Raw genomic sequence first — 72,089 nt, forward strand, 5'->3', positions numbered from 1 at the left:
AAAACTGGACTGGAATTCAAGTGTCGAAGGCAAGGGTTAGTTTGTGGGGCAGAGATTTCCAAATTTCTGATCAGGGGTCTCTGGGTGAGGCCCTGGGCTGAGTGAGCCCCTCTGCTCTTGTCTGTTCCTGCCTGTGGCCAATGCCAGAGCAACTTTCTGAGGGTCCTGAGAGGCGTGGTCCTCCTTCAGGTGTCACACTGGTGAGATGCCATCTGGGTTTTTATTGAGCCTGATCAGATGCCATAAATCAGCCGTGAAGCAGATGCTGGGCCTCATCCCAGAAGTGTCCACTACATGCGAGAGCCTCCTGGGTGGCCAGGCAGTGCCCTGTCTGGAGCACACTGGGGCTTGGCTGGCCAAGGCCAGCAGGCTCCCAGGCTCCCTGGAGACTCTAGGGAGGAGGATGGCTGTGCTAGGAAGAAGGGCCACTTTTTCACTTTGCTTCATTACCAGTGATGAGAGGCTGCAACTGGCTTGCACAATATGGTGCAACCCACTCCCCGGGGGCTCGTAAGTCAACAGAGGCCTAAGTGTCTTGCCTGCCCTTGGCTGTGGCTTTCCTGGAGGCAGAAGGCTGGCTGTGACACGCTAGGAGGCCCCTTCTGATTTTACATTTCTTCTCTGGGGCCCAATAGGGCCTCCTTTCTCTGAGCTGCTGGAGCAGAGTGTCTAGGAAACACACGTTTTCAACTCCTGCACAGAGTCCCTGGCTTTGGCCTGGGCTAAGTTTGCCACTCTCCCTATTCCCTTCCACTTTTTGCCCTGATCAGAGAATCAACCCAACCTGCCACCTTGTTGGGCTCCGTGGGACTGAAGAGGGAGAGGCAGGGCAGGCCCCACTTGCTTGCGTGGAACCGGAAACCCAGGACACCCTCAGGTGGGAGAAGCAGCACAGGCTTAGCAGAACATGGCCCACAGGGAGAAGTGGGACTCAGCAATCCAGATCATGGGCTTGAAAGGAGGCAGGGCCTGGGTTCAAATTCAGATGCAGACTTCCCAGCTGCACTACTGGCCCCCTGCGTCTCCCGGGGCTATATATGAGCACCCTGCAGAGCAGTTACAGGTAAGCCCTTTAGTGCAATATCTGAGCCCTATATGTAAGGGGCTGGGGAAGTCATGGGAGTTATTACTGGTGCCATGCCACACAGTGTATGTGGCTCATCTCAGCCCCTTGATGGTGTGGGAGGTAATATTATACCCATTTTACAGGTGGGGAAAGCTAAGGTAGAGAAGACGATAGACCATTTTGATTTGCCCCAAATCTCACTGGAATCCTGATGTTTTAAGCCCCAAAGGCTGGACTGCTATTTACTAACTTTCACATTATCTCCTGGGGTTGAGGTTTGATGCTCCCAGTACCCTGGATGCTGGTAGAACTGGGTTTCTCCAGTGCAGGACTTAGAACAACAAGCTTGTTTTGGCACAAGCAACACCCACCATAATTGAGCATTTCAGAGATGAGAAAGTATGGCTTTCTTCTACTCCCCACCATCTTCTAACAAAGACATGTCCATTATGATGCCACAAAAATAACAAACCTGACCAAGGAAAACAGAAAGTAAAAGTGGAGAAGCAAGGCTAGGTAAATAAGACACATATCCATCCACTGCAAAGACCAACATAGATGCTATAATTGAGCCCCGGAGTTCACCCCGAACTTCTGGCAGCAAAAGAGAGCCTCAATAGGTTATAACATTCTCACAGACACAAAGAAGCCCCACTGGTTGTAGTTGTTCAGGGACACTCAAGATTTCCATGGCAGGGCTTGGCATGTGTGGCGGGGCTTCCAGACCTTCTCAACTGCAAATGGTAATGGCCCTCCCTCAGCTGCCCCTGAGGCATTTCCTCCATGGAAGCCGAGATCTCAACTCCTTAGGTTTCTGCATTTCTGGAAAGGGACAGGCTTACTCTCCTTTCATGGAACACAGGTGGTTAACTCCACCAAAATCAGTCGCTCAATGGGGGAATTTATCTAATGGGGAGATGCCTGTCAGAACAGCCACTGGACTTCTAGACAATGACTGTGTACTTCCCAAAGGTTCCCATTTTCCAAAGACATTCTGGCTTCATGGACACCCGGGGCTGTGGCCACACAGAGGGTGGGTGTGGGTTCTGGTGCCGCACTTGGCTGCAAGTGGCAGAAAGGTGGGCTTGGGGCATGTGGGGCCAGCGGCTGAGATGGCGATGCAGTTAATTAGAGTCCCACGCCCATGATCCCTCATTGCTCCCTGGCACCTTCCAAAGGAACCCAGACATTTTCTCAGAGACACAGCTAGTGCCAGAAGCTGATTCCTTTTGACCGATCCTGGGGCGATGCCATGGGAAGTTTCCTCTGAAATGCAAGTCTGTCTATTCCAGGCTCCAGAGGGACCTCTAAATCCAAAAGCCCTGCTCTCTTCCCCTCCCCAGGGTAAGTGAAGGGCTGTCTCAGCTTCTTGCTTGAAGAATACTCCAACTTTCACTCTCAGAAGAGAAGTGTGAGTCAAGAGGGAGGGAAATAATTCCTGAGCACCTACCTTGTACCTGGTGCCTCCAGTGGGAGAGTCAGCTTCTCAGTTTGTCCACAATGGAGGAGTTTTCTGGGACACTCAAACTGGAATAGCTGGTCACCCAGCTTCATTAACCCCACGGCATTCTCATGAGGTGGGAGCTGTCACTGCTCATTACAGATGTAAAAGCTGGGGCTTTAGGAAGCCATTTGCTCCATTTGGGGTCCCCAGGGTCATGGTCCTTCCACTCCCGCATCTTGTCACTCCTGAGGGTATGAGAAGACATTGAAAACCTAGCAAGCTGAGTTCCCTGAAACCTTCTGGCTTTCCTTGGCTTGTTCTTTGCTTGCTGGTGGGGAGGCCCTCCTTCCCCCGACTCCATGTCTCTATGGAAAAGGAATCCCCCCATTAACCTCCGAAGTCTCTGTGTGCCCCAGATCTCACTGGAATACTGTGGCTGAGGAATCCTGAGCCCCATGTGGCTCAGAGCCAAATTACAGGCTGTGCTCAGATTTCTGTCCCATGTCGGGATCACTTGCCCTGCAGAGAACACTCTTGGCCATGTGGGGTTGGAGGAGGAGATCTGTCTACCTGGCAGGTCTGTATAGCTGCACATCTAATGCTGCATTCTTCAATCAGCTTTGCCAGAATGAAGGTGACATCTTGCCACCCATAAGTAGGGCTACTGCTTGTCCCTCCTAATGGATGCCTAAAAGGAATGTTATGTTTTGAAACCCCAAAAGCCCCAATATGTAAGTTTTCCTATGTGTCAGAGACTTCTAGCAAGACCTTTTACCCCAGGAAAAGCCGTAAAGTGCTTTGCTAGAAATAAAGCACTTTGTGGCTTTTCCTGGGGGACCCATGGACCACCACAATTTTGTTTCTCAGAAGAAAGGAGCCTTGTGTGCAGAGGCTAGTTAGAATCTTGTGAGAAGTCAGGCTCTGAGCTTTCCCAGCTGAGGGCCCAGCATTAAGGCCAAACCTTTCTGTGGCTCCCAGAAATGGGAGACTCGAGGACTTATGGGACAATGCAGGGGCTTCCAAAACATTCTCCTGAGAAATGTTATGCAGGGGCTGCAGGAGACCTCTGTTTCTTTATTTTTTTTTTGTTATTATTATACTTTAAGTTTTAGGGTACATGTGCACAATGTGCAGGTTAGTTGCATATGTATACATGTGCCATACTGGTGTGCTGCACGCATTAACTCGTCATTTAGCATTCGGTATGTCTCCTAATGCTATCCCTCCCCCCTCCCCCCACCCCACAACAGTCCCCAGAGTGTGATGTTCCCCTTCCTGTGTCCATGTGTTCTCATTGTTCAATTCCCACCTATGAGTGAGAATAAATCCTGCCTCTCTGGTCTCTGGCTGGAGCCAGAAAGAATTCTACCCTCCTTCCCCTTCCCTCCTCCTTGCCCTAGAGGATCCTGAATCAAAAGGGACCTCACACCTGGCTGGTTCTTATCTTGATTGGTGCCCTAAGCTTTCCCCCTTGGTATTTTCAGAGTGAGGGCTTAGGTTAATCTGAAAGTCCTGCTGGAGACCACCCACCTCCCTTAAGCAAGCAGCTTACCTTTCAGCCTAGCGCCTCCTGTGCCTGGGATGTTTGACAGGCATGCTCACACTGAAAGTGGCTGATAAGCCCTGGGACCTGTGGCTCTTTCACAGATGTTGGAGCCAGAAAGCTCACTGGCAGAGTCCTTCCTCTGAATGGCATCATTTTGTCCATTGGCCTGGGACAGGGCAGTGAAGGTCAAAGGTGAGACAATGTGGCAGAGGGGACAAGCACTATGGTCCCCTGGCTGGAAGATGGACATGGGAGGCTAGAAAGCTCCCGAGCTCCGGACAAAGCTTCACAGGATCTCACCCACATTGCCCAAATATATGGCTCTGGGGTAAGGATTTAGGGGGTGAAGATCAGAAAGAGCTCAGAGTTTGGTTTGCAAATCTTCAGGCGCTTCTCCTGGTGTCCTCTAAAGAGGAAGTCACCATCTCAGGCTAAGAATGGCATGTGCAGGGCCCCACCTGAAGTCACTTTCCTGTGTTTGTCACTCTGTTGTCTCATCTTTGTCCCTGTAGGGAACCTGTAGGAAAAGCCTTAAATTGAGAGTGACCCTGGGCTTATTAACAGCAGAAAGTAGGGAATGATGATACCAAGGGACAGGATGAGAGAGAAGGCCACACTAGGAAGAAGATGAAGCTGTTCAAAGTGTAGGGTCTCAGGCAGGAGAACCAGGGGGTTCAGGTGCCTGCAGGTCTGTGGAGAGCTGTTTCAGTTAAACATTCCACTCCAAAACTTAGTGGCTTGAAGAAACAACTTATGATTATTTCTCCTGGTTATGTTTTGGATTGACTGGGCTCAGCTGGGTGGTTTGTGTTAAGAGTCCTCATGCAGTTGCAGTCATAGGGTGCCTGGGCTACAGTATGTGAGGGCTCTGCTAGGCAAGACACAGCTGGCTGCTGATGCTGGCCTTTGGCTGGATACTCAACTGGCATGTCAACACCTATCTGTGGTCTCTCAGTGTGGCTTGGGCTTCCCACAACATGGAAGCAAGAGGCCCAGAGAACATCCCAAGGGTGAGCTGGCAAGAGGCCCAGGTGGAAGCTATAAGGCTTCTTTCAACTCAGCCTCAGATGTCCTAGAATGTTACTTCCATCGCACTGTATTAGCCAGGAAGTTAATGAGGTCAGCCCATTTTTAAGGGGGCGAGGATTAGATGCCACCTCTTGACGTGAGGAGTTAGTTGTGCATGCACAGGAGAGGCAAGGACAAGAGGGCAGCACCTGGCATCTGTCTCTTGCTGGACTTGCCAGGTAGAGTGTGGAAGGCAGGGATGAGGGTTTTCTTCAGGCTCTATCTGGTATTGCTGTTGGCAGCAGTGATAATGGTGAGGCTATTTCCCAAATGCACTTCACAAAACATTTTTCATGTCTACATGATTTGCCAGCGAGTAAGCAAGAGGTTAGTGAGAAACAGAATATTCTTTACCTACCTGTGTTAAAGGTGAAGAGACAGGCTTGAAGCAGTCAAGTGACTTTGCTCACACGACACGAGTTTTCTGCCATTTGCCCCAGCTCAAGCCCACCCATCCTCACAGGTGACACCCTCCATGTATTAATGTGCTCCTGTCCCAGGCTTTGCCAGCATCCCCAAGCCCTCTTCATGCCTCTGGGCAACAGATCTCCTCCTGGGTTCTGACCTGGCTCTCTTGCTGTTTGCTGAATGCCCAGTTAAATGGCTTCACTTCCATGTGACTCCGTTTTTCCATCCTTAGTGTGGAATTGGAGCCAGGACTGGGGAGCAAGGAAAGGAGTTGGAGAAAGCAAAACCTTTCTGGGTGGTGCAGAGTGGGCTCTGGGAATGGCCTGGGGGCAGACAAGAAGGCCAATTCCAGCTGGCCCCATGGCCTCCTTGCTGGCTGTCTCTGGGCAGCTCCTTTTCAGGCCACTGGTCCAAGGGGAGCACAGGTCAAGGGTGAGCTGCTGGTCAGATCCCTAGCCCAGGGCAAGCCCGGAGGCTGCAGTTATGTGTGGAACCACAACTGCCCCAATCTTCAGCTGTTGAAACATGAAAAGTAATCCTGTTTTGACTAAATGTACTCAAATCATTCAGAAGTGTGTGTGTGTGTGGGGGGGTGGTGGATATTTAATGAGTGAGTGGATATTTTAAAACAGGTTTCATTAATAAACTGTACTTACCATTTCCTGCCCAAGCCCCTACCCTACCTCCTCCAACTCTGAAACATCTGGGGGTGGTCTTGGCTAGTATTAAACTCAACACAGGTGAGGACCATCGGTAACACTGGCTGGAGTTCCCTGAATGTGCCAGCCAGTCTGGAAACTGTGGGCCCAAACACCAGCAATGTCCGTGGCTGACCCCTGTCTCACTGTCACATCCTGGTACTGTTATGGAACCCTGGCCCTCAAACTCAGGGAGCACACTGGTCACTTCCGTGAAAAGCCACACGGTGCCCCTGATGGGGTTAAAGCGCTTCATCCACGGAGTGAGCTTGTGTGTCTTACAAAAGGGCTGGGCATGGGGGTAAGAATGGAATTTCACCCCAAGGATCAAGCTCTGTTTCGACCCTGATATAAGAGGAGGAGGAGGAGGAGAAAACTGACACCATACAGAAGAAGTAAACCCCTGACACATGATTTCCCTCCCCTGGATGGCAGCCCAGGAAGTGCTGCCCCCTGTTGCCAGCATAGACACTATTCGCAGCTTCTGCCCTGGGCCACCAGTCATAAAATATAAAGTACACAGAGCCCTAAGTCAACACCAGGGAGAGCCACTGCACATAGTGGGCTCCAGTATGGCCTGGGGGTTCGCTGGCATGGATTCCTTGAGCCCCTGCCCTTTCTAGATCTTTCCCAGGTTCCCTCGGGGAAGCCTCACCATGCCTGGGATGGGCAGCAGCAGGACATTTCAGAGGTCCGGGGTGGAGAAAGGGAGACTCAGCCAGGAAACAAATGGCAGGGCCCTGGTCATTGCCCATATCACTGGGTACTGCCAGGGAAACTAGCAGTCAGCAGCAGGCAACCCCAGGAGGCTCCAGGGCTCCGTGCCTGGAAGAGCTGTTTGGAACCTCTCTGACTTCCGTGGGCAAGAGTAAAGTGGGGAGAGGCTGGTATCCTTGGTATCCTCATCTGGCAGAACTACTAAAGCCAGTGGGGGCCGGGGGCAGGGGTGACACTCTCCTCTTGCTCCAATCCAGGGAAGTGGTCCCGGTGTCTGCAGAGAGGGTGGCCTCATATGGCTTCTTGAGTTAATGTTTCATGTATTTTTGTGTGATAAACTACCCCAAAACTTAGACACTCAAAATAATTGATCATGCTCTTTCACAGTCCTGAGGGTTTACGGGGCTCAGCAATCAGATGGTCACCTAGGACTAGAGTCATTTGAAATCTTGCCTAGGCTGGACACTCAAGACAGCATTTTCTCTCTCATGCCAAGTGCCCAGACTGAGATGGCTGGCCAACTTGGCTGGCTGGGAATCTTTCTCTACAGATGACCTCTTTGTGTGGGTAGCTTGGGCTTCCTCACATCATGGTGGCTTCAGAAGAGTTGTACTTCTTACCTGATGTCATGCTTATTGTGGATTAAATGAGGATGTGAATATTGGGAAACATGGTTCATTAGGGAGCCATCTTTAGAGACCAGCTTCCACAGGTGGAAAGAGAGGGGCTAATATTGGGGTGATTTGGAGACCTTTACCTCTCCTTGTTAAACTCACTGTGGAGCCAAAATGGCCAATGGGGCTCATCTGGCTCACTACTTCAGACTGTTAAGCATGGCCTCCCAGTGCCCTGAGGGTTCTGGGGTCATGTCCAGGCAGACCCCCTGGTCCCTGCAGCAGTTTTCTTGCCATCAATATATCCTGAAATGCTCCTCAGACAACTTGGTCCCTTGTTTCCATGTGTCCTGCTATCCTATTGTCAAAGCAACTACCCAATCCTGGGAAGTCTTAGTATTATTTGTCTTTTTTTATTATAGCCATCCTAGTTCTTGGTTCTTTATTTCCTGTATCCATTTCTTTTCTATTGTTTTCACTGTCTCTAGCCTCTCTTTGCTCCAACCCCTGGGGCACATGATTGCCAAGGTAATTATCATCAGATGTAGATCTTAGCCTAATATTCTCCTATAGAGGAACTTGGAGTAGACATGAAAATTCTCTGATGAGAAGTTCAGGGAAAAGAAAATACATCAGGTCCATATGAAGTCAAAGTCATTTCTCTTTGTTTGATCCTTAAGTGCATAGATTGCTTCTTTGAGATTTTTGGTGTCATATATATACAATTCACACATTCACGAAATTCATTCTTTTAGTGTGCAATTCAGTGGTTCTTAGTATGTTTACAATGTTCTACAAGTATCATTCCTATATAATTCCAGAATATTTTTATCACCTCAGAATGAAACCCCATACCCATTAGCATTCACTCTCCATTGCCCCCTCCCCACTCCACTGACAATCTAATCTATTTTTGTCTCTATGGAATTGCTTATTCTGGACATTTTCTATAAGTGGAATTCTGCAATATGAGGCCTTTTGTGCCTGGATGTCTTCACTTGGTGTACTATTTTCAAGGTTCATCCATGTTGTAATATGTATCAGTACCTCATTATTTTTATAGCTGAATATTTTATTGTATGGATATACCACATTTTTAATCCATTCATCTATTGATGCATACTTGGTTTGTTTCCACTTTTTGGCTATTCTGAATAATGCTATTACGTCTATCCATATTCAAATTTTTGTGTGGACATATGTTGTCATTTCTCTTGACTGTATACCTAGGAATAGCATTGCTGAGTCATGGGGTAACTCTATGTTTAATATTTTGAGGGACTGCTGGACTGTTTTCCAAAAAGCCTGCACCATTTCATATTCCCACAACAGTGTATGAGGGTTCCATTTTCTCATGTGCTCACCAACACTTTCTATTATCTGTCTTTTTAATTATAGCCCTCTTGGTGGATGTGAGCAGTATCATATTATGGGCTTTATTGCATAAAAAATGCTAATGAAAAGATACAAGTATCAGGTGGTCCAAGTGTAAACAGCCTTGAGATTATGAAGGCAGAGTTGCGATCTAAATGCCTAAAGGGAAGAGTTCCCGACCCTTCTGCATCATAAAGTCCAAAGAGTCTTGATGGGACAGAACCCTCTGTGAGGGCTCAGAATCAGGCCTAGCAGACTCCTTTCTAATTCTTATAACATGGGCTTCCTTCAAGAAAGCTGGAGTCCCATCCCTTTTAGTAGAGCCGACTGACCGCTGCTGTCATCACCATGAACAGGACCTGGTCCACCAAGAACTTGACATGATGCAGATGTGGGACCTCACTCACACACATGAACCCAGCAGGCCAAGGCAGGACATTGTGTGAATAGGACCAGCAGCATGAGAGCATTGACCTTAAGGAAAGTGCTCAGGCCCCTCTCAGGCTCAGCTGACCCATTTCAAAGGCGAACAGGTGGGATTGCTATTCTACTCTACTGCTTTTGAAAGAAGAAAATCAACAGCCCCTGCCTCTATTGGTTGCCTAGGGCAAACATAACAAAGTACCACAGACTGACGGCTAAGCGACAGAAATTGATGCTCTCACAGTTCAGGAAGACAGAAGTCCAAAATCAAGGCATCAGCAGGGCCATGCTTTCTCTCCTCATTTCTTGTGGTTCCCAGCGATCCTTGGCCTTCCTTGGTGTGCAGCTGTGTAACTCCAGTCTCTGTCTCCATCACCACAAGGCTGTCTTCCCTCTGTGTGTCTGTGTCTTCACGTGGCTTTCTCCTCTGTGTGTGGGTCTGTGTATGCTTCTCCTCTTATAAGAACATTCAACATATTGGATTGGGGGCCCACTTGACTTCAGCATGACCTCATTTTAATTTATAACTTAACTATATATGCAAAGGCCTTATTTCCAAAAAGGTCACATTCACAGGTACCAGGGGTCAAGACCTCAACATATCTTTCAGGGGGACACAATTCAATCCACAGAACTGCCCATGGCTCGATCTTTTTTGCCATATACTCTACACTGCTTCTCGGTCCATCAGGAATGTCTTTCTTCTTTTCTATTCCCCCACCCTCCACCACACTTCCCCTTAGGCCTCTACCATTCCTTCCAGCTTCTACTATCCTAGTGCCTCTCTCTATGCCCTGATGACAAAAGCTGTAGAGTTAGCCACTGCATTGTACCTGGCAGTAAGTTGTACCTTTCTCCACCTGAAGTTAAGAAACTTGGATAGTCTCTCCTACTAACTTTAGCTTCAGAAAGCATGAAGCCCTTCCCTGTGCTTGCCCTGGATTCTTCCGCAGATGGAGGGATGCAGAGTTGCCTGCAGAAAGGTGTGTGCCTGGTTCTGTAGTCTGTATAAAGCAGCATGCTGTGCAAATCAGCAGCACTTAGAAAGCTCTCAGCATCTCCTGAGAACTTGTCAATAACACAGATTTTCAGCCCCTAGATCAGACCTACTGAATCAGAAACTCTAGGTGGACCCTGGCATTCTATGTTCTGACAAGTCCTCCAAGTGATTCTGATTCATGCTGAAGACTGAGAGCCACTGGCGTAGACAAGTGCTTTAGATCTCTTGGAGAGGCTGATAAGTCAGAAGGCAGTAAATAAATTGCCAAATATGCCAAATATTTAGCCTGCAAGTGATGAAGTGAGACCAAAATGTGTGTCTGGCTGACCTGACAAAAGCTGTCCATGGGGCTGCTAGCTCCTGGGCAAGGGACAAAGCAAGTCTTTAACAACTGGGGGGAATTGGTGGCCTGGCTCCATCATGCTGCCCCAGTGAAACGCTGCAGAGTGAAAAAATAAAAGAAAAGGAGTAGAAAGGTAAAAATCACATATGAGGAAACTAGAAAACAGGTACAGTTGAGCCACAATTGGTGAGGAAGCATGCATGGCCTTCCAAAGGCAAGCTGCACAAACTGAGGGGTCTAAGGCCAGACTCCCCCTTTAGAATGACACTGGGGGACACGGGAGGGTTCTTTATGCAGCACAGCATGTAGAGGGTAGGGAAGCAGGGCAAAATGATAGAACATGGGGAAGCATGTGGACATGCATCTTTGCAAAAATGTGGATACCAGGATGGGGGCCAAAACAGGGAAGGCAAACCAGCAGACTTACCATTCTGATTGTGGTAACTAGAAGGAAAGAAAACATGAACTCCTAAAGATGTACATAGAGATATAGAAATAAATCAATTTTCTGCATACATCCATGTATTAGGGGCTTCACTCTAAGCTTGGAAGGTCTCATGACTTGGCAACATCAGATTTTCAGGGAAGAATGTAGATGGAAATACATTCACAGACAACAGGGCAGAACCAAGCTGCCTACTTATCTGCTATTCTTTAACACTTAGCAAGGGTTAAAGACTCCCTTCCAAGATAAGTAGTGATCAACAAGAAGCCAGCATGATATCTATGGAAGGTATTGAGGAACATGAAAAGGAAAAGAGTAAAGACAAAGGGCAGACGAGAAACATACCTGGAGCATGATGACATCCAACACATGAAATTAGACCCCAAAGCCAAGAAATCAATAAAATTAGACGAAATGTCATCACTCTGAAATGAGAGCTCAAAGAAGAGGTATGAGAACTTGAAGAAGAGATGATAAGATAACTAAGAAGATTTAAAAAATGAATCTGTAGCAATAACATTAAAAACCGTATAGAAAGAACAGCTACATGACAGTAATCAAAAAAGAGACCAGATACTGTTGAGTAAATAGGCAGTGAGAAAAAGGACAGAATTGAGAAAATGAAGCACAATGAAGTGGAAAAAAATAAAGAGCTAATATAGATAGAAGAAAGTGTATACATATGTAACAAATCTGCACGTTGTGCACATGTACCCTAAAACTTAAAGTATAATAATAATAAAATAAAATAAATAAATAAAAAAGAAGAAAGTGAGATTTGAAAGACAGACAAATGCTGTCTCAAGTACAAATAGTTGATTTTTCTGAAGACAATAGCAGAAAACACAGAATTGAAAAATAAAGATATAGTAGAAGAAACTATCCTCGTGTAAAGAAAGATATAAATTTACCCGAAATTTCATGACCCAGAAAAATGGTCATAGCACAACAAAATATGAGTGATATTCTGATGGAGATACTTTAATTAAAATGTAAAAAAGTCCCAACTCATTGGCCATCTAGGTTTAAAAACAATCAACTGAATTGCAAAAGAAGAAAGTTTCTGATAGTGGCTTGCAGTTTTCACAACAGAATCATTCAAAGTTAGAAGACAATGTGGTAATCTTAATCTTCAGAGAAGAAAACATTATTTAAGTTTAAGCAAGTAAAGCTGTCATTTTAAGAGTAAATGGTAGGCTGGGTATGGTGGCTCATGCCTGTAATCCCAGCACTTTGGGAGGCCAAGGCAGGTGGATCATTTGAGCTTAGGAGTTCAAGACCAGCCTGGGCAAACCCCAGTCCTTGTGGTAAAACCCCATCTCTACCCAAAATACAAAAACTTAGCAAGGCGTGGTGTCATGCATCTGTGGTCCCAGATACTTGGGAGGCTGAGGAGGGAGAATTGCTTGAACCCAGGGGCGAAGGTTGCAGTGAGCTGAGATCTCACTACTGCACTCCAGGCTGCGCAAGAGTGAGACTCCATTCCAAAATAAAAAAAAAAGATTAAATAATAATAATGGTAATAATCAATTTTACTGAATGCCAGACCCTTTTTAAGTGCCTGGCATGTGCAAGCGTGTGCCAGAGAGAAAGGGGATGAAATACTGTTTTCTGCTGTCATCCTACCACCTCAATCAGAGTGACTCTACAACATTCCACAGGCATGTTCTCCTGATAGGAGGCATGTGTGCTTGTGTGTGTAGGGGTGGTGGCTGGGGCCGGTTGTTAAAAATCACTTGACCAGCTGCGACAAAAATAAGGACCACAGTAATGAGTCATGGCTCCCATTTAGCAACTAAAACAGAATTAACCTTTTCTTTAAACAAAACAAAGTCTTTTTATTATAAAATAATACTCATATAGACAATTTAGAAAATATAGAAAATAAAGAGGAAAATAATAGTTGCTAGTAGTATAAGTTTAACAAAGAATAATTTCTTTCTTTTTTTTTCAGTGCAGCCTCTTTTATTTTTACATAGTTGTTCCCAAATAAATATAGTTTTTATGTTGCATGTCACATTTAATATTTTTGTATCATTGGAATTTTTTATGTCTTCATACATTTTATATTCATAGCCTAATAATATCCCTTATGTGGAATACATGTATACCTAGCTGGGGGCATAAAGGTTATTTCTATGTGCTGGCAGGAGAAGGGTTTGGCTTCTGCTGACAACTCTTATAAATAGCAGTGCAGGGCATAAAGCCTTTGGAAGGTGGATTGCTTCTTGGAATAAATTCTCATGAGTGAAAATAATTAGTTGCAAGATACATCTGGGCCTGACACAGAATGCCAAATTATTTTTTGGAAGGTTCATGATGGTTCACACTTTCACCCTCAAGGCAGGGAGGACCGCTTCATTACACCCCGCTCATCCCTTGAGTATTCTTCCAGAGGAGAAAAATGACTCTGCAAGAGGTTTTAATTTTTTGTTTCACTGATGGCTAGTGAGGCTAAACCTTCATTGCGTGTTCTGCAACTGAGTAAATGATCTGCTTCTACTGTGGCCTGTGCATACACTGCCCGGCTCTGAGCCCTGTTTTACTTCCTCCCAGTCTTCAGCTCTCCAGCCAGATGCCACCCATCCCAGCCCCAGTCTGGGTCAGTGCTTTGAGCACACCCATCCCCACCCAGCTGGGAGACTCCTGCATTGAGATCTGTCCTCCACTACAGCACGACCTCCTGAGAGCAGGGAGACACACGGGGTAGACACATCGTCTGTGCTCAGTGCTGAACCAATCTGTGTCTTCCTCCCAGTGCTATCTGATGAGACTGCCTTTGAACTGTTATTTCCATCTTGAGGTCTTGACTTCTAGGCTCTGATCCTAGAACTGTGGCTGCCACCAGCTACAGAAGTCACCCCAAATATCTTCCATTTCTTAATAAAGTCATCTTTCTGGGCCTCAGGAATCTCAAATCCCTTCTGTAGAGCCTCCAACACAGGGCTGCTAAGAGTTAATTAATCCACTTGGGAAGCCAGTCTGCCCTGGCAGGGTTCAGTCCATGGAGACGATCACATTTATCGGTTAGTTAAAGGCTTCATTTAGCCCCTGCCCTGAGGTGCACACAGAGACGTTTTCTTGGGCAAACTTAATTATTGCATCAGAAGAAAAAACATGTTCTCATGTTAGTTTTGGGGAGGGAGCAAGCGCCAGCAAGGCTTCCTGTAATTTTCATTACCAGTAATGACATTTTCCACAATCCTGAATTCATTGGGTTATTTTAATTCTTTTTATATTCTTTGTCTAAATGGTGAAGGAATCTATCAAGGGGAGGCATGATATCACTTTTCATAAACTCAAGAAGTTGTAGGGTATTTTGAAAATCACCTAATCCATGCCTCCACCTTCAGACAGCAGAACCATAGCTAAATCCTCTGACAGCTAGAAACCTCCTGAATCAGTCAAGATTTCTAGAGAAATGACTTCCACAGTCTCCCTGAACAAGCTGTTCTGTGGTTTGGAAACTCAGAATCAGGAAGGTCTCCCCAGGTCTGATAATCGTCCTTTGCAATAGCAGTGACAGTGTAAGGCTCCCTTTTATGGGCTGCAGCATTCTCAACCTGGGTGCATGTGGAAATCACTGGGAAAATTTGAAGGTCCTGATGCCCAGGTCACACCCAGACCAATTAGATCACCTGCCTTGGGGAGGGAGCAGAAACCTGTCTTTTCAATGTCCCTACCCTGGGGGATGCTGATGTGGAGCCAGAGTGGAGACCCTGGCTCCATTTCTGCTTATTTGTCAAATGTCTCACCTGCAAGGGACATTAATGTCCACGTGGTTCATGGTTTCCAGCCCTGCCTGAACAGCAGAATCACCTGGGAAGGTTAAACAACCTATTGGCGCAGGGACCCCACCCCCACTGGTCCTGACTGAATTGATCTAGGGCCTGGCTACTTTTTGAGAGCTCCCCAGGGCTCTCTGTCCAAGTGAGGAAGGTGGCCAGGTCTGCTACCTTGTGTGAGAGGAGCTAAGGCGGACTCCAAGAGACCTTCCCATATGCAAATGCATTCATTTTGCAAGGGCATTAAGAGTCCCTGAGTTCTGCTGTCAGGCCAACGGCGCCTCTAGAACCCAGCGGCCACTCCATGTGGGTTACTCAGAAAGATGATTTCTTATCATTTGGTGCCTGAGAAGGTCCTAACCCCTGCAACCTGTGAATATGAATTTCTAGGCAAAAACAATGTATTCCAGATGTGATTAGGTTAAGGAATTTGATAAGGGGGATTATCCTGTAGTAACCAGGTATGCCCTAAATGCATCACAAATGTCTTTATAAGAGAGGCAGAGGGAGGCTGAAAACAGACAGAAAAGAAGTGATGTGACCATGGAGATGGAGAATGGAGTGATGCAGCCACAAGCCGAGGAATGCTGGCAGCCACCAGAAGCTCAACCAGGCAAGGACCAGAGTCTCCCCCTTGGGACCCTGGAAGGAGCATTCCCCAGCTTGTTAACTGTAGAGGGTCTCGACTGCAAGTTGTCCAGGTTCTTGGTGTTTTGAACAAAGAATTGAAAAAAACACACAGCAAAGCAAGGAAAGACTGAAGCAGCAAAAGTAGAAATTTATTGAAAATGAAAGTACATGCCACAGGGTGGGAGTGGGCCAGAGCAGCAGCTCAAGGGCCTCGGTTACAGTATCTTCCGGGGTCCAAATATCCCCTGGAGGTTTCCCATTGGCCACTTGGTGTTCACCCCATGTAAATGAAGTGGTGGCCGGCAATCAGTCTAATTGTTTTGGAAAGCAACCAGAGGCTGAAGTTACAAAGTTACTCTATGCAAACATCTGATTGTCTGCTGCAACCAATCAGAGGTACTTTCAATTATCTATCTGCCTCAAATAATGACAGCTTTGATTATTGCTTTCCAATCTCTCTTTTATTTCTTTTTTCTTCTTATTGCACTGCCTAAGCCCTTTAATGCATTTCAGCGTTGAAAAGATAAAAGAAGACTTTCTTGCCACTTTTCTGATATTAAAGGGAATATCTTAAACACTTTTACATGTGATTTGCCATAGGTTTTGTTTCTTTATTAAGTCATGAGTGGATGTTGAATTTTATCAAACAGATCTTTGCATCTATAAACCTGAGCATGGACTTTCTCCCTTCGATCTGTTGATATGACACGTTACATTAATTGATTTTCAAAATTAAACATCTCACTGACATTCTGGTGGCTTCCTGACCTTGCTGGCTTTTATGGCTCTTTGGGCTTCTACCCTTTTTTTCTGTTCCCATGGGAGTATCTTTGGAAGAGAGTGGCCCTGCTCACCCCAGAACTAGACATTACATTTTTCATGACTCCAACAGTGCACTTGCAATCGGGCTTATGTGGATGGACAGGGCTAGATTCCTTCCATCATGCTGCCTCGCTCGACTGTCCGATCTTGGGACATTTGACAGCAAGCCTCTCGGGTGACCCTCAAATCATCTTTCTCCCAGACTTTCTGACAGTTCACCTTATTGTCTTCGGCCTTGAGACCTCTCTCTTCATCATTCTCCTGCATCCCTGATTCTCTAGGACCTCAGTCCTGGGGACCAGGCCTTCGCCTGGCCAAGGAGCACATCCTCTCCTCTGCTCCCCTCCCCGCTGTGCTGGCCCTTCTGGCTGTGCTGTGAGACTGGCCACAATGTCTAATGGGATCCCCCATTTCTGGGCCTCATGTTGCTCAGCTTGGTCTTTCAGAGAGCACCCCTCAAAACCCAGAGGACCAGATGGCAGCCACCCCCAAGTCTCCACGTCACCTATGAGAAGCGTTCAGGCCCAGCACACGGCCTGGCTCCGGAGTGGTGCTTAAGAAATGTTTGTTGGTTCTTGCTCTTTCTTATAGCTGAGCCTGGGTCTAGTGATGCCCACCCTGTCCAGGCATGGCTAAGAGGTGGGGTGAGGGGCTTCATGGGTTCGCCTGTGTCCTCCCCTGCAGCACCCCTCACTGCAGGCTCAAGTTTACCAGGACCCCCACTACTAACTAAACACACATGTTGGATCCTACTATTAAAAGCAGTGAGAATTTAATCCTTCAGAGTTCTGCTCAAACATCCTTTTCTCAGAAGACTCCCTAACCTCCTAGACTAGGTCACTGGGTCGGTCAGAGTCCCTGCGGGAAACAGATGGTATATTTAAATTGGGTAATTTGATCAGAGTTCAATGAGGGGATTGTCTACAAAGTGTGACTGGTTTAGGTGAAGCCCCTGGGGTGGGGTGGTCCTCTAAGCCAGTGGAGCTACCTTAAGTGGGACCTGATGGAGTGGGGGCAGGAGTGATTCTCAGAACCTTGTGCAGCATGGGGGCTGGGCGGGAACTGGGCCTGCTGCAGAGAATGCAGCGGGCAGGGAGTCAGAAAACCAGTGCCCACATTCCTCCCTGGCTGCCTCCAGCCTCTGGTCTCCAGCTGGCCCTCCTATCAGGTGAACGCAGCTGGAAGGCACTGGCCAGCCTGTAGGGAGGCTCTGCACACTGCACATGTGTACGATTGTGTGATTGTGTGTCTGCCCCATGAGAGTGTGAGCTCCACGAGGAAGGAAATGTGCACATCTCACTCACAGCACAGCATCTGGCACATTACCAGGGCTCACTAAAAGTCCGCTGACTGGTGCAGAGGTGTAATCAATGGACTGTCCTGGAAGACATTACTGAGGAACCCAAGAGGGACTCATCACCCTCATTCCCTTGAATACAGTGCCCTTACTGTTTTCTCTTGTCTCTTCATGGAACTTGGGAGGTCCTAGATGAAAGGTCTCAAGGGCAACTCCCACCTCGTCTTCAACTCCATGGCTAGAGCATGCTCTCCCCAGCATGGCTAGGGGCCTTCAGCGTGGCTTGACATCCTCCGAACACGTGACTGCTCTCCTGAGATGTGTGGGTGTCTCCTCTGCTCTCATGCCCCAACTTCCCCATGTGCCTTGCTATGGACTGAATGTCTGTGTTCCCCCAAATCCGTATGTTGAAGCCCCAAGCCCCAGGGTGATATTATGGGAGATGGTGCCTTTAGAAGGTAATTATGGTTAGATGGGGTCATGAAGGTGGTGCCTCCATGATGGGATTAGTCCTTACGAGGGGATGAAGAGACCAGAGCTTTCTTTCCCACATGTGAGGACACAGTGAGAAGTCGGCTATCTGTGAGCCAGGAAGAGAGTCCTCACCAGGGACCCACCATGCCGGCTGGCACCTTAATCCCCAACACCCAACCTCCAGAACTGTGAGAAATACATGTCTTGTTTTAGCCTGTAGCCCCTTGGTGTATGGTATTTTGCAGTGAAGACATCTCCTGGAAGCTTCTTTCAGACCCCCCAGCTTCCCTGTCTCTGGCCCTTGACACCACTCTTGAACTTCCCTCCTGTCCTACATGTGGTATCTAAGGAGGAGTCAGTGTCCCTTCCGAATGCTGAAAGGTCCTGAATGGTCGGGAGTGGCTCTGGCTTCCAAAAAGTGAAAGTTAGTCCTAGAATGACAGGTGTGGGCTAGAGGGAACAGCCCCTCCACCTTCAGGACAAGTGGGGGTGCTGGCCTTCCAAAGATTCTCTTCAGGTGCAGAGGAGGACAGGCTCATGTGAAGCAGCTGCTGGCTCTTTCCCTTGGTCTGCATGAGGTGCATCCTGCCCTGGGCTGGCCTGAAACTGAGCGCTGGGGATGTGGAGGGAACAGCCTTGAGGGGTTCATGTCTGGTCACCAAAGAGACAGACAAAGAACAAGCTGACAGGATAGGATGGGGGTGTGCAGATGGCCAGGCCTCAGGGAGGAAGGAGTCATGAGGAGGTCTGCAGCATGGGTGGGTACCGGGACTCAGAGGGAACCTGAGCAAAGGGGAGGACTTGAGCTGAGTCTAGGGGGACCCCAGGCCATTTTCCACATGCAGGGAAGATGTCGGCAGAAGCCCTGAAGAGAAGCTGTGCCTGCTGAGAACCATCAGACACAAGGTAGACCCATACAGGGCTTACTCAAGGGCATGGTGACCTTGAGGCCCCAGCTTCAGGTAGGTAAGTTGCCTGAATTCTTCTGTCATCCCCGACTTCTCTCATTTGACTAGGTGTGAATGATAGCATCAGTGTCTCCAAACTCAGGAGATATCACCTGGCCACACATCAAAGTCATGTAGGGAGCTCTGTGAAAAGACACTGGTTTTGGGGCTCCTCCTCCTGAGATAAATATTGACTGGGCTGGGCAGGGGCTGGGAGATTTGACAGTTTTTAAACCTCCTGCAGCTATTTGAGTGTGTAGCTGGGATTTAGAACCACTCGTCCAAGGAATGTCTGCAGAGGCAGGCAAGCTCTTTCTCTGCGTGTCCCAGCCTATTAGCTGCCAAAGATGATTCCAAAGTCCATTCTTTCCACTTTAAAATACAAGATGCTCTTTGATAGATCTCATTTTATGTTTTTCAAAGCAATGGTTTTTTTTTTTTTTTTTTTTTTTCAGAATTGAATGACTGTGGTGTTTGGGGAGAAATAAAGGCTGAGTGCCAGCTTTTCTTCCTCCTCTTGGAACTGGCACATCAGCTTGTGGAAGCATGTGGAGCTTCTGTGGGGTCCTGGGGCATGGACAAGTGGGAATCAGTCAGCTGATAGTTCAGTAGGGCGTAGAGAGTGAAGCTTTGACTGCACCCAGGAGAGCTGTAGAAAAAAGTCACCATGAGATATTAAATGTCATCACTTTCAGATTATTCATTATATATATATAGGAATAATTTTAAAAGCCACTTGAGAGATCAACTGAAGAGGTGTGGACAGAGTTTTATGCACAGAGATACACATATTGAAAACCACCAACTTTTTCAGCAAAAAGAGAAAGCTGCTGTGCCAGATGACAGAATCCAGTGGAGAAAAAAATTTAGTGACAGGGAGATCATGGTATAATGCTAAACCAAAGAAATATATAAGCCTACACATAAAGTAGCATCTCAATCATGTAAAATTCGAGAATTAGGCCACAATTTTTAAGTATTTTCAAATACTGCAGCCTTTCAATTATCAGTTAATGGTATTACATATGAGTTATTATTTCTTTCTTATTAGTATTTTTAAAGATTTTCTGTAATAAGTGCATTATTTTCATAATCAGAAAAAAATTATAACAAAAATGTCATAACAAGTCAGTTAAGTGGCAAGTGGCCAACTGGAGGAAGGGTTTCCACATTTAGCAAATAAAAAGATAGAATGTTCATTGCATTTGAATTTTGGATAAATGACAAATAAATGTTTAGTATAAGTATATCCCAAATATTGCCTAAGCTATACTTACGTTAAAAAAGTATTTGTTACATCTCTGAAATTCTAATTTAATTATGTATTTCTTTAATTTATCTGATAACCCTACCTGGAGGGGAAGGAGAACAGGCCCAGGCCATGTGGGAGATTTCAAGCCATCCTGAGAGCTCCCGGGCTGCCCAAGACACAGGCTTTGGCTGGGCTTCCCTATGCCAAGCGATGGAAGGCACCATCTATGCAGCAGCCATGCTCTCTCCTGAGTCCTCAGATCAATTGTCTTCTTATTTCTGGACTTAAGTACAGCTGCTCCAGCATATACACCTACTTCATGCAAATGATAACAATAATATTTATTTGTGTTGCATGCTAACATTCTCAGTGGGCATCATATTACTAATCACATGTGTGGATTTTTATCTCTAATGGGTCACCCAGCAAGTATCAGATCTTAACACAGCTCCTCTAAGACAGGGTCTATTCTTAGTCCCATTTTGTGGCTGAGGAAACCAATGCTCAGAGAGGACAGAAGCTTGCTGGAGGCCACACATCTGCAGGGTCTGGTCTCAGATCCCACTGCCCTGCCCCCACTGAGCCTGGTGCAGGAAAGCTCTTCTCTGTGCTGTGCTCTGTCACTGTAATCTTGGAAGCAGCCCTGGGAGATGGCAGCCCTGGGAGATGCCTACCATAGGAAAGCTAAGTCCCCTCTCCCCCTCCCCCGACCCCAGCAGGATCCCATTGGTTTCTTCTGATCTTTCTCCCTCCCTCTCTGCAATGAAGGTTTTTGGAATCTGCTGGGTCTGCTAGATCCTCTCACTATCTCTGAACCTCAGACAAATCACCAGAGCTGCCAGTGCAACAATACTCTCACCTAATCCAGAAACATGAACTTGGCTCTCAGTGCAAACACCCTTCCCACCAGGTTGCAGCATTCCCAGGTGACTTTTAAGTGGGTTACAGTGAAAGTTTCTTCAAAAGCATCTCTTTCCCTGCTATCCAGGGCTTTAACTGCTGATTGATGATTTATAATATAACAAACAGAAAAATTTTCTTTATGGTTGAATTTCTGGCTTCAGCTCTTATCAATCTTATATCGTCTAGAAAAAACCAAGATCGTGACTTCTGAGGAAAATCCCCACATACATCTCATTGTACTTATTTCTTGGTGAAATCCTTAAACTGAAGTCTTGTTGTGAATACATTGTTTCTAATTTTTCTTATTTCTTTGAGTCCCTTCAAGGCCTCTCACCAAACCAAATCCTAAAGCTTTCTTGGAAATCCAGAAAATTAAGTGAAACAAGAACACTGTGGAATATATTAAATGGTCTGGCACAAATTAATAAAAAGCTCTTTGCTTGTAAAAGAAAATAAAGATTCAGTTCACTCAAACAAGGAAAGCTCTGTGGCGAAAGCCCACATTTTCCACTTGGCTTCAGCACCTCCAAGTGCAGTGAGTGGTGAGTGAGCAGCTCAGTGTGCGTATGCCACTGTCTACACGGGTGGCATGAGGAAGAAGAGTGGCCCAGCACAAGGCAGGGTCTGCTCAACAACGGTAACAGATAGAGAACACCGTGTTCATTTTCTGCATGAGGAGATGGATCCTCCCATGCGCAGAGGGGTCCAGCAACATGCCCAGAGTCTCCCAGCTAGTAAATCATGAGGCTGGACCCGACCCCAGACCCTGAGCTTTCCAGCACATGGCTCTGCCTCCCTCATGGGCCAACGTCTCCAAAGTCTAAGGAAGGATCAATCCTTTAAAGTCAGAATGTGCTGCAGTTCAGAGGTTTATGAACCTGGGGTTGGCTCTGAACCATCTCCAGGGCCTGACTTTGGGCTGCCCTGGAAGCTTTCTTGGCACCTTCGGTCATCATTGGGCTAGCCCCCATCATTCCTATCTCCCTCTGAACTGATTCTCTTTTCCAGCTTCAGCATGAGGGAGAATGCCAAGGTCACATAGACCATGGCCAACAAGTAAACTGTGAAGATTTGTCCCCTTTACAGTGTGGTGACGTAGAGCAAGTTATTTGACCTCCAGGACTCAGCCTCCTCATCTGCAAAGTGAGTATACTAATGATCACTTCCAGGACTGTTGCAAAGATTTATGAGACACTGAAGATGTTCAGTAACCTCGTCCATCCTCCAGCTCTTTGCAGGTTCAAATGTTTCGGATAAACCAGACCCTGAATGAGTAGGAGAAGGAACATGTGAAGAAAGCCAGGGGCCCACAACATCCCTCTCTTTGCACAAGGTAATGCAGTTCTACTCCTAAAAATCATCCTGCAATAAAACTGTATCTAGGGTAGAACCTTGCCCAATGATACTTGGTATCTCTCTGTGGTCAATGATAGGACTAAGTTGGACATGAGAGATGCTATTCTCAGAATTAAGGGTCAGGGAATACAATGTGGTGACTGCAACCTGGTGCTCAGCTACCCATTAAGAAGCTCTTTAAAAAGTAAAGTCGTGGTGACATTCAGGGATGGTAGTGTGGCCAGTTCAGGTGACAGACACTCAAAGCTCTATGTGGAATAGTGGAGGAGCCTCAAACTGTTCCCTGGACCCGTCCAGAAGGAAATGCCCATGCCAGGCGCCTTGGGCATGGTGTTCTTGCCTCTCGCCTGGCTCCCCATCCAATCTGCAGCCCTCTGCCAAGGATTGAAGTCATGGCCACCTCCACTTCCAACGCCCGCTCTGTGGCTGTGCCAGGAGTTGGGCATTAGCTCCCTTTCACTTATTTGTAGAGGATGAATTATGCCAGGGTCGTGTTAACCATCATTTGGAGATTATTTTTGGAGACAGAAAACTCTTTAGCAGCAAGCGCTGGAGGTTATACAACGACTGTGCAAGGGAGACTCTTGGATACTCAAAATAGACCTTCCAAGGTGAGGTCATCATCAAATGGCACTCTGGGGACAGAGTTTACGGACTCACCTTTGGAATACTGTGTGGTGAGCGTGCCGTTGCCCCAGCCAAGAGCAGGACCTGCTCTAATGCAGCCGGGCTCGCCCTCATTTATGTTGGGATGGTGCTCAGTGTGGATTGATGGAAAGAGGTGGAGCAGGATCCAGAAACATCCACTACCTCACTCATGTTATCTCATCGCACAAGGGATCCAGTGTTAGGGAGACCCAGGGCCTGGCCCTGGACATTTCACATGTCCAGTTCTTTTTTAACCCTTTGCTACAATGTGCTGTTTGGTCTGTGGATCCTGTAGCTGGTTCCCACATGCTTGTGTTTTTCTGTCTTCATGATGAGAACTGTAGCTCTAGATCTTTGAAGCTTGATTTTGCTTGGGCACCCACTGCATGAGAGCACTGCATCATAGGAAATGTTGCTAAGTTCCAAATATCCCCAAGAGAGCTTCCCTTACAAACTGCAGAATAGGACTTTGCTCTTTTCAACCATTAATGAGGTCTAAAATTTGAAAGGCCAGCCAGTGAATATCTAATGTTTTTGACTGAATTCACCCATAAGAATTATATTATATGTCTGTATTAGTCAGCTAGGGCTGTCATAACAAACTGCCACAGACTTGGTTGCTGAAAACAACAAAAAATTAATTATCCCAGTTCTGGAAATGAGAAGTCCAAGATCAAGGTGCCAGCAGAGTTGGTTTTTTCCCAAAGCCTCTCTGCTTGGCTTGTAGATCCCATCTTCTCACTTCCTCACATGGTCTTTCCTCTGTGTGTCCATGTCTGTGTCCCAATCTCCTCTTCTTATAAGGACACCAGTCATATTGATTAGCATCCACTCCAAGGACCTCATTTTAACTTCATCACCTCTTTAAAGACCTTGCCTCCAAATACGGTCCCATTCTGAGGTTCTGGGCGGCAGGGCTTCCACTATGAATTTGGAGGGGAGTACAACCCAGCCCATAACAATCTCAACACTCAGTACATAAAGATAACTAACAAAGGCCGGGTGTGGTGGCTCATGCCTGTAATCCCAGCATTTTCGGAGATCGAGGCAGGTGGATCACCTGAGGTCAGAAGTTTGAGACCAGCCTGGTCAACATGGTGAAACCCTCTCTACTAAACATGTAAAAATTAGCCAGGTGTGGTGGTGCGTGCCTGTAATCCCAGCTACTTGGGAGGCTGAGGCAGGACAATCGCCTGAACCTGGGAGACAGAGGTTGCAGTGAGTCAAGATCATGCCACTGGACTAAAGCCTGGGCAACCGAGGGAGACCCTGTCTCAAAAACAATAATAATAATGATAACAATAATAATAATAATGAGATGTGAGTTAAAAAAAAAACAGAACAAAACAGTACTTACCTGATATGGTTTGGCTGGTGCCCCCACCCAAATCTCAACTTGAATTGTATATCCCAGAATTCCCATGTGTTGTGGGAGGGACCCGGGGGGAGGTAATTGAATCATGGGGCTGGTCTTTCCTGTGCTATTCCTGTGATAGTGAATAAGTCACGAGATCTGATGGCTTCATCAGGGGTTTCTGCTTTTGCTTCCTCATCATTTTTTCTTGCTGCTGCCGTGTAAGAATTGCCTTTCACCTCCCACCATGATTCTGAGGCTTCCCTGGCCATGTGGAACTGTAAGTCCAATTAAACCCCTTTTTCTTCCCAGTCTCAGGTATGTCTTTGTCAGCAGAAACAAAATGGGCTAATACATTACCTTTACGATGTGGGAGACCATTTGATCTTTGCTATTCTATTCTATTTCTTTAAAATAACCCTGGTTATGACCCACAAAAATGATTTCACAATCCATTAATGGTTACAACCCACAGTTTTTCCAGATCAAGGCCAAACCCTGAGAATACTTATTTCCACTCTAATCTAAGGAGCTAAGCAAATACTAATCAGAATCAAAGCCTTTATCTTAATGATGGGGGAGCTGAGACCATGGATAGGCTTCAGCAGGCCTGGTCAGGGAATGGTGGTTACAACAGTGGCCCCAGTCTGGGGACCAGGGGTTTGAGTTTCTTCCAGAAAGAAGGATGGCCAGGCAGGATCAGGATGGAGGGGGAGTGAGAACTGTGTCTGAGACACAATGCCAGGGGACAAAACCAGGGGACCATTCAAAGAACAAGTGCAGGGCAGAGAAAAGAAGGAGCTGCCAAAAAGGCCAGACTCAGGGCAGGGGCAGGAACAGAGGGACGAGCTAGAGCCACGTGGCTGCAAGCACCCCAAAGGTCAGAGCTCATCTATGTTGGGGATGGTGTTGGCACAGGCTCGGTCCCTGAGTGCTGTAGGCTACAAAACAAGTGTTGCCCTTTTAGGTCCACTTCATCTTGTTAGCCTTTTCCATAGAACACAGGGGAGCTCTGGCTGAGTCCATGTGACAGGACATCTCACAACAGACGGGCCCTGACACTTCACACTTGAAAAGTTTGGGGAAGCCAAGGAGAGGAGTCTTTAGCTACTGGAAAATCACCAGAGAAAGCCAAGCTGCAGAGAAAGCCATTTCTAAAATTCCAAAATAGTCATCCCAGCATTATGCCAATTACCTTCCTAAAACACAGGTGCCATACACCCAATCCCTTGATTATGTGAACACATACTGTTTCCTGATGGAGTATATAGTTATTGCTTTAGAACAGAGTAAAAATTCTTTAACGTGGAATTTAAGCCCTAAGGATTTTTTATATCATCCTCCAACTTAAATCCTTCCAGCTTCTTAATTTGTCATTTATACCCCCCTGCCACTTCCCACTGTATATACATATTTTAACATCATGGTAATAATACCAGAGATATGGTGCTCTGCTTTTTAAAAATAGCATAAAATAATTTCAAACAATATCATACATAAAAAGAATTTAAACTGTTTTTAATAATAAGAATTGCACAGTAATATAATATAAAAAGAGCCCAAAAAGAGTATATGTACAGCTGAAACAAGAAAAATCCAATAGACATCATAAAGCCACCACCTGGCTTAAGAAACAGACCTTTTCAAATGTACTAGAAACCCATAATGTCCCCTTCCTCAATTATACTGCACCTACTCCCTGCAAGTGACTGTCATCCTGAATAATGTCTTCATCACCTGTTGCTTTTCTGTGTCATTTTCAACACAGTATCAAACCTTAAAAAATCATATTTTGTAAATTCAAGTTGCTGATGTTCAGAAATGCAATGTGACTTTCGTGTTTTGAATTTAAAAAAATTCAGCTAGTAAATTTGCCTATTAGTTCTAAAAAATTATCTGTGGGTTCTTTGGGGTTTTCTATATAGAAAAATCTTAACATCTACAAATAATGATGCTTTGTTTATTGCTTTCCAATCTCTCTTTATTTCTGTTTTCTTCTTACTGCACTGGTTAAGCCCTTTAATACACTATTGAGCAGGAAAGAGAAAAGCAGTCATTCTTGCCATTTTATGATCTTAAAGGGAATGTCTTAAACATCTTTACATGTGATTTGCTGTAGGTTTTGTTAGGTGCTCTTTATTAAGTTAAGGAAGTTCCTCCCATTCTTGTTTTGTTACAAGTTTTGTTTTGTTTTAAGTCATGAGTGGATGTTGAATTTTGTCAAACAGATCTCTGCATCTGTAAACCTGAGCGTGGACTTTGTGCCTTCGATCTGTTGATGTGATGTGTTACACTAATTAATTTTCAAAATTAAACAACTTTGTATTCCTGGGATAATCTCAAAGTGATTACGATGTATGATTCTTTATATATTTTCCTTTGTATGTTCTTTATGGCAGTTTTGTTTAGATGTCTTCACTTTTGTTTATAAAGAAACTTAATCTGTAGCTTTACTTTCTTGCAGTTACTCATCTGTTCTTAGTATCAGACATATGATAGCCTCATACAATGAGTTAGGATGTGCTTTCACTTTTTCTATTCTTTGGAAGAGTGTGTGTAAGATAAAACTATTTGATCTTTGATGTTTGATAGAAATCAACTGTAAGGCCACTTGGGTCTGGGGTTTCCTTTGCGAAAGAATTTTAACAACTAATGAGGCCTCCTACATCTTCCTGAAATAATTTTAGTAAGGTTTTTTTAGATATGTATCTTTCTCATCATTTGTTGCTATGACATTGTTCATAACATCGCTTTGTTACTAGTTCATAGCATTTTTTTTGTCCTTTCCTTTTGTGCCTTATTTTGGATGGAGTGCTTTAAAATCAGATTCCACTATTATCCCTCTACGTGTTTTACAAATATAATTGTCTATTCTATTAGTGATTATCTTAGCTATTTCAGTATGCGTGTTTAAGAATGCCTAAAGCTTATCAATATCTATTGTCATCTCAACTGATACACTTGATATACTTCATTTCAAGGTTTATTGCTTTCCACAAGTGGATGTACTGTGAAGCTAGTGAAACATGAGTTTTTCAGAATGCTTCATTTACATGAGCTCTTTCTAATCTGCTGAGCCTAATTTTGCTTTTTAAAATTTGGTATTTTTGTTAACAAGGCACATTTTGTACATTTACAGTCTCACAGAACCTGGATTGACCCCTGATATTTTCAAATCATTCTGTGGATTTCTAACTTCTGTGCCAGTTCAGCATTATATTTAAAAATATATTATTTGTGGCTGGAAGCGGTGGCTCACACCTGTAATTCCAGCACTCTGGGAGGCTGAGGTGGTCAGATCACCTGAGGTTAGGAGTTTGAGACCAGCCTGGCCAAAATGGCCAACCTGTCTCTACTAAAAATACAAAAAATACACAGGCTTGGTGGCAGATGCCTGTAATCCCAGCTACTCAGGAGGGGGAGGCATGAGAATCATTTGAACCCGGGAGGGGAAGGCTGCTCTGAACTGAGATTGTGCCACTGCAGTCCAGCCTTGGCAAAAGAGTGAGGCCTCATCAAAAAAAAAAAAAAAAAAAAAGAAAGAAAGAAAGAGAGAAAGAGAAAGAGAAAGAAAAGAAAAAAGAAAAAAATGATAATTTGTATTGTATCTGTTGTTTCATTTGTCTCAGCAGATCTAAGCGACCTCACTGCTGTGGCAGGGACTGAGATCATGAAACTTGTTACTTGACCGCAAACATGGCCATTTCTTATAGAAAAATTAAGATATCAAATAGTGGATCCAAAAGCTTTTGAGGACAATGAATTATGGAGTCAGTTCTAGGGAATAGAACCAGTTTCTAATCAGGGACATTCTCTTATCCCAGAGCAGGGGGTTCTGCTGGAGCCCAGGTAGATTTCAGTAGTTGTAACGTACCTCCCTTTCATCTCCTTCTGGGTGGAAGTGTCTATTTAGTTATTCTTCTATCTCTGTCTCATGATTGTACTCTGAATTAGGAATGAGGGGCAAATAATTTCTTTTTTCAGTTTTTAGGTCTCTGTGCCTGACTTAGATGACAAGATCCTGAACTTTAAAGAGCTTGATGTTACAATGAGATGAAACTTTTGGGTCTAGGGGTGAGAACACTTTGCCAGATGACCGTGCTTTGGGCTCAGGAAAGCCCTTGACCAGAGCCTGGTTCTGCTTCCTGGGTCCACAGTCAGCTCTCGGAGGCACCTGGAGCCACTCCTAGTTTTTGCTCTGCATCAAAAGCTAGTGGGGATATTTCTGGAAAGAGAAGTCCATCCTGGGCTTTTTTTTTCCTGAACATTAAATATAGACATTAAGTATAAGCACTAAATAAAATAAATAAAAATAAATATTAAATATAAATAAATATAATAAAAATATTTTCCAAGTTGTTAATTCATTTTAAAACAAATAACTGAATAAAGTATCTTTTGGTGGCTGCTAGAGTTAATTAAGTTACCTATTTAATTTCAAATATTCATGCCCCTCTTCATATAAATAATTATTGGAGGGGGCTTATGAAAATTGATATGGGTTAAAAAAGAGTCAGTGGAGCTAAGAGAGTAGAAATAGTAAGATGAGGCATGAAATATGCTTTCTAGGATCCCACATACAAAAGGATCTTAAAGTGTTTCTGGGACTCCAAGCAACCCACCAGAAAAGGAAAACAGGATCCTGTGACATGAATTACAGTGTCCTTGATATAAACAAACTGTAACGACTGCATACTGCACTTTATGCTGCTGATACTTGAGACCCACAGCCCTGTCACTGTATAGGGCCAGGGACAGCGTCCTTTACCAGTATCCTCACAGAGTTAGCAACAGTGGGTTTCCCAGCTGCCTTTGAGTTTGCTTTCCATGTGTCTGCACTTTAAGCAGGAAGCACACTTTCATGAAAAGAGCTCCATGGGAGGGGCTCTGAGAACGAGGTCCATGCTGCTCTGGATTAATCCTTCGCCAAATTCTCAATGAATAATTTTTTCTCAACTTTAAATGTGGGGTGATGATGTTTTCAAGGTTTGATTCCCTGATACTTGCGGTGAAGCTGGTGTTCCTTGCCTTTCCATTTGAAGGATGACAGAAAAATGCTTAGTCAGAGTGAATCCCAGATTCCATGCTCTGCAGAGAGCTGGACAGCTGCTTAACCAGGACACCAGCCTGAAAGCAGGTCATGCTGCCTGTCCCACCCCTGCCCAGCATCCAGGGCTGACCTCTCTCCACTGCACAAGAGGCTTCTGGAGGGCCAGGCTCATTCCTGACTTGCTCACTGTTTGTATTGGTCTGCAGGGGCTGCTGTAACAAAGTGCCGCAAGCTGAGTGGCTTAGAGAACAAAATGCATTGGCTTGAAATTCTGGAGGCTGGAAGTCTGAAATCACAGTGTCATCAGGGCTGGTTCTAGGCCACTCTCCTTGGCTGTGGATGGCCATTGGCATATTCACGTGGCCTTCTCTCAACTGTATGGCTGCCTCCAAATTTCCCCTTCTTATAAGGACACCACTCCTCCTATTAGATTAGGGCCCATTCTAATTACCTCATCACACCTCTGTAAAGTCTCTATCTCCAAATAAGGTCACACTCTGAGGTTCTGTGTGTTAGGATATCAACATATGAATTTTGGGTGAACACCAACCTTAACACCATCATAGCTCCAGTTCCTAACACAGTAAAAAAAAAAAAACAACAACTGCACAGCACTAAAAAAAATTTGGAGAATTAATGTATGAAGACATAAATTGGAATCTATTTTATCAATAGACAGAATGTGTTCAAGGCCCAAGATTTTAATGTTATAGCAATAATTCTGGGCTGGAAAATTTAAAATAGATGTTACTAAATGCTCATGTTAGTCATAAAAGGCTTAGCAAAATTGAGCAGATGTAAGTTATGTGACTTCCTGAGGAACACTCCAAGATAAACCCATTATAAAAAGTACCTCTTAGCAAATGAATGAGTTGAACTTGCACCTACACAGGGTCATTACCCAAACATATAGGCACACCTTGGAGATACTACAGGTTTGGTTCCACACCACTGCAGTAGAGTGAATATCTCAATAAAGCAAGTTGTATTCATCCATTTTCATACTGCTATGAAGGAATACCCAAGACTGGGTAATTTATAAAGAAAAAGAAGTTTAATGGACTCACAGTTCCACATGGCTGAGGATGCCTCACAATCATGGTGGAAGGCAAAGGAGGAACAAAGGCACATCTTACATGTCAACAGGAAAGAGAGTGTGTCCAGGGGAACTATCCTTTATAAAACCATCAGATCTCATGAGACTTATTCACTACCATGAGAACAGCATGGGAAAACCCCATCCCCCACCCCATGATTCAATTACTTCCCACCGGGTCCCTCACATGAAACGTGGGGATTATGGGAGCTACAATTCAAGATGACATTTGAGAAGAGATACAGCTGAACTATATCACAAGTCACACAGGTATTTTGGTGTCCCAGTACATATAAAAGTTATAATTTACAGTATACTGTAGCCTACTAAGTGTGCACTGTCTAAAAAACATACCTTAATTTAAAAATACTTTGCTGCTAAAAATGTTAACAATCATTTGAGCCTTCAATGAGTCATTATCTTTTTGCTGATGGAGGGTCTTTCCTCGATGTTGATGGCTGCTGACTGATCAGGTTGGTGGTTGCTGAAGGTTGAGGTGGCTGTGTCAATTTCTTAAGATAAGACATCAGTGAAGTTTTTAGCATCAATTGAGCCTTGTTTCAGTGAAAGATTTCTCTGTAGCATGCAGTGCTGTTGGATAGCATCTTGCACACAGAACTTCTTTCAGATTTGAAGTCCATCCTCACAAACCCTGATTTATCAAATAAGTTTATGTAATATTCTAAATCCTTTGTTGTCATTCCAATGATGTTCACAGCTACTTCACTAGGAGTAGACTGCATTTCAAGAAATCGGTTTCTTTGCTCATCCATAAGCAACTGCTCCTTCTTTCGAGTTTAATCACCAAAAATCAGCAATTCAGCCACATATTCAGGTTCTGCTTCTAATTGTAGGTCTCTTGCTATTTCCACCACATCTGCAGTTACTTTCTCTACCGAAATCTTGAATCTTTCAAAGTTATCCATAAGGTTTGGGATCAACTTCTTCCAAATTCCCATTAATGTTGATATTTTGACCTCCTCCCATGCATGATGAATTCTCTTAGTGGCATCTACGATGATGAATCCTTTCAGAAGGTTTTCAATGTATTTTTCCCAGACCTATCAGAGTAATAATCAACTATGGAAACAATGGCCTGACAAAATGTATTTCTTAAGTAGTAAGACTTGAAAGTTGAAATTACTTCTCAATTCTTGGGCTGCAGAAAGGATGTTGTTTTAGCAGGCATGAAAATAACATTTATCTCCTTGTATACCTCCATCAGAGCTCTTGGGTGACCAGGTACATTGCCAATGAGCAGTAATATTTGGAAAGAAACCTTTTTTCTGAGTAGTAGGTCTCAAAAGTGGACATCAAATATTCAGTAAACCATGCTGTAAATAGATGTGCTGTCATCTAGACGTTATTATTCCATACATAGAACACAGGTAGAGATTTAGCATAATTCTTAAGGGCTTTAGTATTTTTGGAATGATCAATGAACATTGTCTTAAATTTCACGTCACCAGCTGCATTAGTCCCTAACAAGAGAGTCAGCCTGAACTTTGAAGCTTTGAAGCCAGGCATTGACTTCTCTCTACCTATGAAAGTTTTAGATGATGTCTTCTTCCAATAGAAGGCTGTTTTGTGTACATTAAAAATCTGTTGTGGCCGGGCGCAGTGACTCATGTCTGTAATCCCAGCACTCTGGGGGGCCGAGGCGGGTGGATCATGAGGTCAGGAGTTCGAGACCATCCTGACTAACATGGTGAAACCCCGTCTCTGCTAAAAGTACAAAAATTAGCTGGGCATGGTGGCTGACACCTGTAATCCCAGCTACTCAGGAGGCTGAGGCAGGAGAATCCCTTGAACCTGGGAGGCAGGGATTGCAGTGAGCTGAGATCATGCCACTGCACTCCAGCCTGGGCGACAGATCGAGACTCCATCTCAAAAAAAAAATATATCTGTTGTTTAGTGTAGCCACCTTCATCAATGATCTTAGCTAGATCTTCTGGATAACTGGCTGCAGCTTCTCCATCAGCACTTGCTACTTTACCTTGCACTTTATGTTATGAAGATGGCTTCTTTTAAACCTGAAGAACCAACCTCTGCTAGCCTCAAAACATTTATTTTGCAGCTTCCTCATCTCTCTCAGACTTTGTAGAATTAAAGAAAACCTGGGCCTTTCTCTGGGTTATGCTTTGACTTAAGGGAATGTTGTGGCTGGTTTGATTCTCTATCCAGACCACTAAAACTTTCTCCATATCAGAAATCAGACTGTTTTGCTTTCTTATCATTCATGTGTTCACTGGAGTAGCATTTTTAATTTCCTTCAAGAACTTTTGCTTGGCATTCACAGCTTGGCTAACTATTTGGCACAAGAGACCTAACATTTGGCCTATTTTGGTTTTCAACATGCCTTCCTCAGTAAGCTTAATCATTTCTAGCTTTTGATTGAAAGTGAGAGACGTGTGACTCTTCCTTTCACCTGAACATTTAGAGTTCATTGTAGGGTTATTAATTGGCCTAATTTTAATATTGTTGTTTCAGGGAATAAAGAGCCTGAGGAGAAAGAAATAGACAGGGGAATGGCCAGTTGGTGGAGCAGTCAGAACACACCATTTATCAATGGAGTTTGCCGTCTTGTGTGGGCATGGTTCCTGGTGCCTCAAAACAATTACAATGGTAACATCAAAGATCACTGACCACAGATCGCCAAAACAGATGCAATAATTATGAAAATGTTCAAAATATTGTGAGAATTACCAAAATGTGACACAGAGACACGATGCGAGCACTTACTGTTGGAAGAATGGCACTGATAGACTTGCTTGACCCAGGGTTGTCACAGACCTTCAATTTGTAAAAACATGCAACACCTGCAAAGTGCAATAAAGTAAAGAGCACGAAAATAAGGTATGCTTGTAGTTAACATGAAAGGAAAGCTTCCAAAGTGGTGACTTGGGTTTGAGAGGGCTGGTCTTGATCTAACACTAAGGAGACATCCAGTGAACTATCTGGCTTCATAACTTTTTTATTTTATTTTATTTTATTTTATTATTATTATACTTTAAGTTTTAGGGTACATGTGCACAATGTGCAGGTTAGTGACATATGTATACATGTGCCATGCTGGTGTGCTGCACCCATTAACTCATCACTTAGCATTAGGTATATCTCCTAATGCCATCCCTCCCTCCTCCCTCCACCCCACAACAGTCCCCAGAGTGTGATGTTCCCCTTCCTGTGTCCATGTGTTCTCATTGTTCAATTCCCACCTATGAGTGAGAACATGCGATGTTTGGTTTTTTGTCCTTGCAATAGTTTATTGAGAATGATGATTTCCAATTTCATCCATGTCCCTACAAAGGACATGAACTCATCATTTTTTATGGCTGCATACTATCCCATGGTGTATATGTGCCACATTTTCTTAATCCAGTCTATCATTGTTGGACATCTGGGTTGGTTCCAAGTCTTTGCTATTGTGAATAGTGCCGCAATAAACATACGTGTGCATGTGTCTTTATAGCAGCATGATTTATAGTCCTTTGGGTATATACCCGGTAATGGGATGGCTGGGTCAAATGTTATTTCTAGTTCTAGATCCCTGAGGAATCGCCACACTGACTTCCACAAGGGTCGAACTAGTTTACAGTCCCACCAACAGTGTAAAAGTGTTCCTATTTCTCCACATCCTCTCCAGCACCTGTTGTTTCCTGACTTTTTAATGATCGCCATTCTAACTGGTGTGAGATGGTATCTCATTGTGGTTTTGATTTGCATTTCTCTGATGGCCAGTGATGGTGAGCATTAACATGAGCACTTCTGCTCCAAGCTATCTGTGCCATCACAGCTGCAATTGAGAGGCATTCCTTATTCTCCCTCCCTCACCAAAATGTAAATAGCTGTGTTTACTTTTTCTGATTGAATGGGTAATGCATGCTAACTATAAAGAAGATAACTAACAAATCTGAAAACTGAAAAGAAAATGTTCCTTATAAACCTCTAGAAGTTTGTGATAGCAACTTCACAATGAAACTGTATATCATTCCAAATATTTAAATTAAATATGTCAAATATGACATATATTTATCCAAATGGGATCATACAATATGCACTATTTCATCACTTGAATTTGGCACGTAATAAATCATGACCGTGAAGCATGCTGAAACCTACTTGGTAGTATTGTAGGATGTAGCTCTCCCTAGAAACCTGGCTCTTTACTGAGGAACATGCAGCATTTCTAGTTTCTGCTACTAAAAATATCATTTCATAAACCTTCGGATAGGTACACATTTGTATGATCACCCAATAATTTCCTAATGAAGTGCCCAGAAGTAGAATTGCCACATTAAAATGAATACATATTATCCTACAGATTTTTACAATATCCTTCAGAAATATTGTACCAGTACTCACCCTTACCAGTAGTCCTTGAAATTGTGTTCACCCACAACTTAAACTATATCAGATGTTATTCTTTTTAAATTTTGCCAATTTGATGGATAAAACTAATATCTCATGGTCAGTATAATTTACATTTCTTTTATAACTTGATCTGTTCATTGGCCACTTGCCTTTTTTTCCTTTTTGAGTTTCTTTTTTCATTTTTTATGTTTATTATTTATTTGTCAATTTTCTCCCCTACACCTTCTCCATTGTCCCTTTCTGAAACTTCAATTCATTCAATTTTGGATGTATATTTTGGTTTTTCTTTTGCTTCATATTGTGTGAGAATTCTGTTTATTTTCTAGAATGTCTAATGACTTGCTATCTTGGCAATTTTATCTCTAAGAAGTCTTTATTGTTCTCAGATTGTTCTCTTTTCATAGTCCCTTCTTCTTGCTTTAAATAAATAAATATATGGATATAATTGCTGCTTCTTAATTAGCTTATTTATTTATTTATATCTATCTATCTGTCATCTATTATCATCATATGTAGATACATCCTTTAATTATTTTGGCTTCCAAGAGAATAGGTTGAAATATCAGCGCTATCCGTTTATATGAAGTTGCCCATATTGTGCACAAGTTCCACACTCTGGAAGTAGTTTTGGAATGGATGGAGGGAGAGAGGTATTACCAGGTTTGTGACTGCCTTATAGTTCCCAGTATCCTCAATTTCCTTTTTCTTCACTTTTGAAACATTTGTCCATTTTCACAGAAGCCATGATTACCATATTAGTTAGAGTCTCTTTTGGCTCAAATAATGCAATGCATTCAAGAGTAGCTAAACATATTACTATTACAGGATGGATATTGTTGTTTTTCCTCATGTGCCTAGGATCTGGTTCAGAGGCTCAGGACTGTCAGAACCATGATCTGAAATTCTTGTGGCCTTTCCTAAATGGTTGCAAGATGGAAACACACTCTTGTTTTCTGGGAGGGGGAGAGTGAAGAGATAAGGAAGAAAGAGTAACACTTAGAGCTGGAAGCAGAAACTGCCTGCTGATGCTGCTGTCATCGCATTGGCCATTTAAAACAATTTCCCAGCATCCCTAGGGTTTGAGGTGATCAAGTGACACCGTGACTGGTGCAGACACTGCTAGCTTCCTATCTACTGCCCATTCTTAACTTCTTTCTTACTAATATGACTCAGAGTTTTGCTTAGTCTGTTTTTGTTTTGGTTCCTGATAGATTTTAGGACTTTTCGGAGTGACCTGTTAATTACCTTATTTTAAAACTCCCCAACAGTGCTTAGCCTAGGCTTGAGCACACAGCAGGTGTCCACAGTTCCTGGAATTTGGTTGGCTGCCAGTCAAGAACTTAATAAAACATAGCTACTACTTCTTGAAATTTTCCTATGCCAAGTACACTTCCAAATGCATCACATATATTAATACATGTTATCCCACCATAGCCTTATGAGATAGATATTATTATTATTACACCCATTTAACTGATGAGGAAACCAAAGCACAGAGCGGCTAAGTAACTTGCCTGAAACCACACAGATAGAAAGCAGAAAGGAAGGAACTGGAATTTGAAGGCAGGCAGGCTGCTTCCTGCACTTGTTTGCTACCGAATTGCACTAGTAAATTAAGCCGTAAGTGGCTTACACCTTCAAATCTTCATTACGTGATGAAAAGTGACAAAAAGCAAGAAAATATACAACTACTTTAAACCTATACATTAAGGGGAAACTGACAGCCATGTAAAGTCAAGGAGCTAAAGAAACCTTGATGCTACAGACGTTCCATCTCTCACCTCTCGTCCACGTGGATCACACCGAAAATATAACCACCTTCTTCCTCATTCATTCTGTGTTTGTGGAAACTTCCCAGTGATCAAAGCTGTCTTGGGGTGAAGGGTGAGCCCGGCCGTAAAGTGAGCTCTGTGAAGACTGCTGCCTTTCCTCCAGCCCAGGGCTGTCAACACAGTGGCTGGGGAGTGTTGTGTGACTCTCCTTTGAAGCAATAGGTCCATTGTGCAATCTCCATAGCAGGGCCTAGTGGGAAGACAGAAGCCCAAAGGGCCCAGTGTAAGCTCATCCAGAAACTAGGAGACTGCAGTTCCACATCTATAAAATAAGGCTAGTTTGGATTTCTGGGAAGGAAGTAGTTTATAAAATCAGCAGATAATGTGTAGATCCAGATGTAATATGTTGGCAGGCACAATGAGGGTGGCTTTTTCTCACCAAAGAGAGCCTTTGATCTTTGCACAGAGCCAAGGTGGCAACTCTAGCAGCCTAGTTTAACTTCATTTCACGATCTGTGACCTTGGTTCCCAAACTTTCACTTAAGGTATTGCCCATTTAACAGGGAAGGAGACCTAGTCATGGCCTCTGGGAACTGGAGAAATATGTACAGTGCTCCAAGCCTCCATGAAAATAGGCAGACCCAGGGATCTGACTCTCCTTTTATCTGTCTCTTCAGAGCCCTGCTCATCTTCTCTAGTCTCTTCTATGGCCCAACAGGAAATTAACATGCCCTTTGTTCTCACAGCATAGCAGCTACGGTAGGCTAAATTGTGCTGCAGTAACAAATCACCTAAAACTCTTTGTGGCTTACCACAAGAAGTTGATATCTTGGTCTCATAAAGTAGACTGCAGATCTGGGTGATTCTCCAGGCAATTTTCCTCCATATTTAGCAAGTCAGGTTGTTTCCTTCTTTTGGCCTTTCCATTTCAACACTAAGCAATCCCCAACTGGTGCGGATGAAGAAAGAGGTGGAGGGTCAAGCAGCTGTAGTTAATTGCTTGGGCCTAGGAGTGGCCCTATTTCTATTCATGTTTCTTTGGTGAGAACTATTTACTTAGCCATACCTAAATTCAAGGAATACCTTATGATTCTCTGTGTAACTGAAAGTAGCAGAGTACTAAATATTGGTGAACATTAACTCTGTTGATCATACAGACAAAAGCTGTCTTCATTTGCTAAAGAGTTCCATCTGGCTAACCTCTGAGCTATTACCTTTGTGTTAGCCAGATTCAGGATTACGTAGTCTTGGTGAGGAAGAAACTTGGAGGCCATTAGTCCAGTTTATCCCAGTTCAGGATCCTTGATATTAATCCTAACAAATGATTATCAAGCCTCTCTTTGGACACTTTCACGATGGCGTCTCACTATCTTACGAGCCAGAAAACTCCATGTTGAGACAGCTTTTTGTAAAATTCCTCCATGTTCTGATCCTGTCTACCTTCCTGGCACGGCCAGTTCTCAAGTCCAATTCTCTATGCTTAATAGAACTGGCTCTACCCACCCCCACTCTCCCATGCCCCTTCAAATGCCTGAGACCATTGGCATGTTTCCTCCTTGCTAGGTTCCATAGCCTCAGTTCCCTCCACCACCCCTCACGTGACCTCCAATTTCTCCCTGTCTTGATCACCATTCTGTATGTCACCTTCTTTTAGTGTGGTATTCAGAATCTCTTGGTCTGATGGTTGTCAGATAAAGTGTTATCACTGACCTTGTTCTAGGTGTTGCATGATTCTAGCAGTGTCACCAAAGCAGCATTACTTTTCTCAGCAACCACATCACACTCTGGGTTTGTATTCTAACTGGAGCTATTGGGATTTGAAGTCTAAAACTGACCCCCTCTTCCCTTCCAGGTTCTGTCCCATGGTTTATAGGCAAAAAGAGATGTAAATAAAAGTGACAGGCTGATTAATGGTTGGGCATGCATCCCAAGATTGACAAAAGCCAGGCCTCTTTGATTTAAACTGGAATAGAGAATTCATCTTGAATTTTTGAGGCTGAAGGGTGACCGCAGCTCTCTGCATCCTATATTGAAGACAACTGGGAACTAATGTAAGGCTGACTTAACTCACTCATTTGAAGGTAAAGAAACTGGAATACACACAGGTATGCATGCACACCCACATACACATTAGAAGATGGCCATGCCTGCCTACAGAAGATGAGCCCTTGGCCTGGCCACTTATGCTTAGACTGCAGAGAAGGAGGAAGAGGCTTCTGGCTCCTCTACTGGCCTTGAAGCAAGCTGTGAAATAAATGGGTGAAAAGACACAGTAGTCCTGTCCATTAGCTAAGGGCTCTGAGTAATATACTTTCTTTCTTTCTTTTTTTTTTTTTTTTTTTTTTTTTTTGAGGCTGAGTCTTGCTCTGTCACCCAGGCTGGAGTGCAGTGGTGAGATCTCGGCTCACTTCAAGCTCTGCCTCCCGGGTTCCCACCATTCTCCTGCCTCAGCCCCCTGAGTAACTGGGATTACAGGCGCCCGCCACCACGCCTGGCTAATTTTTTGTATTTTTAGTAGAGACGAGGTTTCACCGTGTTAGCCAGGATGGTCGCTATCTCCTGACCTTGTGATCTGCCTGCCTCGACCTCCCAAAGTGCTGGGATTACAGGCTTGAGCCACAGGCTTGAGCCATCTTTATTTAAATGTCTACTAGACCACTTCCCAATCTAACAAGATCATTTTGAATCATGATTTGATGATCCAGTAGATTAATTTTTCCCCATCCCAGGTGATGTTGTCTGGTTTTGTGTTATGCAACCTACTTAGGGGTAGGTTAAATTGTCACTGCAACACAATTTAACCTACCCTGGCTCTGTGCTTTGAGAACAGAGGATATGTGAGTTTCCTGTTGGATCAGAGAAGAGACTAGATGGGCTGGGCAGGGATCTGGTGAGACAGGAGAGCAACAGTTACGGAGAAGTGGGACACACATCTTAATATTTCTAACCAGGCTGATGCTCCTTGAGTATCATTTTTAGCTATAAATTAATATGTCACATAGCACAGGATTAAAAAAATAGTATTTGAATGTGTTCTGCTAAAATTTTACTAATAGTAAAGCCTTCCCAAAGAGGAAATGGGATTGCTTTGTCACGGCTTGTTCTTGGTGAACCCCTGTTGGCTCACCTTTTCCAGGTATGCCACCATCTTCAATGTAATGGCTTCACTTAGAATCTGTCTGTGAAGGAGTATCTTGTCTTGTCTTTTGGAATCCACCCTTTTCTTCTTTATGCTCACCAGGACATCTGTCCATCTACCCTTTTACTAGGCTGATAGATTTTTTAACATTCAAAAGGCTTTTGTGCAAGAAGAATGGTTATACTTGTACATCTTGGATTTGATAGGAAGTTTATGAATCTTAAGATTGTAATAATAAATATTTTTACATGATGATAATATTTCCTCTAATCATATATTTCTAATATAATCTTTCACAATTATGAATACAATAAATTAAGCATTTCCTAATGTTTATACATCATTAGAAATCTATTTGATCAAACTTTCCACTTAATAAAAAATGCAGGTCAAATATATGAGATTCTCTTTAATGTCTTACATGCTTTGTAATAGTGGTTAAATATCTGAATCTCTTCTGAGTAGCTGCCCCAATCTAGGTCTCCTCTCTGCCTGAGTGCGTGGGAGGAGCCTGTGGCCCCTAGCAATCTGAAATGACTCCTTGGCCAATTCCGGCTGAAGGGCTGATAGCAGAAATGAAATGTGCCTCTTCTGGCTAAAACACTAAACTGCTAGAACAAGACCTTCCAGTGGTCTTTTCCTCTGTCTCATGGTATTGGTTGTTTTTAGCTACGTAACAAATTGCCCGAAAACTTAGGAGTGTAAGACAACAGACATTTGTTATTTCACAGTTTCTGTGGACGAGGAATTCAGAAATGGCTTCGTTTGGTGGTTCTGGATCCATGGTCTCTCCTGAGGTTACAGCCCAGATGTACCCTGGGCTGCAGTTATCTCCAGAGTGGAGCTGGAGGATTTGCTTGTCTGACTGCTCACTTACATGCTGTTGGTGCAAGGCCTCAGTTCCTCACTGGCTGTTGGAAAGAGGCCTCCACTCCATACCACATGGGCCTCTCCTAGGACTCATTGAGTAGCCTCAAACATTGTAGCTGGCTTCCCCAGGAATGAGTTATCCAAGATAGAATAAGGCCCAAGTCACAATGCCTTCTATGACTGGTCTTGGAAAACACAGGTTGTTACTTCTGACACATTCTATTCATCAAAGGCAAGTGGCAAAGAACAGTCCCCACTTAAGGGGAAGAAGATCAGTCTCCAATTTTTGAGGGGAGAAGTATAAAATAATTTGTGAACAAAATTTTAAAACAATCACATAGAGTGACTGAACAGGCTGCATTTTCTGGATGAGGCAACTGCAAGGCTGTGGAGCCCCTGTCAGCCTGGGTTCTTGAGTGACCTGGTGGAGCAGAGGGCCCTTTGCTGAACTGAGATGGATATGAAGCACAAGAAAGAAATAAACCTTCATTGTATCAAGTCACTGGAATTTTACCTACACCATCCTGACTAGTAGTTATTTTAAGACATAAACATAAATAAAATCACACTGATAATATGTAAATGTGGTTACAAAATTATGAATTCTCTGTGTTTAAATGATTTTTATTTGAATATCATTCAAAAAGTTTCATTTTTTACACTCACATAGGGCTTCAGTAATTCTATGAGATACTAATAATCACAGCAGATCCCAAACCAGGTGCATACCATTTCAGGAGAGAAGAAGTTGCAGATTCTGGTCCAGGATAAGTCTGTTTGTTTAAAGTGGTCCAAACCAAACCACTGATTGAGTGTCTTTTGATAATACAGTTCTATTTGTTACATTTGGACTTTTAAGCCTCTGCCTTTCAAAAGCTAAATTCAAAGATTTAATTTTTTAAAACTTGGTGTCTTTCCCAGAAATGATGTATTGTAAAAAGTTTCTTATGGCTAGCTGGCAGTACCTAAACTATTGTCCTGTCATTATGATGAATTGGCCTAGTCTATAAATATTAATTGGAAACTTATGCATGCCTTATCAATATTACATTATAATTAGTGGGGTCATCTTGAGGTTCCATCTACTAAGAGATGAGAGATGGAGTGCGTGCAATGTTTAGCTAATTAATCATCTTAGAACACTGTGAAATTCTCTGTTTAATTGGTTGCTGTGTAGGATCACAAGAGCAATCAATTGTTTGATTCCCTATACTACGCATGTTTTGGGGGATTTTAGTTTATTTATAGTTCCTTGTGTTTATTCTTTCTTATGCACAGAGATAGTGAGAAAGATAACTCTATACTTTGTAAATGGATATATGCTCAATAGAAAAATGTAAATACAAACATAAGTACTTTTCTATTTATTAAAGCAATAAAACTAAACAAATCCTAACATGTGCATTCTTTTGCACACATTACATTAACTTTGCTTTTTCAAATATTGTTGTAAATCCATGATCTTTCACAAAATCAACTTGTTTCAGCTAACTTTGAGTATTATTTTATTTTTCATGTCTGCTTGGTTGATGGGACCCTTCAAACTGATACCTTTGTCCTTTCAACAGCAACTTACTGTCATTTTTAAAACAGTCTTGTTTTCTGGCATTGAGATTGTCCATACTCAATATTTTTTCTGTCCTGAGATTTGGGACCAAGTGTCTTAATTCCTTTTGGTAGAAAAAGAATCAAATCTGGAACCAGAGGCACACAGGAGCTCTGGCAGATGCTGCAGCCACCTAGCCTATATCGTTTCTCACCTTCTGTGATGGTTAATTTTATGTGTCAACTTGACTGGGCCACAGGGTGCCCAGATATTTGGTCAAACATTATTCTGGATATTTCTGGATGACATTAGCATTTGAATGGGTAGACTGAATAAAGGAGATTGCCCTCCCTATTGTGGGTGGACCCCATCCAAACATTTGAAGACCTGAATACAACAGAAAGACTGACCCTCCCAAGTGTAAGAGGGAACTCCTTTTCCCTGACTGCCCTGAGCTGAGATATAGGTCCTCTCCTTTGGACTTCAACAGAAACATCAGCTCTTCCTAGATCTTGAGCCTACTGGCCTTTGGACTGGAACTACATTCAGTCCCTTGGTTCTCAGGCCTTTGATTTCAAACTGGAACTACACCACCAGCTCTCCTGAGACTCCAGTTTGCCAACTGCAGATCCTGGGACTTCTCAGTCTTCATAATTGTGTGAGCCCCTTTCATATCATAAGACACACACTCTCTCTCTCTCTATATATATATACACACACACACACATACACATATATATAATATATATATATACACACACACACATACATATATATATATATATATTTGTGTTTCTCTGGACAACCCTGACTAATATGCCTTGCTCCTTATAAGAACTCTGATTGCATGCAGGTGACAATGTGCTCAGTGCTCAGCTAGACAGATGTGCCTTCACTGACTCGTGCAGCTGAAGATGGCCCAAGTTGGCATGGTCTAAGCCGCATCAACTCTTGCCTGGATCATTGTAGCTGACTTCTAGTTCCTGATCCCGCTTTGCTCCCTAAACCAGTTCTTCTCACAGCATCCAGAGTAATCCTCTCACAGTGTAACCTGATCACATCACTTTTTATGCCCAAGACTTGCCAATGGCTTCCATTCCTACAAAGCGAGAGCAACATCTCTACAGTGGTCTCCAAAGCCTTGTGTGATATGAATACTGAAAGTGTGCCTCAAACATGGAAAGGAATTACATTCTACACCTGTTTCTCCCATGTCCACTTCATTGTTCTTCAGCAATGCAGCAGTGTGTGGATAAAATCTTTCCATTTCCCTTTGGATTCACAGTCTTGAGGTATAGTCCTCACATATTACAGTAGACGCGGTACCCATTGACTTGCTCCAGGCCTCTTTATGCTGTCCTCACAGTATGCTGTACCTTGTCCTCCATCTCAGTGTATGACTGTGTCTTGTGTGCTGGTCCTGGGTGCTCTGGCACCTCACCAGAGAACCTCTGACACAGATAGTTACAGGCAAATACTCGTTCTTCTGTTTTACTGTCTTGGATTTCTTCTGTAAAGATTGGGGTAGAAGGTGGGGTACAACATACACAGTGGATACAAATGAGAAAGATTCAACTTAGTACTTATTTATTCACTTCACTTCGTCCCACAAATAATTTGAAGGGGCTTATATTTCAGCTTAGTATTAAGAAGAGCTGCCCAACAAAGACTCCTAATGGAACAGAAAATTTTAGGAGGCAGTGGGTTCCCCATCTCATCAGGCATTCAAGTACAAACTGAAGGACAGGTCGCTAAGGCTGCTGGAACAAAGTGTTCTGAGAGCAGGCCACTCTGGATGCTCAGTCTGCTTCCTGTCTAGTTTTCCCTGGGATGTTCTCCTCCTTCTGAGCTCCACTGGCTGATGTAAATGCTGTTCCTTCAGAAATCCTAGAGAAGCCAAGGACCCGTCACCATAGTTATGTTCATCTTAGACATAACCATGACAAAAGACAGGAGAGGACCCCCACCTCTCTTTTCACAGGTTCATCTTCTGACAGCGATGATACAGAGGGGAGGGAAGCTGGGGAAATGCACCACCTGATTACATGACATCAGCATCAGGGGATGGATTAGAAGTTAGGCTGCTCTCTAAACCAATGAAATGAGTTTGATTTTTCCACCCTTTCTCAAGAATCCCTCCCTCTCCATTGCTTCTTCTAGAGGATTGATATTTAAAGGTTGTTTTTGGCATTTGTCAACATACATTCCTTCCAGATGTTAACCAAAGATCCCAGACGAGTTTTGATGGCATGGAAGTGCTCAAATAAGTCATAAGAATTTTTTAAAAGATGAAATTGGTGGTGAGTCCAGTCTGGGTCTTGGGTCTTGAACAGGATTTTTTATTTGCTGAAGGCAAAAGCCTGTCCTCAATGCTCTACTGGCCAAAAATATTATTTGCATTTAAAGAAAAATAATCAAATGCTTTTTTGGGTGCTTACACTTATTTTTCCCTTCTGTTTAGACTGAGGACAGTGGGGCCCTGTTCTCAGTTAACCTCAACATCCCCAGCCCCCTGCCTTCATCTCTAATTAAAGAGATAGGACAAATGGCATTTTAAATTTCTTTAAAATTTTTCAATAAACAAACACACATTTCAGCATCCAGCATTTTATTTATTCTAACATGTTCAGAATAAATAGAACAAACAGAATTTACATTCTCTGCTCCCCACTTCATTTTACATGCCTTGAATGAAACATCTCACCCTCCCTTTAGAAAATATGACATCTATTCCAATGAGATAGATGAAGATCCTGAGTTGAAAAACAGTCTGTTTTTACTTGCCCAAATTCCTACAGAAATGAACCCAGTAGAACCTGGGAGTTCTTGGCTGGAGCAAATTTGTTGATGGAGATTAGGGCCTAATGTTTTTCTTTTAGTTTTCAACTTAGATCAAGAAACAGTCTGATTTTGGAAATTACCCTGTAGGAAAGATGGAAGAAATAATTTTTTTTCACAGTCTGAGATGTCATATTTTAAATATGCACAAGAATATGTGCCTGCAAAAGAGCTTTCTTTGAGCAGATTGCTGCTGGTGCCTGCTTTCGTCCTTGTGCTGAAAACCTGATTTTGGAGAAGGAGGATCAGTGTCAATTCTGCAGAGGGAAGAAGAAGAAAATTTCAACTGGGTATATGTATTTCAATTTATCTGCTATTCATTTTGTGGCAGGTTTTATATTCCAAAAAAGAGTACAACAATATTTTCCATCCTACATGCTCTTTGACAATGTGACTTTGCAACCCTCACATAGACAGACTCCATGTTCCATCCTCTTGAATTTTATGAGCTTGTAAAAAAAAAAATAAAGCAATATATCTTCCTCCTTAACCACCTGAATAGTAGTGCTAGAGGCCTGAACTGATTATCCATGTGGCTGCCATCTTATGAGGAAGACAAGGTGACATGGAGACGCCACACGTAGGAGCTGAGTGAAGAGGTCATCAGATGATTCCTGCTGCCAGCCATCAAGTCACACCCAGCTATTCTAAGAATCCCAGCAGAGGCTGCAGACCTTATGGAGCAGAGACAAGCCATCCTACTGTGCTCTGACTGAATTCCAGACCCAACAGCCATGAGCATAATAAATGATGATGGTGTCTGGGGCTGCTCAACAAAAGCCCCTGTGACATCCTTGTTCTCAGGCGCCTGTAGGAGCTCTGCACCCCCACGTTCCCAGGGTAAGCAGAGCAGCCTCTGGGCAGTCAGCTGGCCTCTGGCAAAGGCCTCCACACAGGTTCTAATGAGTGGCAGAGCCAGCAGAGTCCTCTCAGAAGCCGCAGCCTCCTGTGGGGGCTCTGATTATGCTGAAATGGATCTGTCTTGAGGCCACTTTGAACTCCTGGGAAACTCTGCAAGTTGAAAGTATTATCCACCGGACTGGCTGATACATGAACTGGGCACTACGGTTGGCTTAACTTTACAGAGGGGTTGGAAGTCAACTCACAGGTATGGAGCATCCCGTCTGTGCTGGACCTTGGGTTAAGGTTCTCTCTGCTGCAAATCCTAGGCAATAAGCCCTGAACCCAACAAGTCTCAGTTTCTTCGCCTTAGAGTTGCTCTCTCTGTAAGGCCTCAAGGCTAAGAGACAGGTCTTCATCATCTCATCACTTGGTGAAAAACTTGGTGCTGGGCAGAGCATGGTCAATATTTGCTATTATTATTATTACTATTATTATTATTATCCTCAGTACCTAAAGTCAACTCCACAAAGAGAGTATTGTCACCCTCATCTCATGTGCAGTAATGAGTACTCAGGAGGCTGAGAACTTGTGAAGAGCCACAAGCCTCTGAGAACTTGAGCTAGAATTCAAACCCAGGTCTCCTGTCCTCCAGGCAGGGCACCAACTGGCAGCCACCGCCTCAAGCAAGCATCCCTTGTCTTTGGCTTGGACCTTTGCAGTGGCTGCCAGTGAGGTCTTTGTCCAACTTACTTTCTACTCTGCAGGTATAGCGGTTGGAGGGACCAACCACTCACAGTGTCCCCTTTCCCAGGTTGCGACTGCATCCCTTACCCACAGCAGTTTAATCCATAGAGATGGAAAAAAGAATGAAAGTTGTCAGGGGCTGGGGACTGGGGGTTGTTGTATAACGGGAACAGAGTTTCAGTTTGGGGTGATGGAGATGGATGGTGGTGATGGTTGCACAGCAATGTGAATACACTTAATGCCACTGAATTTAAAAAAGGCTAACATGGTATATTTTATGTTATGTGTATTTTACCACAATTTAAAAAAGTGACTGCATCCCCTAAAGGATGAGGCCCAAGCTCCTCCACATGGCATGTGGGACTCTCCCCGAAGGCTATCTGGTGGGACCTTAGCCACCCCTGCAGCCTCATCTGCCTGTCCCTGTCTCCCTAGCACCCCGCAGCTCCACTCCTGGCTTCCTTACGCACACCACACCATTTCTTCTTCTTGCTCAAGCTGTTCCTGAGATTCTCCTTAATCCCCCCTTTCTTCTCATTTTGAGGGCTCGGCCTAGGTGGGGGCTTGGCAAGCCCACCTCTCCTCACAGGCCTCAGGCTTCCAGCCCGTGCTCTGTGCTCTGATGTATTTGCGGGCCCACCCTGCAGAGGACTGTGGTGATCTCGCCATCTCTCTCTGCTAACATGGGGGCTTCTCAGACTAGGAGCTGCCCCCAAGTCATCCTGTGACTCCAGCTCATCATACCGGTGCTGGCCAATGATCCAACCAGCTGGAGCAGCAGCAACCACGTGGGCAGCAGCCTGGAGCCCTTGCCGGGGAGCGGAGGTCCTGAGGGATGGTGTGGCCCTGAACTCACCCTGACATCCACATCTGGGTCCAGGGATGTGGGGTGGAGGAGACTGGCCTGAGGGTATAGGGTTGCACAGGTGGGACACACCCTCACCCTGCATCACAGAGGGCTGCATGGAGAGTGGGAGAAGGTAGGGGAAGACATTGACAGGGAAGGTGTCCTCTTCCTACGTAGAGGCCAGGGCTGTGGGCCAGGATCAGATGTCTCAGTGCTCACCTTCCCCATCTCTGGCAGACCCTCTGGACTGTGACATCCCGTGGGAGCTTGTGTCAAAGCTCCCGGGACAGCAGAGGCAGGGATGGGGCCAAGGGGCATGTGGCTGTCAGGTGAGAGGGTTGGAAGAGGGTGGTGAGTTTCGTACTACCCTTTCCTCCTGGGATCAGTGGCTGAGGTGTGACCTGGTGCCCAGCCCAGTCTGGACCCAAACCTGCCATGCTGGTGTCTGTAGAGAGGCAGGAGCCTCAGAGCTCCATGGCGACAGGCCTTGCCAAGTAGCTGGTACGGGGCCCTTCCCCACAGCATCTCCCTCAGCAAACCTCTCTGGGGGTGATGCCACAGTGATCAAAGGCATGCATTATGGAGCCAGCCTGCCCTGGTTTGAATCCCAGTTCTAGCACTGACTGCCTCCATGACCTTGAGCAAGTTGCTTAACCTCTCTGTGTTTCCATTTACTCAATAATAAAATGAGGACACTGATAGCACCCACATCCTCAGGTTGTTCAGTGTCGGTCCTGTAGAAAACATTATGTAGATCCTGGGTGTTAAAATTATGACCCTGTTCCTGGCATCTCCCTGAGAGACCAGTAGGGAGAGTTTTGGATGACGATTCTGAGTACGACCTGGTAGATGAGGTCCTGTGATTTGTCCCCTTGGAGACAAAGCCAGGCCATTGTCACTGCAGGTTAGCTCCTTTAACTTTTCCAAGAGGCAGGTAGACCCTGGGGCTCTCACAGCCTTCCTGCCCTGCACACCACAGTGACCCCACGTCCAGGGCAGGTGTGGGGGTCTAGGTCCAGGGGGCACGTCGGGGCATCTGGAAGCTCCTCCCCACTCCATGCAGGCTGGCCCGAGCAGTGCTGGGGGAGGCGGGCCACTTTGAGCCAGAAGATAAACATATTAACTGAACTTTCCATCTGTCATTTCAGAGAGTCATTTACTGCCTAGCTGTGGTTGGAAAAATTAAGTCCTTATAATTTAGAGTCAACATTTCTCGCAGAATCATGTTAGACAAGTTGGCGGCATTCGCAGCCTCTCGGCAGTTGCCTACAATCAAAACAACTTTGCCCTGGACCCGTGGACTCCCCTGCCAGTGGCATGGCTGGCTGTTCTGCACTGGATACAGAGCACTACAGGCCATGGGGCAGGCCTGGGAACACCAGGCTGGGGGCCCCAGGAGGAGCGGCAAGGCAGAGCACCCTCCTCCAGGGTTTTCCCCTTTGCCTAATGCAAAACCAATCTCCCATCTATTAGTGTGCAAGCGCCGCCGTACAAAACACCACAGACCGTCCTTAAACCATAGACATTTATTTTCTCACAATTCTAGAGCCCTGGAGCCTGCGATCAAGGTGTCGGCGGGGTAGATTTGTCCTGAAGCCTCTCTCCTTGGCTTGGAGATGTCGCCTTCTCCCTGTACCTTCACACGGTCTTACCGCTGTGTCCATCTGTGTCCTAATCACTTCTTATAAGGACATCAGTCATATTGGATTCGGACTCACCCTACTGACCTCATCTTAACCTAGTCACCTCTTTAAAAGCCTTATCTCCACATACAGCCACATTCTGAGGCACTGGAGTTAAGGACTTCAATGTATGAATTTGTTTGGGGGGAAGGTCACAATTTAGCCCATAACACCCAGTCCATTTTGGATTAGTTCATTCTCAGTCTACCCAGGGGAAACTGGTTTCATTGGCTCCATTTTGCAGATGAGGAAACTGACTTTGGAAAGACAGGTGGTGGTCCCCAGTTCCCACAGCAGCAATGCCAGGCGGGGAAGCCAGGGCTGGGATTTCTGGTTCACACAATTTACATCAGAGCCCAGCTGTGTCTGCACCACAGCCCCAAGGTGAGCATTCTACTGGGTCCCCTGCACAGGCCCCCAGAAACCCCCAGAAGCTCCATGCAGATGACAGGGAGATGGGCTGCAGCACAGGCGGAAGTGTCCAGTAGTGGGCAGGGAGCCCTGGGAAGCCTCAGGCAGAGACCCCTGCTTGCCTCGGGAGGTTGTCTTCAGTGATGAACTCTCTCATACGCTGTCTGCTCTTGCTGACCCTCCATCCTTACCCAACCTGAGGGGCTTCCCCAGAGACTTTCTCATTATTCAGCCTAGTTTTAGTAAGGGAGATATTGGGGCCCACTAAGTGCTGGTGCTAGACAATTTAGTTTAAAAAGGGGCGGGGCATGGTGGCTCACGCCTGTAATCCCAGCACTTTGGGAGGCCGAGGCAGGCAGATTACCTGAGGTCAGGAGTTCAAGACCAGCCTGGCCAACATGGTGAAACCCCATCTCTATTAAAAATACCAAAAGTATCTGGGCATCATGGTGGGCACCTTAATCCCAGCTTCTTGGGAGGCTCAGGCAGGAGAATCACTTGAACCAGGGAGGCGGAGTTTGCAGTGAGCCAAGATCATGTCACTGCCCTCCAGCCTGGGCAACAGAGAGAGACTTTGTCAAAAAAAAAAAAAAAATCACAGCAGGCTGTCCCAGAATCAAGGGGGCTTATCCCTAGACCTTAGGCTACATAGTGGATATTGTAGGACCAGCCCAAATTCCTCATTTTGAAATGGGGAAACTGAGGCTCAGAGTACAGCCCTGGTTTATCCAAGGTCACTGTCTTAGTCCATTTGCATTGCTATAAAGGAATAGTTGAGGCTGGATAATTTACAAAGAACAGAGGTTTATTTGGATCACGGTTCTGCAGGCTGTACAGGAAGTGTGGCACCAGCATCTCCTTCTGATAAGGACCTTAGGGAGCTTCCACTCATGGTGGGGTGGAAGGAGAGTCACTTTTGGTTTCCTTGACGCTGTTTGGTAAAGGCTGTCCTAACTGTATGCGAGATATGGCAGACACAGGCAGGCAGAGGAGAGATTGATCTTTCAAACCAGTTCAGGCAGACTCGACTTCTCCCCAGCGGAGCGGAGCAGGTCACTGCCACACAGATCTGCAGTGTGGTCTCCAGGAGCAAAAGGCATGTGGAACACATCAACTATATGTGGCCATCAGAAAACTTGCTCTCATAAAGGTCTCTCTCCATCCTGCACCTACCCCCATATTCTGAGGTGGAAACTGAGGCTCAGCCAGGCTCAGTGACCTGCCTGAGGCCAACAGTGAGAGAAAACCCAAGTTCCCAGCTCCAACCCCAGGACAGTCACTGAGACTCAGTATTGACTTTCAGGTCCCACATGGGTTTCAGCCTCACAGTCAGAGACCTGAATTCTGACCACTGGGCCGTGGTCCCTGTTCGGAAGCCCTGCTACCAGGGAGTTGAGTGGGGCATACCTCCAAGTGACGGCCCCTGGACCAAGGCCAGGGCATCTGTTTCCAAAGTGGGGAGAGTTCTCTGACACCCCTCACGCTGTGTGCCAAAGCCCCACACACATCTGCTATCACTTCCAGGGCCTCCTGCCCTCTGCTTCCCCTGACTGGGGAGAAGAAAATATTAGTGTGGCTGCCCCAGGGGTCTGAGGTCTGCTGCCCCTCTGTGTGTGGCATTGCCCTAATCTCCCAGCCCTGCCCTCCCACAGGCTGCTCTGCTCCCGCACCCCTGCACTTCCTTAGGAAGATGCACAGGGAAGGAGTTACAGTGCCTGCAAATGAGAAATCCATCTCCTCTCTGCTCCAGCCCTCTGCCTTGGGAATTGCAGAAGGCCCCTCTCCTGGGCAAGAAAGAACTCTCCTTGAAAACATGGTTCTTTGCAGCTGCCCAGGACAGCTTAGTGTGTGTGGTCTGGAGGCTTCCTCTAACTGTGAATCCATTGACCTTGGAAGAGGGGACACCTGTGGTGGGCAGATTCTAAAATGGCCCCAAGATTCCTGCCCCTGTGTGTCGACACCCATTTAATTTCTTTCGCTGGGCTATGGGCAGGACCCGTGAATACGCTGCGGAATCACCCTTGTCATCAGGTTACTGTATTTGACAAAGGGGCCTGGGCAGCTAGAATTGAAGTCCTTGATCATTTGGCTTTGATTTAATAAAAAGGGAGATTATCCTAAGTGGGCCTGACTTTATTAGGTGAGGCCTTAAGGGGAACACCTCCAAAGCTTTCCTGTTGATCTGGGAGAAAGCAAGCAGCCACACCCCTGGAGGGCACCACAGGGCCAGGGACTGCCTTCCGGGTCTCTAGCAGCTGAGTGTGGCCTCTGGTTGACAGTCATCAAGGAAGCAGGTACCTCAGTGCTACCACCACAAGGTGCTGGATTCTGCCAACCATTCGAATGAGCCAGCCAGCTCCCACCATGATTTCAGTCCAGGGTAACCCTGGCCAGAGGACCTCACCCCGCTGCACCTGGAATCTTGGACCCTGGAAACTGAGATGACAGGTTTGCATTGTTTTAATCCACTAAGCTTCGTAGCCATCCAAAACTAACATGGCCCTCTCCACCCCCAGGTTCCTCCTCCTGATAGATCTCTCAGAGCTCAGCCTGGCATGACAGTGGGCAGGGATATATCTCAGTTCAAGCATGTTTGATAGGAAAAGTTAATCATCATGCTGACAACATAACATTCAAGCAAAAATAAATCCGTTACTATCATGGTTGTGGGACAGAGGTGGGACCAATGAGAGAGGGAGAGGGAGAGAGAGAGACAGATGGACACAGAGAGAAACAAAGAAAGAAAAAGACACACACAGAAAGAGAGACAGAGAAAGAGAGAGAGAAAGAGAGAGAGACTCAGAGACAGACTCCTCAGCTGTCACAGACACAGTGCTTTTGTTACAAATGCTTTCATCTTGCTTCTGTTTTACTCATTCATTTATTTGTAAACTTTGTCATCCTAATAGTGCCAAGAATGAAATAAAGCTTAGTAAATTAATCCTCACTACTTCTGATTAGAACTTTATTTTTCTTTCTGGGGAATGGCTGGTCCCTGCAGACAAGGGAGCTAGCTCTGGGGGGAGAGCAAGCCTAGATGGAGAGGCTCTCTGGGCGTGGCACCGTGTAGCTCAGCAGCAGGCATGGCCCTTGGGCTGCCTGGGTGTGAACATGTTTCCCACTCTGTAAAGTGCCCCAGAAGCAATAATTTTGTAGAAGGTAAATATCTCCATTTTGAACCTGGAAAACGGAAAATAAGGATGGCAGTTGAGTCATTTGCTGTGGTTTCAAGGTGCGTCTGGGACCTCATGTATAGTGTTGCCTTTCTTAGGCCATGGTCAGGGCATTGAAGGGTGACACCGAGCCATAGGCACCAGGAAACTTTCCCAAGGGATCTCCTGGCAGCACTCAGCTCACAGCAGGCCCTTGTGGCCAATGTAGCCCTCGGGGCCCTTGTGCCCTGAGGTAGCCAGTCCCCCTCTCCTTCCCAGCACAGAACAGGCTAGTCTCCTCAGTGGGGAAGGCCATATGACTGGTTTTGACCAGTGGGGTGTGAGTGGGAGTGATGTGAGCTGCCTCCAGGATGGAGCATTTAATTATGGATGGGAGCCACTTTACATCTCTTGCCCCTCTACAATCTGCAAGGGGGACCCACAAACCTCCAGGCGCAGCAGCTTGCATTCTGAGTGAAGACAGTGAGGAGCAGAGTGCCCAGTTGAGCCACTCTGGACATGTAACCTGAGTGAGGAATAGACCTGTGCTGTTTGGAGCCACTGACATTTCTTGGTTAGTTGTTACTGCACTAACCTAACTCATATTGACCAGTGGAGCCTGTCAGGGCCACTTGGTGCAAGCAAGTATCCTTACTGGCCAGATGCCTCAATGACATGTGTACTGACCTGAGCCATGCAGGGGTGCTGCCTTGTAGAGTATGATCTGGAGTTAGGAGGTGCGGGACAGATAGGTTTCCTGGTTAACAGAGGAACGTTTAAATCTATTGGAACTCTGAAGTTCTTCAATTTTATTTTCTTGTATGCAGAAATACTTGAATTTTTATTTACTTGTACACAGACATAGTATATATGCAGTTATGTTTCCCACTTTTTTGCTCATTTTAAACATTTCTCCTTGTTGCTATAGAATGTGTAAGAATCACTTTTAATGGTTGAGTAAATACTTCGAGTGGGTTATGAAAGAACTTAATCATCGTTCCCTGTGGTGGGACATTTGGATTGTTTGCAGTTCTGTGCTCATATAAGTACCACTGCAATAAACATCTTCGTGCATAAAGCTTGTTTTCTGTTTAATATTATTTACTTTGGCAAAGTTCCCAGAAATGGAATACCTGGGCAGAAATGGCATGAAGCCTTGCCTTTTTCAAACAGGTTTTTAAAGTAAAGCATTCATCCACGCTGATGCCATAGGATGGTAAGTCCGGGGAAAGTAATGCACTCTGTCCTTAATCATGAACACTGAGCCAGGCCTCGGCCTCCGACCTGACTGTCTGTTATTACTCTCCAGGACTTCAGGGATGCAGGCCAAGCTCCAGAAGCCCAAGCCCACCTGCGGGGTGTGACCCAAGAATGGGACCCAACAGCTTCAGCTCCATACTCTCTGGCTCTAGCCCAGCTCACAGAACTCCCGAAGGGCCACCACTGTCCCCCCAGACACCTCCACTGACTCATCGGCCCCCCAGGGTGTCTGCTGGTGGTCGGTGGCAGCCCTCCTTCTCCACCTTGAGGTTCCCAAGCACATCTGCCTCTGGCTGCTGATGCCACCTCTGCAGGCTCAGAGCTGCTGCCCTGCCCCAGGCTACGGCCCCTGTCTGCTGTTGCTCCTCCCTCTGAGTGGCAGTGCCTGCAGCTCACTGGGGTCTCACAGCTGGAGTGCTGTAGGTATATCCTCTATTCACCGGGAAAATGCCTGTGTTGGGCTACACACCAGGATCCCTGGGGCCCAGCTTTTTCCTGCCACGTCTTCTAGATCTTTCCCCTAACCCACAGTCCTGGCTTATCTCCCTGGGAGCCTGAGAACCCTCTGAGGCACTCCACAGTGCTTCACTCAAATCATTCTTTCCCTTCCGTGCCCACGCAAACCTGTGCCTCAGGCAAGCTTTTCTCTCGTCAAGGGTGGCAAAGACTCTCTCCTTGATAAAATTTTAACCAGGCTCCTCTGAGCCCTCTTTCCACCTAGATCTTGGCCTTGGTCTGTCCTTAGCAGGCTAAGCCCAGTTTTAGCAAAGAATCCTACTAACTCAGTTGATGAAAATCTTCCTATCCTTGATAGCTGATCAAACTCCTCTTCCTCCACCCCTGATTCCTACGCAAACTCCTCCCAGTAATTTTCCCTCCATCCCTTCTCCCTGCTTTCTGTAAATTCCTGCTTGCCCCTGGTATATTCCAAGTTGAGTTCAATCTCTCTCCCCTGCTGCAATAATCCCAAATAAAGTCTTGCAATTTTTAACAAGTGTCAGAATAATTCTTTATGACAGAGGATATTTCTTCCGTCCAGGACAACAAGATGGGAGAAGTTAGTATGTTGGGTAAAGTTAGCCCTGGTCAATGGCTGTCACCATCCCCTAGACTACAGCCTTATCTCTCCAATAAAGAACATGATCCTTGGTGTAAAACCAACACATCACACACACAACAGTGGGTGGGTCAGGAGATGGCCCCTGGAAACTGGAATATCATGCAGGACATCTGTGCTGTGGAATTTCTGTGCTGTGTTGGAGAGCTGGGATGCCCTGATAAAGGAATGTTCTGAGCATCTTCCCTAGAGAACAGAGAATACCATGCCCCCCTACCTAGCATCCCAGCCTTACCTTCACCCCACAGCATTTCCCTTTAGGCCAAGTATCCATTCATTTAGCATTCATTGATTGTGTTCCTGCTACATCATCTTGTCTTAAATTATTGGTGGAAACTCAGTATCTTCAGGGTTTTTTTCTCCCTTAACTTTTAGTTTTATTTTATTCATTCAGCAAATATTTTTGAGTGGCTGAGCACCTGTGAGATTCTGAGGACACCACGATGGGGTGTGAGGTGGACCGAGGCTCTGCCCTTATGCAGCTCCCAGTCTCAGAGAGAAATTGACCTGAAGCAGAAGTTTTGTGTCTGGCAAGACGATGCCTGGTCTCAAGACTGAGTTGTCAAAAACTGGGTCACAGACCGGAAGGTCAAGCATCTAGACAATGGTTTCTTTGTGTGCATGTGGCATCAAACATTTCAAGTAGATTGCAATAATTTTCAGGGTGTGATAGGAAATAAATTATTTGCACCTTTCCCACTTCCTTCTCCTTCTCCTCTCCCTCTCTTCTTTCTCTTCCCTTTCCCTTCTTACTTGATTGTCCCAGAAGGTCTTGAGGTAATTCCACTGCAGGCCTGGGCAAACTTGCCCTCACCACATCCTGGTAGGAAGGTGAGGCCTCAGGTACCAGCAGAAGCTCAGGATGGCAGTGGCCGAGCCGTCATCCAGTCTCCCAGTGAGAACCTCACCTCAGGGGCTAGTCCCTCTTCTCTCCCCACCTCCACCCTACCTCCTCTTCCCCACCCCCCAACTTCTGCCTTGCCACTGTGAAACCCTTGCCTGGTCCTCTGAGGAGGAGACGCCACCCCTGCCTCACTTCCCTGCAGGCTTTTGCCTCCTTTGTGGCCCTTGAGCCCAGTGACACTGTGGCTGAGGGTGTTGGCAGATGTTTCTCCCTTATCAGATGGCTTACCCTGAGGATAGAGATCATCTTTCTGTCAGAGCACCTGACACACAGTAGGTGTTCAGAAGACATGTATTTAGAAGATGAAGGAGAAGCCAGTGATCCATCGTGGTTTCCCTCTATAGTGGCCACACAGGGGGTCCCCTTGCTGTGGCCCCACACACTGGCCCTCCTGCCTCAGCTCAAGGCCTCTCTCAGAGGCCAAGGCTCTCAGAAGAGGTGATGTCTGGCCAGATGGTGTCTGACCAGGCCCACTTCACCTGGGGCCCGTTCAGAGAAGGCCCAACCATGCCATGTTCCTGATAACTTGTTCTAGAAGTGTTTGTATTCTTGAAGGCGCCATTGCAGGCAGGCTGTGGGACTGCCCTGCAGCGGGTGAGCCTGTCTCCTCTTCCTCAGGGAAGTGCGTCTTCATGGCCAGCTGCCTGCATCTCTGGCCCACCGAGGTCACGGTAAAGATATGAGGTCAGCAGTTCAAACCAGGTATCCCTGCAATACATACAAACGTGGAGGAATGGATGCAGCATCTAATGTGGGCAAGGGTTCTAGCAAACCACCCCCTTCACTTGGGCACCCTGCTCAGGTGAGTGGGGTGTATATGCACTTTAGAGTTCAGATGAGAAAGAGAGAAAGAAGGGGGCAGGTGTGAGACAGAAAGAGAGAGTGCCACATGGTGACAAAGCAAAGGGCCAGCAAAAAAGTGGCCAGATGAGGGGGACACATCCCCTTGAGCTCTGCTCAGTGAAGCTCTGCAAGGCTGCTGAGTGAAAAGGACCTTTCTGCTTCACCTCTGCAGCCATCCTTGCCTCTGCCTTTAGACATGTTGCATGGTGCACGCTTGCGGACACTGCCGCTTCTCTGTGGTTCATTCACTCCCAGGCAGTTCCTAGCACATGGTTGCTCTAAACGCCTCCCTTCTCTCGGGTCCCATCTCCTCCTGCTCTCATGACTGTGTCCTGCCTGCTTCCCAGCCCCAGCCATCATGTATGTTTGTTCAGAACTTTGCACCTTAGGGTCACCTTTCTGCCCACGGTCATGTTAGTCCACACGGCAGCCTCAAGGTGACACCGCTATTACCACTGCAAAGACAGTCAGGGTGGCACCCATCAGGGTCAACTCCCAATTGCATGTCTACTTTTGAGGTCAAGATAGTTCTCCACATTGGATGGACAGGGAAGGTGCCATGCAAAGGCTGCATAACTGCTCCAAGGTCCCACACAGCCCATGAGAAGAGACAAAGAAGATATGGCAGACTGTCTTTGTGACTGGATTCTTTCACTCAGCATAATGCATTTGAGATTCAGCCATACTGCTGCATGGATCAGTAGTTATTTTCTTTTTATTGATGAGTAGCATTTTATTGTTTGATGTGCCATGATTTGCTTATTTACTCATGGACATCCATGTGGGTTCCAGTGTTTGGAAATTATGAACAAAGCTGCCATAAACATTTGTGAGCAGGTCTTTGCATGGAGTTCCATCTGGGTCCATCTAATGACCAAGCCTCTGTTCCTTAGCCACGAGCTTCCACTGACACAAAACGCAATTGCGAAAGCACTCATCCTGTCAAACGGCCACTTTGGAATACACTGATAATTGTCACTTTGTTTCTTGGGGTGTATATATTGGGAGGTTTCCATTTTCTCATAAAATTAACAGAATTGAGACCCAATTATAGAATGAATACATTAAAAGACTAAAATACCCAGCACACACAATAGACGTGTCAGAAAGACTAAACAGGAATCCTGACCATACCAAGGGCTGGTGAGGATGTGGAGCAGTTGGCGCTCTCCCACACTGTGGGTGGAAGGGGAAACAGCACAGCCATCATGGTGAGCACTCTGGCAGTGGTGGGAAGGTCATTGTAGAGTGAGCCACGCACTAGCCATACAACCCAGCAACCCCACTCCTAGGTGTCACCCAAGAGAATGCAAAACATGACTCCATACAAATGCTCACAAATGTTTATAGCAGCTTCATTTATAATTACCAAAAGCTGGAATCCACGCAGATTCCATGAATGAATAAACAAATCATGGTACATCATACAATGAAATTCTATTTATCAATAAAAAGGAAAGGACTACTGATTCCACACAGTAGCACGGCCAGATCTCACATGCATTATGCTAAGTGAAAGAAGCCAGTCACAAAAACAACACACTGTCTGATTCTATTTATATGACATTCTGAGGAAGGCAATGCTATAGAAACAGGGAGATTCAGGTTAGGGGAGAGGTTTGACTACAGTGGGGCATGTTCAGGAAATATTCTATATGGACATAGATGATGAAATATTATTCCAAATATAATAGGTGGAAATACTCTGTATCTTGATTATGGTGGTGATTACATGGCTATATATATTTTCCATAATTCATAGAAGAGTACATCTAAAAGGACAAATGTTATTGTATGTAAAATTATACCTTAATAAATCTGAGTTACAGAAACTACCTAGCTCAGCAGATGCTCTTTGAGAGTGAGTGAGCCCAAGCTTCACCCTTGTAGGTTATGTAAATGCATAAACCTCTGTGAAAACAGTGATTCCTGACTGTTGCTGCAAGTTACCAAGCTGAAGGTGAGCGGCAAGAGAGCTGCAAGTTGTAGCAGGAGAAAGTGTGCCAAAGCGCAGAGAGGAAGGTGGGGAGGGGCCCAGGCGGGAAAGGAGTTAAGGTGCAGCAGGGCTCAGAGCCCTGCACCTCTGGAGTGGGTGTGGCCTGCCTAGAAGAAGCAGTAACCAGGTGGTGATGGAAACAGAATCCCTGGAGAGAGGGGCAGGTAGGGGAAGGACAGGGGTCGGGGCCCTGGCTGGGGTTCAGGAAAGACCCAAGATTGCCAACACAGCAAGAGTAGCAGATCTCAGGGGCGGAAGCTGCAGCACAGTTGGGCTCATGGCCCCCGGTGAGACCTGCACACAAGCACTCAGATCTGGGGACCTGGGCCAGGCACTACTGGGCACCAGATGAGGTGCCGTCCACTCAGGAGACCGGGTCGTCCTCCCCACTATGGGGTGAGAATGGCATGCAAGAGGGCAAGGGCCCGCAGCTGTTACTTCACCCAGGACACAGTCCAGGGCTGTAGCCCATGCTCTGCCCTGTGTGTTACAGTCCATAGCTTCTCTGGTGCCCAAGGTGGCCCTGTGCAACCCTATCTCAGGCAGCAAGATGTATTCTGGGCCCCAGGTGGTGTTCCTGGGGCACCTTGATGTGGCCCCCTCTAGGCAAAGTAACCCAGACACAGGGGGTTGGCTGGTGGTCAGAGAGGTGTTGGCCTCTGCAGCCATCTGACTCCAGCATAGCGAAGTGGTGACATCTGCCACCCCTCTGCAGCCTCTGGCCCTGGTTTTCCAGCTGCACCACTTGAGGATGCTGCAGAGCCATGAGGTCAAAGAAGTAATCCTTTCCCTCTGAAGTGAGGACCTGGAAAGTCCACATTTGCTGGAGAGCAGGGTAGGCCTCTGCAGGATGGTTACGTCACCTGTCACCAAACGGTCCAACCCAGCCCCAGAAGGGGTGTGGGCAGAGCAATTTGCTCCCTTTGAATATCTAGTTCTGTGGCCTGCAGTAGCTTAGGGAGTGGCCCAAGGGGGTTTCCCTAGTTAAGTCCTCCCAGTTCATCACCCAAGACTCAATATGCATCTGGCATTAGGCACAAGTGGTGAGCCCAAAGAGGCATAAAACAAGGCCAAGGCCTATAGGCAGACTTACCCACTGACTGTAGATAAAACATACCTAGGGATGATCCAGCTGCCTGGTGCCCATCCCTGGGAAGGGCAGGTGACTCTCTCTGAGGGTGGTGGGCTGCTGCACTGCCAGTGAGTTTAGAAGACATGGCACCTCAGGTGCTGGGAGCACTTTCTGTGTTCCTTCCTCTTCTTGTGGGTTGTCCTGCACCTGCACCTCCAGAGGCTTTATTTTCATTGTATTTCATTGCTGGGCTCTGCTCTAGGGTGGGGCCTGTTTAAGAGGTGCCTGTTCCTTGGCACCAAAATTGTTCTGGCCCGCTCATGTGGCATCCACCTCATTGTGCACTCCTTGGGGACCGCTCTGCCTCCAATTTTGTCCCTCACCCTGACTCCTCTGTGTGAGGCCCTCTGCCCTCCAACCACAGAGGTGCTGCCCCAGTTTGCCCCTGGCTCCTTGGCTCCAGGGAGAGGCTGTGCTTTGCATGTTGAGTTGATTCCTTCAGCCTTGCTGGAACGTCATGTACCCGTCCTGGCAGGATTTCATGACTCAGAAATGTGAGGTCTTCTTTGGCTGCAGAGCCCTGTGTAATGAAACAAGCCTGGTAAATATAACCTGTGATAGGCTAGGACTTCTCCAAACCTGGACAGTCCCTCAGCAAAACTACAAAGCCAATTGTGAAGTCCTGGCAGTTTGTGGTCGTGGCTTCTCTGTTTGCCACATACAGCTGTACCTTCAGAGCTGCAGGCAAATGGACGGAGGGACCGGTGCTGACTCTTGCAACTGGGTTTCATCACGGCAGTGTGTTCCAGATCTCTGGGCATCTGGAAAGAATGTGTAAGGAGTGAGGACAGGGAACTACAGCCTTTGTCAGCTCCCTCTGCCCAGGTGGTGGGTTGGGGAGGCCCAGCGGTGCCAGGTTCCGAGGATAACTTCTCTGCTGCTAGACTTTGATTATGTCAGAGTCTCCTGGCCAGACTCCCTATGTGAGAAATGGGGCGGGGATGTCATGGGACAAGTCCAGCCACCAAGCCCTCTAGGTCCAGGGTCTGCCCACATGGGGGACACCGGGAGGCCAGATGTGTGCCCACAGGGCACCTGGTGAGATGGGAGGGTGAAGAGAAACTCTTTCTTGTGTGAACTATGTCCTCTGAGTGGGGCAAACCCCCATCCAAGTCTCTTCAAATATTTACATGTCTACCTAGGCCTGGACAGCTGTTTGGCAAGGGAGGCAGCTGGTCAACCTCCATATGCTTTCTAACTTGAAATAGTGCAGATGAGCTGGTCCTTGCTAAATGAATTAGGCTCTGACTAATTGAGTCCAAAACCAGTCTGGCTCAAGATATCTGGTCCTTCACTCCCAGACACTTGAAGACACTTGCAGTGTTTCCCTACCCTCAGCCATCCAGTGCCAATGTCCAGCCGTTTATGATTTACTTAATATTTTCTTTAAATTGATCCGCTCATACTGCCTACATAAATAGAATTTAAAAGGAAACTTTACACCACAAGTATAAATAGGAAACTACTAATACTTGCCCTAAGTAGAAGGGAAGTATATTTTAAAATACAATGAAAATAAAGCAAGTTTATTAAATTCTAGCAGGACACTGTTTTGCCAAGTTTCTCAGATTGAAACTGTTCTCTCTTTGTTAAACAGTGAAATTATCATGTGTTAGAGCAGTGTTACAGACATGCCTTTGGGAATCTAAAGAGAACTAGAAAGAGAATCACATTCACATTACAAAAGTCAGTGTTATTTTATTCATTCAGTTACTAAATACCCAGCAAGTGGTTGAGTGGAGTGGATAGTTCTTAGGACTACAAAGGCAAAATTAAATATAATCCTGTTTCCTTGTAGCGCTTATGATCTAGCAGAGAAGACTGACAAAGAACAAGTAAATAAACTTAAAAAAATCAACTTCAGTTTGTGGGAAGAAAAGAAAGCAAAGTATGTGCATGGAGAGGAGTATATTTTGAGTAGGTGTGTGTTGCAATGTGGGGACTGCACCTAGAGTGACCTTCATACTGAGTTTGAGACTCCAAATGGATATTTGAATGGTGACTTGAACTGGGTCTATGTGGAAAGGCTGGGGCTGAAATGATAAATTTAGGGATACCAGTAGCATAGATGGTGTTCGAAGCCACAGGCCCAAATGCCTAGGGGGCACGCGTGCATGAAGAGTGGGATCTGAGGGCTGAGCCCTTGGTCCCCCACATTAACGAGTCAGGAAGGAGAGAAGGAGCCAGCCAGGGAGATGAAGACAGGCAGACCCCTGTGGTCTTCCGTGGTTCTATGGAAACACGAGAGTGCTTGGGAAGGATGGAGCGATTGACTAAAAAACGTTGCTGAGGCATTGAGTCGGATGAGGACCCTTGGGTTTGACAAGATGGCAGCACTTTTGGTGGGACAGTAAGAGTGAACACCTCATTGGAGCGGGTTAAAGAGAGGACAGGGAGCGAGGAAGGGGAGACAGGGAGCACAGTCTTCTCTGGACTTTTTCAATAACAGTGCTGGTGTTGAAGAACTCATCTGTGCTGCTGAGCCTGCAGCAGCTCATGAGCCACTCGAAATCAAACTGTGGATCACATGGCCTGAAAATCCACCCTGGATACCCAACCCCTGAGACAGGTAACACCCCCAGGAGGGTGACTTCTAGGTTAGTTTTCCCCCAGGAAGGGTCTTTCCTCTCTGGGAGCTGGGGACCCGGGGGCCCGCACTCAACACAGAAGTGTATAGCAGCAGGGCAGGCCCATGCCAGGGCCACACGGCCGCACACAACCCGGGCCCTTATCCCAGAGCACAGTGAGGCGCCGGGCCAGTCATGCTGCAGCATGGATATTTATTGATCTTGATTCACACGATCCAAGAAAAGCTTGGCCACAGAGCCTTTGGTTCAATCACAAGGATATGGGGGTTGGGCATGGCCGAAAGAGAAGGAAATGGAATTTAAAGAAATCTGTCTTTAAGAAAATAACTCTTTGTAAACCTGATTTCTGGGAGCCTGTGCATGTAATAGTGAAATGCTCTGTAACTCCTTAGAGGTGGTGTGAATAGGGGCTCTGTTAGCCACTGGCGGGACCTCCAGAAGCAAAACATGCCAGGGGGATGGAAGAGCGGCCTTCCTGGAGTCAATCTCTAGCAGGGCCTGCGAGGAAGTGGGGCTTCCTCCTCCAGCCCTCGGCCGGCAGCCTGGGAGACAGGAGAGCGCTAACATTGATGTGCATTTTTATTTTGAATGAACAGAGCAATTAAAGTGCACCAGGGCCAGATTTAAGTTTTCTCCTTGGGGTGTTTCGAGGCTGCCTTCAGTCTGACCTCATCTGCACCCACACATTTTCTTTTATAGATATATATATATACTATATACATATATAAAATATATACATATATAAAAATATATAAATATATGTAATATATGAATATATATAATATATGAATATATAATATATAAATATATAAATATATATAACATATATAAATATATATAAAATATATAAAAATATATAAAATCTAAATATACAAATATATATAACATATATGAATATATACATATATACATATAAACATATAAATATATAAATATATGTAAAAAATATATAAATATAAAAATATATATAAATATAAATAAATATATAAATATATACATATAAATATAAAAATATATAAAATATATATAAATATATACATAAATATATAAATATATAAAAATATATAAATATATGTCAATATATAAATATATAAATATATGTAAATATATAAATATATAACTATATATAAATATATAAATATAAACTTATAAATATATACATATAAATATATACATATAAATATATAAGAATGTATAAATATATATATCTATCAATATATAAATATATATAGCTATATATAAATGTATAAATATATATAGCTATATCTAAATATATAACTATATATAAACATAAAATATATAAATGAATAAGTAAATATACATAAATATATATAAACATATACAAATAAATAAATATACATAAATAAATAAATTTATCTAAATATATATAAATAAATATTTATGAATATAAATAAATATATAATTATATAATTATATATCTATATATAAATATATAATTATATATCTATATATAAATATATAAACATAAATAAATATATAAATATAAATAAATATATAAATATATAAATATAAATAAATATAAAAATATATAAATATAAATAAATATATAAATATATAAATATAAAAATATAAATATAAATAAACATATAAATATATAAATATAAATATATATAAATATATAAAAATATATGTAAAAAATATATAAATACATATTAAAATATATAAACATATAAAAATCTATATAAATATATATAAATATAAAAATGTATAAAAAGATATATAAATATATACGTAAATATATAAATATACATAAATATATAAATACATATAAATATATAAATATATAAATACATATAAATACATATAAATATATAAATACATATGAATACATATGAATATATAAATATATAAATACATATAAAAATATAAATATATATAAAAATATACAAATATATAAATATATATAAATATAAAAATATATATAAATATATAAATATATAAAAATATATATAAATATATAAATATATATAAATATATATAAATATGTAAATATATAAATATATATAAATATATAAATATATATAAATATATAAAAATATATAAATATATAAATATATATAAATATATATAAATATATATGAATATGTATATAAATATATATAAATATATAAATATATATAAATATATAAATATATATAAATATATAAATATATAAAAATATGTATAAATATATATAAATATATATACAAATATATACAAATATATATAAATATATGTATAAAGATAAATATATAAAAATATATAAATATATATAAAAATATATATAAATGTATATAAATATATAAATATATAAATATGTAAACATATATAATAAATATGTAAATATATAAATATATAAATATATATGAATATATAAATATATATGAATTATATGAATATATAAAAATATATATATGAATATATATAAATATATATGAATATATATAAATATATATGAATATATATATGAATATATATAAATATATAAATATATATATGAATATATAAATATATATGAATATATAAATATATATAAATATATAAATATATATATGAATATATAAATATATATGAATATATAAATATATATAAATATATATGTGAATATATATAAATATATTTATATGAATATATAAATATATATGAATATATATAAATACATATGAATATATATAAATATATATATGAGTATATATTTATATATATGAATATATATAAATATATATATGAATATATATATGAATATATATGAATATATATATGAATATATATATGAATATATATGAATATATATATATGAATATATATATGAATATATATGAATATATATGAATATATATATGAATATATATATGAATATATATATGAATATATATATGAATATATATATGAATATATATGAATATATATATGAATATATATGAATATATATATGAATATATATATGAATATATATGAATATATATGAATATATATATGAATATATAAATATATATATGAATATATATGTATATATATGAATATATATATGAATATATAAATATATATATGAATATATATGTATATATATGAATATATATATGAATATATATAAATATATATATGAATATATATGAATATATATATAAATATATATATTCATATATATGAATATATATGAATATATATATAAATATATATATTCATATATATGAATATATATGAATATATATATAAATATATATATTCATATATATGAATATATATGAATATATATATGAATATATAAAAAAGAATATATAAAAAAAAAAAGATAAAAAAATATATATACATATATAAATATATATAAATATACATATAAATATATAAATATATATAAAAATATATATAAATATATAAATATATATAAATATATAAAAAATATATAAATATATTCATATATATAAATATATATAAATATATTCATATATAAATATATATGAATATATTCATATATATAAATATATATAAATATATTCATATATATAAATATATATAAATATATGTATAAATATATACAGAGACTTTTTTTTTTTTTGAGAAGGTGACTCACTTGGTCACCCGGGCTGGAGTTCAGTGGCACAATCGTAGTTCACTGCATCCTCAACCTCCTGGGCTCAAATGATTCTCCCACCTCGGCCTCCCAAGTATCTGGGATTACAGGTGCATGCCACCATGCCCAGCTATTTTTTTTTAATTTTGTAGAGATGGGGGTGGGGTCTCACTATCTTGCCCAGGCTGATCTAGAACTCTTGGCCTCAAGACATCCTCCTGCCTCTGCCTCCCAAAGTGCTGGGATTATAGGCATGAGCCACCACACTGGCCAGCCAGAGAAATGAAGAAAGTCCTGCACTAGCCGTCAGAAACAAAGTCGGAATAGTTTGACTTATTTTGCAGGGGAAGAAAGAAACCAAAACAACTGCTGAGGGCCCAGCATGTTCCAGGTATCTGGTGTTTGCCTTCTTTCTTAATCTTCACCACCACTCTGTTTTATAGATAGGAAGCTAAGGCTGAACAAGGGAAAGGGCTTGCCGAAGACCACAGTGTGACAGAGAGGCATGCGCCCTCTGATAAATGGCCTCTTCTGATGTTCTCTCAGCTGTCTGACTTCTGGGCAGCCAGCGGAGATTTCCATCCTTGACCACAACCTTTTCATAATTGCACAGAATGTAAAGTGATGGGCACTGTTGCCCAGAGGTTGCATCCTGGCTCCTCAGGGCTGTCTGCTCTGGTTAGCATGCACGGTCAATGTGGTTCCTTCTGGTAGCGTGATGGCATTGGTGCCCTCTCCCAACCCTCTTTCCCCATAACTCCACTCCTTATTTCTTCCCATAGGTGGGCTCTCGCTCCTGCACCTGCTTGGCTCATGTGAGCATTGGCCTTGTGACCCCTGCCTAGTGCTCTATCCACTCACACATGGGTTTTCTCATGAAATCCTTGTCATAAGTCCCATTTATTCAGATAAAGCAGCTGAGGCCCAGAGAGGCTCAGCAACTTGCCTAAAGTCACAAAGCTGAGACTCAAACCTAGGTCTCAGGGTTTCAGACACCCAAGTCAACGATCTTTCCCTGATCTGCACATACCCACTGTGTGAGCTCTTAAAGCCCCACCTCAACTCCCTTTATCAGGACTAAGGTCTAATGGCCAAATTGGAAAAAGAGTCACCTACAATTGACTCAGCTAGCCAGCTCACAGGGCTGCAGAACTGTACTCATCTGCTAACAGCCCTATAATAATATCCTCTATGAAACACTTTGTGTGTTTTCTTGTACCTTTCCAATTACCAGAGGTTGATTTTGCTATACTCATTTTACAGAGGAAGAAACTGAGGTGCATGGACTTGCCTAAGGTCACATTACCACTAAGTGGTAGATTCAGGATGCAAACCCAGACTTACCTGGCTCCCAAGTCCACCAGCTTTGTGCCATATTTGGCAGCTGCCCTTTGGGCCCGTGGCTAGGGTACAAATGAGAGTGGTTCCTAGCACCTTGCATTTGCCTTGTTGATGTACATGTTTCCCTCTTTACACAGACACTTTGTATCTGTTACAAAGCCAAGGAAAAGATCTGAACAGACCCTAAGCAGCACATTCCATACTCTTGCTGAAATGACCCCCTTGGAAGGGATGTGCAGCCTGCTTTGTCCTGGGGGTGGTCTAGCTTCCCCTCCCTCTTATCTTCCTAGTGCATGGCTCTCCAGAAAAACCATGTTTCCTTCCCTTCTTCCTCCAGGCTGGTAACACTAAGTTGGGAAGGGCTGAATTCCGATCCTCACTCATGTCCCTCTGCCCTGAACCTCAGCAGCTGTGGATAATATGTATTGACAGTTTGGAGGCTGATTCAACCTGTTAACTTTGGGGGCCATCACATGCCTCTCTTCTTGCTCCAGACCCTATGCAACACCTCAAAACCAGAAGCCAAAGCCATCAGTTCTGGGCTCAAAACTTCATTTCAACCACGCCCAAAGACCATGACTGATGTGCTCCCTCAGGGCTATGAGATTCTGTCCTGACACTGCTGTGCTCCAAGGAAAGCTGTAACGAATGAGCATGAAATATGTGGAGGCCAAGGATGGGAAGGCTTCAAGTGGCCCGGTGAAAGCCTGTCTTCTGAAACTGCATCTGGTCAGGGATGAGAGCACCTTCTCTGAGGCTGAGCTTTCACTCAAGCCTTCTGGCTTCAAGGGTGCAGACCCAACATGAACCTTCGGAGACTCCAATTCATTTACTCTTGGCAAAACCGGGCTTCCTCTCTCAATACAAATGAAAGCATGGAAGGCTTGTAAAATTGACTCCAAATGCATTGTGCATATCTACAAACCCTTAAAACCCAACATTTGGATGAGCTGCTAGGAGATGGATCAGAAACACATGGAAGGGATTTTCTGTAAATTGCACTGTGCGCCTCTGAAATTAAAGGGAAAGAGCTTGGCATGGTCCATTTGGGAATTACAGATCTCTAAGCACTTGAAGCATCAGTGAATGTTCCCCAGGCAGAAGATTCTTTGGCTCACTTCCACAGGCTCTCATTTTCCTCCCAGCAGAACCTGTTAAAGGGGGAAAGGAAATGAGAAATAGAAGAGGAAGCGAGAGGGTATTGAGAAGGCCTTCAGGAAGATGGGCTGTGAACTTGGGGATTGTAAAGCATGTGGACAATTTGGGAAGTGTGGGATGAAGCCGGTTCTTAAAATCTGTATCTGTAACCAGGTTCTCTTGGCTTCTCCCTCAGTGATTCAGGCAGAGATTTTTCTGGGCTGGCCATGGACCTTGCAAATGAGTATGCACATCATTTAGAAAGTATTCACATCCCGGAGTGGCCAGAGCACGTAGAGTGATTAGAATCATGCAGACCATTTCCATGAAGCCTGGTGACACATAGGTCATACTGTCATGTGCTATTACTCTGCTGGTGTTTGAAGGCATGATCTGTTATTTTCCACCTGTTTACTTTTAAAACAAAGCCCTGTTGACTAAGTGCATTCTATTTTGAATACTTCAAATGAATGATACTTTGAGACCAAGTCAACTGTTGACATTCAGCCAAGACTATAACCCATATGTTCAAGGTTAATGACCATCTGGCCTAGAAAAGGCCAGAAGGATCACACGATGTGTGGAAAGCACATTGCAGACAATCTCTGACTTTCCAAAGCACTTACAGACCCACCCAAGAGCTGACAGCCCCTCACCGAGGCCACCACCACGTGAGCCACCCTGCTGTGCAATAACCTGTCTACATGTCAGTCCCCAGCACCGGGCACTGAGTCCCATCAGAATAATCTCATTCTTGTTTGTTGTTGGGTGGGGATCAATGCAGAGCAATGGGCAGGGCATGTGTTTAGGCATCAGACTGGCCTAGCATTTAATCTCAGCTCAGTCAGGCTTCCAGCTCCGGGAGAGTCCACCACTCCTTGTTTTCCTACCCTGCTCTTTGCCACATGCGGCCCCATCAGAGGTCTAGGTTTACACACGTTGGTTGAGCCTGTGGGTTTAAAAATCAGAGTTCTCACTTTGTCTATCCCAGCCAAACATCTGCAGCATGAAAGCTGCTCTGTGCACTGAAAGTGTCATGAAATTTATCTCACGTTACCCTTTTCCAGGACCGTATCAGTAGGAGGGTGGGGCTGTCAGGGACAGATGCACAGGCATTGGGGACTTTGGAACAGGGGCTCGTGGGCGTTAGACATGAATCTCCAGAATAAGTAGGTTCCTGGCATCTGTTCTGCCTAGCTCCGCACCACCCACTGCTCCTGGGCACCGCTTCAGCAGGTGGGAGGTGTCTCCCCCTGCCCACAGGGGTATCCCTTGCATGGAGAGACAGAGAAGTAATTACAGAAAAACTGAAATGCACATTGGCATTAGCAGAGTTGCGGGGCAGTTCCCTTCTGAAACGCATGCATTCCTGTACTTTCTGCTTTATAATAAACACGTAGCCCTTTGGAAATTAGAACAAAGGGACTAAAGGTCTAAACAAGGACAATGTAGTACACAAAACAATGAGACACAGGAAGGGACAGACGTAAGATATGACAGCGGAGTGAGGGATTTGCCTCTGCTGAGGTCAGGAGAGGCTTAGGAAAGAAAAGAGGATGATCATAGCTTCTCAGGCAGCCAGGAGGAAAATGCTTCCTGGCAGGCACCTGGACACCAGAAGCGTAGTCTCCATACAGGAGACAGGGCGGCACGGGCTGGGAACTAGGATTAGCTCAGGGTTGCTGAAATGCCAAGGGAGGCAGGGCAGGAAGTGAGGAAGAAGAGATCAGGGCCTCATCGTAGAAGTCATATGTGCCAGCTTCAATTTGTATCCCGAAGGGAGTAATAAAAGGTAATTAAGCCAGGGCCTGACCCAAGGGGCTGCATTTGCATTTGAAAATTTCTTCAGTGCATGTGGAAGGTGTTTGGAGACAGGCAGGGCTAGGATCAAGAGACAAAGCCAATTAGGGTCTATTTTTCACCTGCTTATGAAGGCTATCAGTAAGACAGCCAATTTTGCTAAGGGTCTGAGCAAGAAGGAATTGCAGATGCAGCCGCCAGCTGGCATCTGCCCCCTAAGGCTCTGCATAGTCCCTCTTCCCACAGTGGGGAAGGGGGCCCAGTGAGGGTTCCCTGGGCCATCAATCTTCATTAAGTCCGTCATTGTCCTCAAGAGCCGGGCAGTGCTTGGAAGGGCTGCTTGATGGAAGTACTGTGACCCCAAAGTATTTAGAAATAAAGGCTAATTGACCATAGGAAAATCAAACAGATACCATCACTGGTGTTTCAGCTTCTGGGCTCTTGGACACGTCTCCCAGTCACACTTCTACCTCGTCCCCAACAATGGAGATGCCTGCGAGGCACTCGCCGACCCTCCCAGCAGTGGAACTACCCAGGGACATGATGAATGGCTCCTCACTGGGCACTTTGGAGACAGGGTGGGAGTAGCAAGTGGGACAGAAGTCAGCTCAAACGCCAGGCAGAGCAGGCCCTTTGCTGTCACTCCAGCCCAGCCTGACACACTGTCCCATCATTTTGGAGAAATTTTTACTGAGATATAATGGACAAATGAAAATTGTATATATTTATCATGTATGACTTGGCGTTGATGTACATATACACTGTGCAATAATCTCTACAATCAAGTTAATATATTCATTACTTTATATAGTTACCATTTCCTTCCTTCCTTCCTTCCCTTCCTTCCTTCCCTCCCTCCCTCCCTCCTTCCCTTCCTTCCTTTTCTCTCTCTCTCTCTCCCCCTCTCTCTTTCTCTCTCTCTCTCTCTCTGTATCTTTCTTGGAGTGAGAATACTTAAGATCGACCCTCAGCAAATTTCAAGCACAACTATGCTTTCTTATCAGAGTAAAAATCCTACTGCTGGAAGGAATTCAATGGCAGAACCATGTTTGTGTTGTATTATTCTCAGCTGGATATTTGATAGGATTTAATTGGTACAGAAATTGACCATTAGCAATGTGCTTTCCCACACATCATTAAGTAAATTTTCAGTGGGCTTGGACTGGTGGTTCAGAGGTGAAGACCTGCCTCTAAGCAGCTAATGGTCACTCTCAGTGTGTGTGCATGTTGTGTGTGCCTGTGAGTGTGTATGTCTGTGTGCTGTGTGTGATTCTGTGTATGTGCATGTGGGAAGTGCTTTAAAGAGCAAGAGCCACCAAGGAAACCCAGGGTTTCTAAGGAAAACACAGCACGGGGAGGGATAGAGAGCATAGATAGGGTCAGCTAACTAGGTGAAGACTTTTAAAATATCAGGCTTGCAAT

At 44.1% G+C, this 72,089-nt stretch overlaps 1 long non-coding RNA gene across 1 annotated transcript; it reads right to left on the bottom strand.

Moving 5' to 3' along the window:
- Nucleotides 1–19,553: 19,553 nt before the first annotated feature.
- Nucleotides 19,554–41,067, bottom strand: LOC104004322 (uncharacterized). The gene is made up of 5 exons (XR_677243.5): nt 40,923–41,067; nt 36,916–37,156; nt 33,503–33,579; nt 20,454–20,668; nt 19,554–19,750 (listed from the first exon to the last, which is right to left on the bottom strand). It is a non-coding gene; the product is annotated as an uncharacterized LOC104004322 (long non-coding RNA).
- Between the last annotated feature and the right edge of the window lie 31,022 nt (nt 41,068–72,089).

Source organism: Pan troglodytes, chromosome 8 (genome assembly GCF_028858775.2).
Source record: "Pan troglodytes isolate AG18354 chromosome 8, NHGRI_mPanTro3-v2.0_pri, whole genome shotgun sequence".
Classification (NCBI taxonomy): domain Eukaryota; kingdom Metazoa; phylum Chordata; class Mammalia; order Primates; family Hominidae; genus Pan; species Pan troglodytes.